Below are 72,089 nucleotides of genomic sequence, written 5' to 3'. Positions count from 1 at the left end.
CGATATTGATAAAGAATAAGGCTATAACATATTAAAAAATTACTTAAATCGGACATCAGGTTTAGGAAATACAAGATATTAAAAATGACCCATTTTTTGGGGTGCCCGTTTTCTCTGCCGGTGAGTGTATATTCAAGTATTTTGTATTTTTCGTACCGTCTTGCTATAAACTGAAATAAATAAGGCTGCTCTTTAGTTAATAGTACTATAACATAACTAGTACATATAACTTTGAAGGAGGTTAAAACATTGAAATATAGAAACTACTGTCCCAAACAGTATTTTGCGTTAGTATCGTTCGTGTTCTTGTATACTTCTTTCAAATATCATTATTTTTTATTCTGGTACGTTTTGTCAAATGTTTAAATAATTCTGCTTCTTGGCATTAAGAAATAATCGTAATACCTAGACAACATACTATTTAAAATATTTATCACATCTGACGGATTTTTTCTCCACTCTACATCTTACAGCATACATCTTACGTCTCGCAACTGTCCAATTATAATCCGCGCATAAATCATGGCTTGAAATACGAAATACACGGCTTAAACAAGACAGCGTTTGACTGACAGCAAGGTTTTTTTAGTGTCAAGGAAAAAGTTTACTTAATTGCCTTTAATTCACTAATTGACCTATTAAACTAGGAGGAAACATTAATATTGAAATGATCTAAGGCTATCAAGATTAATAATTCTACTTAAACGATGAAGATCGGATTTTGTTGTGGTATTGGACTGATTAAATTAACAAACAATGAGTTGAAGAAAAGGAAATGGTTGAATTTTGTACACGGAGTATTTGAAATAGCAAATTTAAATAAATTTTAGATTTATGGATTTATAGAAAGATTTATACATTAACTTCTCTTGTTGTTATAAATTTTTCTGCTATTTCTTGTGTTTCTTTGAAGTTGGTTAAATCTAGCTTACGTTTCTTCCTGTACTGCAGTTCTGTATTAATCATCATACCATTCCGCATTTCGTTACCTTTTGAATTTTCCGACAGTTTCCTCTGTAGATTCGGTTATTATTGTTTTTAATGTGTCTGCATTCCTCCTCTGCAGTATCTTCCAATCTGTTTCCGTTGAACTTTATTTGGAGAGCATTTTTATATTCTTATTCTTATTCTTTTGAGAGCATATTTATGTCCAAACAACTTCATTTGTTCAGATTCTAAAATAAAAAGATTGCTTTTAAGTTTACATTGTGTCTGAGTTTTCTTGCACATATTTGATAAACTTGCTGAACTATTCTAATCTTGAGAACCAATATTTCGTATGATTCACAAACACCTGATTGATAAAATTAGATAAATTTACAGACTTAAACTAAATTATTGAAAAATTTGTGTCATAATCCGAAAATAGGTCCCAAAAATTATTTGGAACACGTGGTAGAGGTCTTTGCCAGACAAAATTTATAGCAAAACAGAAAAAGTTTATTTAGTAATTCAACATAATATGTATCCTGGACACAATTTTAGAATTAGAGAATGAGTTAGAATAATTATTAGAGAATGAATCTATTATTAGAACCCTTGCAATAAGATGAATGGTTCTATTTTATAATATGTATATACCGGGTGGTGAATTGGAAACGGGCCATAGGAAACTCAATGTAAAATTCTAAAATGTTGAATTCACTAATTGACCTATTAAACTAGGAGGAAACATTAATATTGTAATGATCTAAGGCTATCAAGATTAATAATTCTACTTAAACGATGAAGATCGGATTTTGTTGTGGTATTGGACTGATTAAATTAACAAACAATGAGTTGAAGAAAAGGAAATGGTTGAATTTTGTACACGGAGTATTTGAAATACCAAATTTAAATAAATTTTAGATTTATGGATTTATAGAAAGATTTATACATTAACTTCTCTTGTCGTTATAAATTTTTCTGCTATTTCTTGTGTTTCTTTGAAGTTTGTTAAGCTTACGTTTCTTCCTCTACTGCAGTTCTGTATTAATCACCATACCATTCCGCATTTCGTTACCTTTTGAATTTTCCGACAGTTTCCTCTGTAGATTCGGTTATTATTGTTTTTAATGTGTCTGCATTCCTCCTCTGCAGTATCTTCCAATCTGTTTCCGTTGAGCTTTATTTGGAGAGTATTTTTATATTCTTATTCTTATTCTTTTGAGAGCATATTTATGTCCAAACAACTTCATTTGTTCAGATTCTAAAATAAAAAGATTGCTTTTAAGTTTACATTGTGTCTGAATTTTCTTGCACATATTTGATAAACTTGCTGAACTATTCTAATCTTGAGAACCAATATTTCGTATGATCCACAAACACCTGATTGATAAAATTAGATAAATTTACAGACTTAAACTAAATTATTGAAAAATTTGTGTCATAATCCAAAAATAGGTCCCAAAAATTATTTGGAACACGTGGTAGAGGTCTTTGCCAGACAAAATTTATAGCAAAACAGAAAAAGTTTATATAGTAATTCAACATAATATGTATCCTGGACACAATTTTAGAATTAGAGAATGAGTTAGAATAATTATTAGAGAATGAATCTATTATTAGAACCCTTGCAATAAGTTGAATGGTTCTATTTTATAATATGTATAATTATACCGGGTGGTGAATTGGAAAACGGGCCATAGGAAACTCAATGTAAAATTCTAAAATGTTGAATTCCTGCTTTCCTAATTATTTTACATCATAAGACATTAGAAACTATTTGTAGAGGATTGAATTCTGTATTGAAAACAACTGTTAAAATTGTTCTACGAATTAAACATATTCCAAAATTTTGTAAAAATGTAATTCATTTTTGAGTTTTTCAGCCCAAAATTAGGCCACACACAGTGCAATAATTTGTTACAATTAAGTTATTATTTTTACATTTTTTAACTGTCAATATGTTTATTTTATCATTTATTGTTAAAAACAGTTGATAAGATACCCTCAGTTGCGGAGAAAGTATTAATGATAAAGATTTTTTTATTCAGTCAATGGTGTGAGCACTGTCAGTTAAATAGCTAAGCGCCGGACTCCACTTGCGATTTTTAGTCGCGGAAATTGAACACATTGTTTCAAATACAAGTCAATACATTTGCGACTAAATAATCGTGAATTGACTTGTATTTGAAACAATGTGTTCAATCTTCGAGACAAAACAATCGCGCGACTACAAAATCGCAAGTGGAGTCCGGCGCTAACTTTTACACACATAATATGTACTATGGCAAATGTATTATATTTTTCAAAATTTTGGAATGCGTTTAAATCGTAGAACAATTTTAACTTTTGATTTTAATGCAGATTTCAATTCTCGACAAATATTCTATCATGACTTTTGATGTAAAATAATTAGGGAAGCAGGAATCCAACAGTTTAAAATTTTACATTGATTTTCCTATGGCCCGTTTTAGGATTCACCACCCGGTATATTAATTTAGTCTATTTAATTTTTAACAATTTCTTAATCAATAACAATTTAATAAAAATTTCGTAATTAATATAACGCAAAAGATATTTAAAAAGGCTATTCAGAGGAAATTGTAACAGTTAAACAATTTTTGAGATCCCATTGTAGTTATTTTTTACAATATTAAATTTAAGTAAAGATGGTTCAGATTTGATTACAGAACAGGGCTTCCAGTAAGTGCTTATACGTATTTCGATTTTAACTTAATCTCATCAGAGCACCTGTGTAAAGACACTGAACTGGAATCAAATCTTTTCTGGAAAGAAACTAGAATTTTTCAATCTTAAAAAGCGAGGATGGTAAATCATTCCAATTTAGGTCCTGCCTCATTTTCATTATGATTAGTAGATACTGCTAGTTGCATCTTTGATAATTATTTTAAAAACTACACCGAAAGGATGGAAATATTTTATGCCTCTACCCAAGTGCTCTGATGAGATTATGTTAAAATCGAAATACGTATAAGCACATAGTGGATGCCCTTTCTGTAATCAAATCTGTTTCAACTTTACTTTTAGTTTATATGTTTATTCGCGTTTGTGGGTATAAAAGGAACTAGTTCGCTAAATATTATTATCTCGGTGAACGACAAGTCGTGAATGCAATTAGTATAGATTCCCTTGTCGAGTATTTCACCACTCTGTTCTGCTTTATTTTTAAACGCTTTTCTTTAGTTCAATCGTTTGGGTCAAATATTTAGACGTTAATCTGACTGCCTTTTCTTCAATGCAAATAAATGAAAATTTGCAGACATATGCATTCGAGGCAACAATACACGAATAGTCAATAAAATTTTTTTATGTTTATTAATTGTTTAAATAAAAAAAAACGATTTTATTGGAAAATGCCTAAATTCTCTTGTTTTTTACAATGCAGAAACTTTTACAGATTTTAGCTAATTATATGAACTATACATAATTTCACTTTTTACGTTAATTGTTTACGTTATGCTTCATAAATTAACAATAAAGTTTCAAATTTTTTGCCGGTTCCGACTACTTTTCATGTTTGTACATCATGTTTATAAACATCCTAAGCGGCGACGATTTTGAACGCTCATATCTTCGTTTATATAAACATCGGCGCTTATTCGTGTCAATACGATACGAAACAAAATTTCAACCAAAACAAGAATTCAAAAAATTCGTGTTTTTAACGTAGTCTTAGAAAAACCACCGGTAAGAGACGTTTCGTGCTACAATTATTAACATTAGAATTCGTAATTCGCGAGAAATTAACAGGGCAATACACCGTGCAATAGTAAATAAAGCATTAGAAAAGATGGAAAACTGTAAAATAGGTGTAAATAATGATTTTGATTTAAGAAATGTACGAAGGAATTACAGAAAATGTACAATGTATGTATCAAAAGTTGAAATAAATGCAAAAAATGTGTCGATCATATACATCCTTTTTTTAAACATGACGATATATTTTATTGTTTGAAAAGTGTAAGACTATAAGGTAACAAATAAAAAAATATGAAAAATTTTTTTAAGAAACGCATTTCTTTAGTTACGAGTGACTAAAATTAAAAATATTATAAAAAAAATCAACCAAAAAACAAAAAAAAAAACTGTTACAGAGATTAATATACAAAAATCCCACACATTCGTTAAAACATTGCAAAAATCTAACGCATTCGTTAAAGAAAAGCGTGGGGCGCTAAAAGTAAAAAAGTATCTATCCTCAAAAATGTGTTAGATTTTTCCAATTTTTTAACGAATGTGTGAGATTTTTTTATATATAATCGGTCTAACAGTTTTTTTCGACTAATCCTTTGAGTTTGAATTTTTTTATTTTTTGCTTTTTGGTTGGTTTTTTATATTTTTAATTTTAGTCACTCGTAACTAAATAAATGCGTTTCTTAAAAAAATTTTTTTCTTTTTTTTTATTCCATCTTAAAAAGCGCAGAGGATAACTAAATAATTCGAATTTTAGTTCCTCATTTGTATATACACCGTTCTTAGGCGTCAACGCCCTTCGGTAGGGATCTATGGGAGAGTATCACCGAGCCGCAAGCCCTTATCCCTTGCCGTACTGCTCCCTCATAGGTCGATCAGATGCCCGCATATTCCAGTCTAAACGCCAGATTCATATTTAGAATTTTATACTGACGCGTTAGCCTTTTTGTTTTTCCGATGGCCTGGCTTGGGCTTGAACTCTCGTACCTCACGGCGAAGTTTAGTTCCTCATTTGACTTTCGAATAATAAATTTAGGCCTGGATCCCGCGCACCAAAAAAAATTGATTAATAGCAAGCTGAAAATTTGTTAATAGCTTAACGGTGTCTAGTCGGACAAACTTTGATGTACGGGAGCACTGGAACAGGGGAAGTTTGAATTGTGGAACAGTTTAAAATTTGGAACATCAGATTACGAAAACGTCCCATGTATTTTGTCGGACAGAACATCCAATTAATTTGTTACCCTTTCATTAAACTCTCATGCAAAAATCAGACTGCTATTACTAACCAACATGATTCCTGTCTTTTGACATGCTCTTCATGTTCCACTCATTAAAATGGCCAGTTGGTGATAAACACCAGTCTGATTTTTTCATGAGAGTTTAATGAAATGGTAACAAATCAATTGGAAGTTCTGTCCTACAAAATACTTGAAACGTTTTCGTAGTCTGACGTTCCAAATTTTTAGCTTGTTAAACAATTAAAACTTCCAGTGTTCCCATACATCAAAGTTTGTCCGACTAAACACCGTTAACCTGTTAACAAATTTTCAGCTTGCTATTAATCAACTTTTTTTGATACGCGGGATCCAGGTCTAATTTGTTTGCATTAATCTGAAGCATTTTTTGTGTAAATTGAAACAGTTTTATAAAATAACTTGGCTTAATACTTTTTAAGCAATTTTGTAAAAATAATTATTACTTTCTACTTATAATTAAAGCTCATTGAGGAATCACTGACCGAATAAGCATGCAACTAATAGCCTTATTTTGTCTGAAACCGCGTAACCAATACCTTCTAAACACCCGCTGTATGAGAAAATCGAAGGTCACGTTTAAACCGTACTCTAATTATTTGTTTAAAATATTTGTAATGGACATTTGCTGATAAACAGCACACACGAACGTGACGTATTGTAAACTAATAAGTTGATAAGGACGCTCGACCTGAAAATGTGTCAAATACTAAAAAGTAAAATCGACACGAATTCAAAAATTAATCGATTTCGGACAAGGTTTTTAGCACATTTTGTTTTCCCGAGCGTGATACATCAAAAATTTGTTTAAAAAAAATTAATTCCCAACACAAAGTAATAAGAATTTTTTTGCTTTCTGCTTTTTTCAAGCGATATCTAATGATTGCGATTATTTTTTTCTTCTTCATGTGTCTTGTTTTTTCCCAACGTTGGCAATTAACATGGCTATTATGTTAGATTTTGTTTATGGCAGATCTGAATAGATCGGCACATGACAATTCGAACCATTTTCGCAAATTTTGGGGTCACGAATGTCTCCTCCTCCCTGGACTCCTTCTGCTTTCTATTTTCCCTTGGATTATTAGCTGTAGTACTCTATATTTATTGTGACTCATAACGTGACCCAACCATTCCAACTTTCTTTCCTTTATAGTTATTCCTACCTCTCTCCTTACCTATCCGGCGTGCATCTAAACATTCCGTATATGTCTTTGGCACCTAGGAGTTTTCTATTGGTTCCCTGCGGCACGCGGTCATATTTCAACCAATACGCGGCGAGGTGCCAAACGCATTTACGGAATGTTATTCGGTGCGAAATTAATATACGGAATGTTAAATATTCGTAGACGGAAAAAGATAACTTTTTATTAGTCAGTTAAAAGGAGATTGATTTTAAAATACTTGTTAATGTATTAAATATTAATAATTAAATATTAAATAAAAATAAAACAATTATAATATTTTGAATGTTATTTGGTGCGAAATTCATATGCGAAATATTAAATATTCGTAGACTAAAAAAGACGACTTTTTATTAAGTCAGTTAAAGAAGACTGATTTTAAAATATTTTGTTAATGTACTATTAATAAAAATAAAACAAGTATAGCATATGGAATATGGAATGTTATTTGGTGCGAAATTCATATACGGAATGTTAAATGTTCGTAGATCAAAAAGGACGACTATTTTCGTCTGGCAGCACACAGCCCTAAACTTAAAAAAAAACAGAATTGAATAGCTGAAACATAAATCTAAAGATACTATACAACACGTGCAAGTCATTAAAAATTCTGCAAAAGCTAAATAGTCAAATAAAGAAATAATAAAGTCTCTCAAATCTATACCATACCATTCCTTTATAAATTTCGCACCAAATAACATTCCATACATGTAATAATTGTTTTATTTTCTTTAATATACATTAATAAAATATTTTAAAATCAGTTTTCTTTAACTGACTTAATAAAAAGTCGTCTTTGTTAGTCTACGAATATTTAACATTCCGCATATGAATTTCGCACCAAATAACATTCCAAATACTATAATTATTGTTTTATTTTTATTTAATAATACATTAACAAGTATTTTCGTCAATCGTCTTTTAACTGATTCTCTTTGTGAGTCAGTTAAAAGAAAATGAAAAGTGTCTTTTTCGGTCTACGAATATTAAACATTTCGTATATGAATTTCTCACCGAATAACATTCCGTATATGCGTTTGGCACCTCGGCACGTATTGGTTGAAATATGATCGCGTGCTGCAAAGAACCAATAAAAAACTCCTAGGGGCCAAATACAGATACGGAATGTTGGTCACGTGCTCGGTCCAGGATATAGGTAACATACGTCGGTAAGCCAACATTTCGAAGACCTCTACTTTTTTCATTAATGTTGCGGTCATTGTTCACGCTTCCATTTCATATAACAAAACTGGGAATACATCATATTTGAGAAATCGTATTTTGAGAGGTAGGGTGACTCTGTTAGAGGTGAATATTTGCTTCATGCTAGTGAACGACGCTCTTTATTTTTCTATTCTTATACGTATCTCCTTCGGTTGATACCAACTTGAATTAACTGTTGCCCCTAAGTAGGTGTACGAATCCACGTGTTCAATTCTTTGATTGTCTAATATCAGTTGTCTTGGTCGTTGTTGGGTTTTGCTCACTAACAACCATTTGGTTTTTGTGATATTTAGTTTAAGCCCTTATTGTGCACATGTTCTTTGTACCTTAATCATCAGACATAGGCACCTCAGCTCTTCCAAGCTACTCGCGGGAATCACAGTGTCATCAGCATACCTTATGTTATTAATTATTTCTCCTTTTATCTTTATGCATTATGTGCTCTCCTCTAGCGCTGTCTTAAATACTTCTTCTGAATATATATTAAAGAGAATAGTAGACAAGATACAGCCCGGCCGTACCCCTTTCTTGATCTCAATTTTATTGCTCAATGTTTCACTTTAGCTGTTTGACTCCAATACAGACTCGCTATTGTTCGAATGTGTCTGTAGTCGATTCCGATCTTATGGAGCACATACATACTTCAATTATCTTTTCCTGGTTTACATTATCGAATGCTTTTGCTTAGTCTGTCAAGCATAATATATTCATACCTTTTTCATATCTCTGCAGCGCTGTATGAGTACCTGTAGACTAAAAAGTGCTTCTCTTGTCCCAAGATAATTCTGAAACCCAACTGCGAATCTCCAATTTTTGCTTATTCTGTTGTATACAGGGTGTTTCATTAATAATTGTCCATATAGTATTGTCCATATAGTATTTAACCTAAAACGCTTAAATAAAATGTGGTTCCTTACTGAGTTACAGGGTGTTTTATCTAAAAATTTAAAAATTATTTTTGCTCAGCATTTTAAAACTATTCGACGTATCATTTTCATACTAGGCAGGAAGTATAGATACTGTACAAACTACTAAATTATGTTAAACAAACGTTTCTGTCTACTACCAGAGGCGTACGACGGGGGAAAGTGAATGATTGACCCTTTCCAAATTCTACGCCACTGGCGGAATTGCTATTTTAGTTCAATTTTTGGATTCTCCAATACTTTCTATGAAAATAATATACTCTTCATTCGTAACGATAAAGTCATTAGTTTTCGAGATCTTTGAAGTTAAAAATGAAACGACACGGTTATTTTGATTAATGTATTGTGTCGCTTCATTTTTAATTTCAAATATCTCGAAAACTAATCATTTTATCGTTACGAATGAAGAGTATATTATTTACATAACAAGTATTAAAAAATCAAAAAATTACACTAAAATGGCAATTTCGTCAGTGGCGTAGAATTTGGGAAGGGTCAACCAGCCACTATCCCCTGTCGTACGCCTCTAGTAGTAGCTAGAAACGTTTATTTATCTTAATTTAGTAGGGTGTACAGTACCTACACTTTCTGCCAAGTATGATAACGATACGCCAAATAGTTTTAAAGTACTGGGTACAAATAATTTTTAAATTTTAATCATATGAATAATATCATAAATTATTAATCAAAATAACTGTGCCGTTTCACATTTAACTTCAAATATCTCGAAAACTAATGATTTTATCGTTACCAATAAGGAGTATATTATTTACGTAGAAAGTATTGGAGAATCTAAAAAATGGCACTAAAATAGTAATTTCACCAGTGGCGTAGAATTGAGAAGCGTCAACCATTCACTATCCCCTGTCGTACGCCTCTGGTAGTAGCTAGAAACGTTTGTTTATCATAATTTAGCAGGGTGTATAGTAGTCGCACTTTCTGCCAAGTATGAGGATACGTCGAATAGTTTTAAAATGCTGAGCAAAAATAGCTTTTAAATTTTTAGATAAAACACCCTGTAACTCAGTAAGGAACCACATTTTATATAAGTGTTTTAGGTTAAATTTTCGAATTTTGTGCTAAGGTTTCACCAGTTACTATATGGACAATTATTAGTGAAACACCCTGTATAATCTTGCCAAAAATTGCTTAAAATAACCAAAATATTGCTTAAAATAACCAAAATATTGCTTAAAACAGAAGAATGAAGTGGAGAAAGTGATCTCTAGTTGAAAACACGCCATTTTCGTGAAATATAAAGTCTCCGTAGGTACATAGCCACGGAATACGCTCAGAAGCGTGTAAACTAAGCTCTACTAAAGTGTTTATCTGTAGGTCGTCGGCCCATAGCCCGGATTCCCGCAAAAGGCCCTGCTATGCCGCTAACGAAAGTGCAGTTAAAAGAGGTCGAAAGAAAATGTAATAGATCTTGTAGAGAAGACATTTCCTTTAATTCTACTATGATTTATGCTGTGTAGTTGTCAGCGTGGAAATAATAACTTATTTTGTTTAATACTGGTATAAACGTCCACTTAGAGAAATATTTTCGGCGGCAAAAAACACATCTGGGTTTGCTACTTTATTTACGGTTTTTTACTAACGCCACATATCGCGACAGACTTATATTTTTTTTGGTTCCTGTTCATTACGTAATTAAAATTTAATTTTTTAAAATTCATATTTTAGTAAGCGAGAATATTTATTCTAAATATAGACTGTAGTGATTTTCTTTTTGAACAGTTATAGGGGACAAACAGATAGAAATATTACAAAACGCCTAATGGAACACAACTTAGCAAAAAATACGATTGCAATTAATTGTGTGTACATATATCAAACACAGTTCTTCGCTTCTAAGAATACTGAATAGTTTTTAAACATTGTATATACATATATGAATGGGTTAAAACCAAATTGGTGTAAGTAAGTCATATTTTTAAAATGATGTAAGCCTTGCTTTATAATATTGATATATAGACAGAGATCTCTTCAAAGAAAAAGTGGTGTAAGTTTTTACTGTATATATTACCGTAAATTACATATTACTGTTTTTACTATATTCCTGTAAATATCTACACCACTTTTCCTGATTTTCCTGATGAAAAGGGGTCTATTTATCAAGGTTATAAAGCAAGACTTACATCATTTCACAAAATTTACTTACATCACTTTGGCTTTAACACCCTCATATATGGAATTCACAATTGATTGTAATGAAAATTACAACATCATCATTCTCTTTGCCTTACACCTATGCGGGGTCGGCTTCCCTAATTGCATTTCTCCACACAATTCTATCTTGGGTCATATCAATGTTAATCCCCTTTACCAACATGTCCTGCCTTATCGTCTTCCCCAGGTCCTCTTTGGTCTTCCTCTCCTACTCCTTCCAGGAATCTGCACTTCAGCTATTCTTCGCATTGGGTGATTAACGTCTCGACGTTATACATGACCAAACCATCTTAACCTATGCTCTCTCATTTTGACATCAATTGGTGCCACACCTAGACTTCCCCTAATATACTCATTTCTAATTTTATCCTTCTTTGTCACTCCACTCATCCATCTAAGCATTCTCATTTCCGCCACATGCATTCGTTGTTCCTCTTTCTTTTTCACTGCCCAACATTCAGTTCCGTGCATCATAGCCGGTCTTATGGCGGTTTTATAGAATTTTCCCTTCAACTTCGTTGGAATTTTTCTGTCACACAACACACCACTCGCTTCTTTCCACTTCATCCATCCAGCCCTAATTCTACTGCATGCATCTCCATCTATTTCTCCATTACTCTCTAATACCGATCCCAGGTACTTAAAACTATTGCTTTTCACAATCATTTCACCATCCAAAGATACCATTTTATTTGTAGTAACTCCATCTTTAAATGAACATTCCAAATACTCTGTTTTTGTCCTACTAAGTTGTAGGGCATTGTAATGAAAATTACATTTTACATTATTTGTTTTTGCAGTTTAGTTTCGATTCTGCAGTTTCAACTTTAAAGAAGACACGGGGAGTATCCGGACTCGGGACTCCCGTGCCTTCTTTTATTCAGCATTCGCTCGGTTTGCAAGTAATAGAAACCACACAGGCGTAACCAGAAACTTGGTCTAATTGGGTTTTTATTTTTCCGGAAATTAATAAACTTCCAATTGTTTAACGTAGATGTCGCTAAGGCATCCATATAGAGTTGTTTTGTTGTGATTCGATACTAGGAGGCTTGCATTGTTTCATTCGTCCAGGGATAGTCATATACAGGGTGTTAGTAAATAAGTATGAAAAACTTTAAGGAGTAATTCTACATGAAAAAATAATGATAGTTTGCTCTATAAACGTATGTCCGCAAATGCTTCGTTTCCAAGATACGGGGTGTTGAATTTTTTTTTTCAAACTGCGAATTTTTTAATTGCTATAAGACCTTCCAAGCTATGAAAATTAAATTTGGTGGGTTTCAAGAGGTAGCTATTGCGCATTTTTTGGCAAACAAATAACAATTTTATATTCATCTTTGACGCGCCTACGGGTAATGGTCTGAATTTTTTTAAAGAAAAAAATAGTACTCCACTGAGATATTTCAAATTAAAAATTATTTTTGTATTCCACGTTTAATTTATGATTAAGAACCCTTATCTTTTTTTCATATGGTGCACCGTTTTTATGCAAAAAAATAAAATATCTTGGCGCGTATTTTTCAGTTCGTAATACATTATCAAGAACTCTCCAATATAATAATGCCAAACTAGAACAATAACAGAAAATATTTCTAAAAAAAATTTAACTATGTGCATGGCTACAACAAATGTTCAAAATTACCTCCTTTAAAGGTGACAGAGTAATTTTATATTCACTTTTGGGGCGCGTACGGGTAATGGCCCGAATTTTTAAAGAAAAAAATAGTACGCCACTGAGATATGTCACATTAAAAATCATTTTTGAATTTCTCGTTCAATTTACGACAAAAAATCGTTTTTGTCTCTTTTTCATATGACGCGCCGTTTTTATGCAAAAAAATAAAATATCTTAACGTTTACAAAGTATTTGAAGTAAGTTTCTATGCATATGGAATATGAAATCTACCTCGAATAATTTGTAAACGTTAAGGTGATATAGTAGCGATCAACAGGTAGCAAAAACGCGTTCCAAGATTGCGGCTGTAATTTTGAATATTTTTTCGAGATATTTGGCACACGTATTCGTAATAGAATAAAGAATGGCGGTACAGAGCCCAATTTGAAAAATATATTAATATGTGGAAATTACTCTTGTAACAAAACGATCCCTTCTACGCCGTCTATGTAGGGAACGCGTCGGTAAGACGCGTACCATAGGATAAGACTTTCCGGGAACCAACGGTTTTTAGGTAGCACAATGCATCGATGGAAACGGATGTATTTACCTGAGAAAGATACAAAAGACCTTTCTCAGTTTGCTGTTTTTATTTTAGTTAGTTAGCATTGAGATCTTGTAACGTATAGACGAAAATACACCTTTTGTTCGATTATCGTGATTTTCTTATAATCAACCCTACAACCTGAGATCATTACCCTAAGTAATCATCACATTGTCGCCCAACTCGTGGCTTGGGGATTTCGCGATAAATCGTATATTTCGGTAGTTTGAATGAAAAAGCGTGCTTCAGCATATTTGGACACTCTTTCGCGTGAAAAGTGAGTTTCGATAACTTAATCGGACTATTTTCACTGTTATAACCTCGCTAACTCCAGTTAAAATAATATTAAGTGCTTCGCTGGTTAAATAAATAATCAAGTGGACTTTTGTTTGTTAATAAATAACAAAGTGATTCGTTTTAGTTATTCAGACACTTCTGTGTATTTTTATTATGTATTAAACGATTGATTGCTTTCGGTTACGTGTAAAAACCTTGTGTTTTGTGAAACTCGGAAGTGAATTAGTGCTAGAGCTGTTCCAAGAATTGTACAGGTGGTATGCAGAAAGCTGTTGGAGGTATCCCTTATCCAAGCGTGGACACAGGAGAGCTATTTACTGGCAAGTACATTCCAATTTTGCATGACCAATCATTTTTACAATTTGCGTTCCACGCAAAACATTGAACATTCGAGTACCATAAAAATTATTTCTAAGTCGGACTCTATTTCAAATAGATCGGTGGCAACCAACATTAACGACATGGCTCAAAACGTAGTATTGACAAACGAACAATTTAAAGAGCTGTTATCGAAATTAGCGGTACAGAGTGCTCCCGTTTCGCCGGCGTCGGTTCAAAGTGGCAACCTATCGAAATGCCATTCGCGTTTTGATGGACACAAAGACACCGACGTTAATGCTTTCATCAGCGCTGTCGAAATCTATAAAGATTGCGCATTAGTGTCGGACGAGAATGCTTTTCGGGGAATCGGTATGCTTTTCGATAATTTCGCGGCAAAATGGTATCAAGGCGTCAAAGACACTATTAAGACATGGGAGGAACTTCTTAGTCTGCTTAGAGTTACGTTCGGTCCTAAAAAACCTGCTTATCGCGTGTACCGCGAGTTATTTGCCGAGGAGCAAAACGAAAAAACAACAGTAGATGTCTTTGTTTGTCGTTGTAGGGCGGTTCTGGCACAACTAGACCCAGGCAGCCTTACAGAAGAGATCCAGTTGGATATGGTGTACGGACTATTAAACAAGGGGATTCGAGAGAAGATTTCGAGGGATTCTGTTTCCACTTTTACCGCGCTGCTTACGGCGGCACGAAAGGTCGAAGATGTGTTTGAGAAACCTTGTTCTGACGATAACAAAACTCCAAACAATCGACAAACTTACGAAAAACGTCCGCGATGTGGATTTTGTCGCGTTCCGGGTCATTCTAAGGACGAGTGTCGAAAGTTACGTGATAAACAATCTAAAGACACACCGACAATTCCGAAAGAAACCGCGAGTTCTTCGCGTACGATTAGTGCTACCGTCGGAGCATCCACTTCGAACTCGTCGCGAAATAGTGTAAACAACCCGTTATCATGTTACGGATGCGGGAAACCGGGTTTTATCAGAGCCAACTGCCCAGTTTGTAGTCATACAGTAACATCTTCGCTAGATTTCTCTTCCTTAGACACGTTTATTTCACCTCAACCCAGACCTGTTCTATGTATTAATATATTAGGTCATGAGGGCCAAGGGTTAATAGATACAGGTGCTAAACAAAGTATAGCTGGTACAACGTTGTACAACCTTTTAGAAAACAAAGGACAAAGTTTTAAGCCCGAGCAAATTTCTGTAAAATTCGCTGATGGTGTTGGGAGAACAGAACTAGTGTTGACAACTTTAGTCGATGTACACATAAGAGGTAAAACGGTGCCTACAAAGTTTATAATTTTTCCTGATGCACCTAATAAAACTCTGCTAGGTATCGATTTTTTGATAAATGCACAAATCGCTCTAGATTTTCACAATAAAGAATGGTATTTTGCAAATGACAGCACACGACAGCAGTTGCTTTTTGAAGATACAGGTACAGAATGTATTGAAATTCATTTTTGTGAAAACTTGAGACCAGATGAAGGAACGATGCTAGCGGATTATGAACGCAATCGACTGGATGAATTTTTAGAAGGTAGGAAGGATACTTTCAGAATGGGGGGAGAGCCTACAGCCTACGCTGAGCATCGCATTAACACAGGAAATAATGCACCCATCGCACTGCCACCATATCGGATGTCACCTGCAAAGAGAGAGGTATTGAAAACCGAGCTAGATAAACTCCTGGAGGAGGGCATCATCGAAGAATGCGAAAGTGCGTGGGCCGCGCCGGTAGTATTAGTACCCAAAAAAGGATGGCGGTACGAGACTTTGCGTTGACTATCAACGTTTAAACGCCGTAACTACTAGTGACTCGTATCCGTTACCGCGTATGGACGATTTACTACACGCCGCGAAACGAACATTTTACATGTCTACGATAGACTTACGATCGGGGTATCATCAAGTCAACGTCGCGGAAGCGGACCGTGATAAGACTGCGTTTGTGTCACCGTTCGGGACTTTCCGATACTTACGGATGCCTTTTGGTCTCAAGGGAGCCCCAATGACTTTTCAAAGACTCATGGACCGTTTTCGTCGTGGTCTTAGTAACGTAGTGGTTTTAGGTTATTTAGACGATATCATCGTACTATCCAGCTCTTTTGATGAACATTTAAACGATCTAAAGTTAGTGTTCGATAGACTAGACCAATTTAACCTTCGGGCAAATCGGAAAAAGTGCGTGTTTGCTCGCGAAAAAGTAAAATACTTGGGACATTTGATCACTCAGCAAGGAATTTCGGTCGATCCGGATAAAACCGCTGCTATATCGGAACGGTTACCGCCGAGAAACGTTAAGGAAGTGCAATCTTTCCTTCAGACGGCTAGTTGGTTCCGCCGGTTTATAAATAATTTTGCGGACATATCCAGACCCTTGAGTGACTTAACCAGGAAAAATAAGCCATGGAAGTGGACGGAACTGGAACAGAACTCATTCGAAACACTTAAGAAGTTACTGATTACCGCTCCAATTTTACGGCAAGCAGATGAAAACCAACCGTATATCATTCGTACTGATGCCAGTGGTTACGCGTTAGGAGCAGTGTTGCTACAAGGAGATATCGATGACGAGCATCCCGTGGAATACGCTAGCAGACTTCTTACCGCTGCCGAGCGCAACTATTCTACTTCGGAAAGAGAAGCTTTAGCTGTTGTATGGGCCTTAGAAAAGTTCAGAGGTTATATTGAAGGTACGAAGATAACGCTGCAGACTGATCACCAACCCTTAAGGTGGCTGCTAAGCCTGAAAGCTCCCACAGGAAGGTTGGCAAGATGGTCACTATTGGTCCAAGGTTATAACTTAACCATCGATTATCTGCCAGGTAAACGTAACATGGTAGCCGATACACTTTCCAGACCGCCATGTGAACACAATGATGTACTGTCTTGCGAGATATGTGAAGTGCAAATTGACTTGCCTCATCGATCGGCATATGAGACCAGGGTGGAACAATTGAAAGACCCAGATGTCGCCAAAATAATTCAATCATTCGAAGACCCAAATTCGAATGAATATGTAAAATGGACAGATCGTGGATACTTGCTTACACAAGGAGTACTCTACCGTTATTCATCGGAAGAAGACGAAGAAGAGGCTCAGTTAGTAGTACCCACACACGAGCGTGAAGCCATTATGAGAGAATATCATGATGCACCGACGGCTGGTCATTATGGTATCGAACGTACGTTGAGAAGAATTGCTCAAAAATTCTTTTTTCCAGGCATGCGTCGTTTTATTGCTGAATACATTGATAAATGCCAAGATTGTCAAAGATATAAGGCCTCTAATCAGAAACCAGGTGGACTATTACAAACCCCTGTGTATGCGCAACGCTTCGAGACACTTGCCATCGACTTATTTGGACCGTTACCTGAAGGATCGAAAGGTGAACGTTGGATTCTCATAGTTGAAGACTCCTGTACTAAGTGGGTGGAGTTATTTGCCTTAACTCAAGCAACTGCACAAGAATGCGCTATGAAGCTTATTGACGAGGTATTCTTACGATTTGGCCTACCGAGAAGGATTATCAGTGATAATGGTGTGCAATTCGTGTCTGACGTGATGCAACAAGTTTGCTATGTGTTGCAAATCAAAGAGACCTTTACTCCACTCTATCACCCTTCTGCTAATATGGTAGAGCACAAGAATAGAGATTTGAAGCCGAGACTTGCTATGCTTGTAGGAACGGAGCATAACATTTGGCCTGAGAAGTTGCCAATGGTTAGATTTGCCATGAACTCAGTATGGAGCGAGTCTACAGGACAAACCGCTGCTTACTTAACTTTTGGACGTGAGCTGCGAACTCTAGACCAAGTTAATCGAGATATTCGCCAAGTTGTAGAAACTGAGAATTTTATACCTCAAATATCTCCATACTTAAAACGCATGACTGAAACATGGCATGAATCGAAGATTAAGCATGACAACGCCCAAGATAGGCAAAAGAAATATGCTGATCGACGCCTGAAGGAACCCAGTCCATTCAAAGAGGGAGATTTAGTGTGGGCCAATACAACTGCTCCTAGTAATAGGTCGAAAGGACAGACGGCTAAATTCTACCCGAAGAGAGATGGACCCTATAGGATCAAGCGAGTGGTATCGCCTGTAAGTTATGAGCTTTGTGGAGTGGACACCCCTACTGCCCTCGGTGTGTTCCACGTATCGGCGCTTACACCTGCGAAGCTCAATGACTCTGAAGTTCCAACCCCTGTAGTGCCAAAACGAAGACGAGGACGTCCCAGGAAGAAATCTACATCTTCTGCTGGCCTCTCCTCTAACGATATCGATGCCAGGGGGGGAGACTGTAACAAAACGATCCCTTCTACGCCGTCTATGTAGGGAACGCGTCGGTAAGACGCGTACCATAGGATAAGACTTTCCGGGAACCAACGGTTTTTAGGTAGCACAATGCATCGATGGAAACGGATGTATTTACCTGAGAAAGATACAAAAGACCTTTCTCAGTTTGCTGTTTTTATTTTAGTTAGTTAGCATTGAGATCTTGTAACGTATAGACGAAAATACACCTTTTGCTCGATTATCGTGATTTTCTTATAATCAACCCTACAACCTGAGATCATTACCCTAAGTAATCATCACACTCTGTAATTAAATACAATATTAAAAAAACGAGCCTGTACCGCCATTAAGAAGAACAAAAAAATACACTTTCTTCAAATAAACTTTTTTATCCGATGCCTAGATTTTGTGTCATTTTGGAACTACTAAATTTTTTTATTTCATTAGTAGTTCCAAAATGACACAAAATCTAGGCATCGGATAAAAAAATTTATTTGAAGAAAGTGTATTTTTTTGTTCTTCTTAATGACGGTTTTTTAATATTGTATTTAATTACAGAGTCATCATCATTCTCTTTGCCTTATCCGTATGCGGCGTCGGCTTCCCTAATTGCATTTCTCCACACAATTCTACACATTCATTTTAATTACAGAGTAATTTCCACATATTAATATATTTTTCAAATTGGGCTCTGTACCGCCATTCTTTATTATATTACGAATACGTGTGCCAAATATCTCAAAAAAATATTCAAAATTACAGCCGCAATCTTGGAACGCTTTTTCGCTACCTGTTGATCGCTACTGTTTCCTCTTAATCTGTTTTATTTTTTTGTATAAAAACGGCGCCGCATATGAAAAAAAGAAGAATAATTTTTTGTCGTAAATTGAAAGAGGAATTCAAAAATGATTTTTAATTTGACGTTTCTCAGTGGCGTACTATTTTTTTTTTCTTTAAAAAATTCAGACCATTACTTGACAAATTATTCTGTTACCTTTAAAGGAGGTAATTTTGAACATTTGTTGTAACTTTGCACCTAGTTAAAATCTTTTTAGTAATATTTTCTGTTATTGTACTACTTTGGTATTATTATATTGGAGAGTTCTTGATAATGTATGTATTAAGAAATGAAAAATACGCTGTTTATGTTTATATGTTTTATTTTTTCGCATAAAAACGGTGCACCATAGGAAAAAACTTCAACAAAGGTTTTTTTCATAAATTAAACGTGGAATACAAAAATAATTTTTAATTTTAAATATCTCAGTAGCGTACCATTTTTTTCTTTAAAAAATTCAGACCATTACCCGTAGGGGCGTAGGACCGTAGGACCATTTAAAAAATTACACCAAATGTAATTTTCATATCTCAACCGGTCTTAGCGCAATCAAAAAATTGGCAGTTTGAAATAAAAATTTCAACACCCTGTATCTCGGAAACAAAGTATTTGCGGATATACGTTTATAGAGCAAACTGCCATTAGTTTTTCATGTAGAATTATCTCTTAAAGTTTTTCATATTTATTTACTAACACCCTCTGAAGATCTTTAATGAGAGGGAAACTAGTCAGGGCGTTTATGGCGCTCTCTGCACGAACTGAAATATAAGACGTCTCTTGATTTCGTTTCACAACGAACTCTTTTGTATTAGTTTTTGGAAATGGCACCTGAGGAGGAAGAAGAACTATTTACTAAAGTTATTTATATGTATTACATACAAAGTTATTCATATACACAATATTGTATGAAATAATGAAATTAACTATTTAATTAATTATAAAACCTTCAAAATATTAAATACGATGCTAAAATTTTAATTCTTGACAATAAATATTCCAAGATGGCATTAAAACTACCCCAATGAAACGAAATTTAGCAAATCAAACTCCCTAAGGTACTAGCAGTGTTGCGAAGTTAGTTAGCTTTATACAGAGCGTAGATAACAGACTCCAACCTGGCATTTTCAAGATTTCCCAAGGAAAAATCAACAGACGAGATATCTGGCTAGGCGCACGGTGTTTATATAAATGAAATGGCGCCATGATTCACTTATAAAGGCTATTAGTATCGTCCCTGAATGCAACTTAGGCACGTTCTCGTTTAAATTCATTGATATATCTCTTGTTTTATAAATTATAGCCGGTGTTTGCGGTAATATACATTCCATATTTTTTCTTTCGTTTTGGAAGACATTAATTATTTCTAATTACAATGAAAATACAAAATATTTTTAAATTGCACAATTTACATGACATTTTAAAGTGAAAACGAGTACAGTCCAAAAAATGAAAGAATACCCATGCGTCATCGATGATATGCATACGAATCAAATCAAAAATTTCTAGTCAAAACAACGTCTAAACCACAAAACTAATATTGTAAAAAAACGGATGTGACTACTACCCTACCGTACGATTTTTCGCTACGTAAATGTGTCAAAAAATTTTTGTGATGTTATTCTTTTTCTGATAATACCTATATATTTGTTGGTAATAAATGTTACTTTTACTACCGTAATTAATTATTTGATATAGATTAATAAAACAAAAATAATGAGTAAGCAAATATAGTATTATAATTTTCTCCATGTTAAAGTTGCCGGACGTAAATAGTAACAGGAATTTAAAAAATGTCGTTTATGTCAGCTGCATTAAGTGACTTAAATGAAAGTAAACTTAATGAATTCAGATCATTTGGTATCCAGATCATTTCCAGATATTATCTGCAAATAAATGTACAGCTGGTTCCAAAAAAACTGAACGACTCTTGAAGCGTATTTTGTAGAAAATTGAGCAGTGTACTTTCTCCTTCTTCTTTTTGTTTTTGGTCTCGCTGCAAGGCAATTACCAGCACGATTCTTAGGCGATCTTGATGTAGTCTGGCTCTAAGCCATATCAAAATCGCTGACTATGTATATAATGAATATGATATATGTATTATGATATAATGAATATGAGTTTAACTACATATATTTAATTTATTATATTTTGAAGGATAAATACTTATTATTTACATACTGTCACTGTCACTGCCAAATCTTAAAATTTGTCAGATAACTTCAATCTCAAAAAATGGCCGTTTGTTTGTTTATTTTATTATTTGTCTGTCATAATAAATATAATATAATGTCAGACCAATCATACACTGCTCAAAATGATCAAATCTTACTAAGAGTCGTATCAGTTTTTTTAGGAACCAGCTGTACATTCGTAAAAATATACTATGGGCCATTCCACGAACATACGCCTGTTTTGGATTACTTCGACAACGAATATTTTACTGTGCAACGTAAGAAGTACGAAAGTAAATGGCGCTAATAATTATTCCAATAAACAACCATGTAATTTGAAATTTACTTTCGTTCTTCTTATTTTGCACAGTAAAATATTCGTTGTCGAAGTAATCCAAAACAGGCGTATGTTCGTGGAATAGGGTATAATTAGTAATTTTATACACTATGAATGAAAAGTCAGAGTAATATGTACATGTTTCGCAAACTCATAGACAGAAGTTAACCATATTGACAGATGAGTACTAACAAATTTTATTGACTTATTTTAATTAAATAAATACTTACCAAACCAAAAAATACAATATACTTAATATAATATCAAAATAGCTTTTAAAAGAACTGAGTTTATTCAAGTAAATACGACTGATTATTAAAATTTATAAACTCTACCGAACCTAACCCAGTTTCACTGTCAAAGTGACAGAAATTGAATCTGTCAGATTATAGTTGACCAGCACGATTACTCGAATAGTAGTTTATACAATCATTATCTCTACTGATGTTGAATGTTTTTCTAAGAATGACATTAGAAGTACAGAAATAGTCAAGGGTGAGTTTAAATTTTCTAGTAAATTAATATAACTACGTTGAACAATTAGGCATTCCAAATAACGTGATATAATATGGCTGCTGGATGGCGAAACTGTCATCCATAGGCGTATCCAATGTTTAAACCACTTCATATTTACTTTGCTATCACAATTTCACAAATTTCGCTACACAATTAACAAAAAAACAAAACCAAACAGGATATTCTTTACAAATTTGTCAATATTCAATGTAAACATTAGATACGACATGACCACCCCCCTTAACTATGTCTATGGCCATGTCGCTTTAGCCATCCACCGACCACCACTGACAGTTCATTGGAATCCCTAATTGTATCGCCGTCTCACTCTGTCAATTATAAATATGTAACTGCGTATGTCTTGGATAACGCTTTTGCTTAGTCTTCTTCTTCATGTACCATCTCCTCTAAGAAGGTTGGCAACCATCACGGCAATTCGCACTTTCGATACCGCTGCTCTAAAGAGTAGCTTAGTAGACAACGCTTAATAATCTATCTCTCTCGTTTGTTATTTATAGAAAAAGGCAGCAAATCCAAAATATGTGCTTGGTATAATCGTTGATGGGTATTCTTTCATTTTTCCGACTGTAGTTGACAGTAAAACATGTTCCAAGGTGATTCTGAAACTGTTTTCTTGTGATATATTTAAGGTAAATATTGTATTTATAATACCTAGTATTAAACCATAATTTACTGTAAAGTGAAAAAATTAATTTTACATTTTTATTTTGACGTTTCGGTTTCGATTTCCAACCCGAAAATCGTTTTCAAAAAATTTAAATCACTAAATAAGAGATTGTTAAAGTAAACTACAGTAAAGGCCAATAACATCTATACAGGGTGTTAGTAAATAAGTATGAAAAACTTTAGGGGTTAATTCTACATAAAAAAACAATGACAGTTTGCTCTATAAACGTATCTCCGCAAATGCTTCGTTTCCACGATACGGGGTGTTGAAATTTTTTTTTTTCAAACTGCGAATTTTTTTTTCTCTAAGACCGTTTGAGCTATGAAAATTAAATTTGGTGGGTTTTAAGAGGTAGCTTTTGCGCATTTTTTTATTTACAAATAACAATTTTGTATTCATCATTGGGGCGCCTACGGGTAATGGTCTGAATTTTTTTAAAGAAAAAAATGGTACGCCATTGAGATATTTCAAATTAAAAATTATTTTTGTATTCCATGTTTAATTTATGATAAAGAATCTTTCCTGTCTTTTTTTCATATGGTGCACCGTTTTTATGCAAAAAAATAAACATCTTCGCGCGTATTTTTCATTTCGTAATACATTACCAAGAACAAGCACAGAACAAGACTTAATTATAGAAAATGACAGGGCCACCATTGGAAATACACAATTTAAAGTTGTTGGTGTTCCGGACACGGAAAGTAAGTATCAAAAACTCTCCAATATACCTAATAATCGGAAAATAAAACAATAACAGAAAATATTTCTAAAAAGATTTTAACTATTTGCAAGGTGCAACAAATGCTCAAAATTACCTCCTTTAAAGGTAAGAGAGTAATTTTATATTCACCATGGGCGCGCGTACGGGTAAAGGCCCGAATTTTTTAAAGAAAAAAGTAGTACGTCACTGAGATATTCGAATTAAAAATCATTTTTGAATTCCTCGTTCAATTTACGATAAAAAATTGTTTTTGTCTTTTTTTCATATGAAGCGCCGTTTTTATGTAAAAAAAGAAAATACCTTAACGTTTACAAAGTATTTGAAATAAGTTTCTATGCATAATATGGAATCTACCTCGAATAATTTGTAAGCGTTAAGATGTTTTATTTTTTTGTATAAAAACGGCGCCGCATATGAAAAAAAGACAAGAATTATTTTTTGTCGTAAAATGAACGAGGAATTCAAAAATGATTTTTAATTTGACGTTTCTCGGTGGCGTACTATTTTTTTTCTTTAAAAAATTCAGACCATTACCTGTACGGGCGCCAACGGTGAATATACAATTATTCTGTCACCTTTAAAGGAGGTAATTTTAAACAGTTGTTGTAGCTTTGCGCCTAGTTAAAATCTTTTTAGTAATATTTTCTGTTATTGTTCTACTTTGGTATTATTATATTATATTGGAGAGTTCTTGATAATGTATTAAGAAATGAAAAATACGCTCGAAGATGTTTTATTTTTTCTCATAAAAACGGTGCACCATAGGAAAAAAAAACAAGAAAGGTTCTTTTTCATAAATTACAGGTGGAATACAAAAATAATTTTTAATTTGAAATATCTCAGTGGCGTACCATTTTTTTCTTTAAAAAATTTCAGACCATTACCCGTAGGCGCTCAATGATGAATATAAAATTGTTATTTGTTTGCCAAAAAATGCACAATAACTACCTCTTGAAACCCACCAAATGTAATTTTTGTATCTCAACCGGTCTTAGAGCAATAAAAAAATTGGCAGTTTAAAATAAATATTTCAACACCCTGTATCTCGGAAACAAAGCATTTGCGGACATACGTTTATAGAGCAAACTGCCATTATTTTTTCATTTAGAATTATCCCTTAAACTTTTTCATACTTATTTACTAACAACCTGTATGTGTACAATTTCTTAATGTTTTATTTATATTTTTTAAAAAGATTTAGGATTGGAAATCTAAACTTCAAAAAAGAAACGTAAAATCTGATTTTCCCTACAATCAATTATTATTGAGTTTTATTCCCACATAAATACAATGTTTAAAAAAAGTAGTATTCTTAATGATTATGGGTATGGAAGATCGGGGCATGGCCTATTTGTGAGCTCTTCAAATACTTACACCTCCCTAAGGAGGGTCTATTGATTATACCCACAAGGACCTGGTCTTCGGCGTTTCTGGGGAGCAGACTGCTCCGGGCTCCCATATCTGCTAGAATCAGCAAGGGCCCCAAGCCTGAGCTCTTCCTGCCGTTTCGAACTTCTTTAACCCTTTAGTAACCTTGTGGTCTCATAGAAATCCAGAAGTCTCTTTAGGGGTAACTCCCTCATTTGGCTCGGTTGCATAAAGGCCGAACCCAGGTCCTGCCACTAGTGCCAGGTAGGCTAGTGCCGGGCACTTCTAGAGGACATGTAATAATGTTTCCTCCTTCTCATCACTAGAGCTTCACGATACGATACAATATCGATACTTTTTAACTATTGAGTATTGTATTGGTTATGCCAATGAAGTATCGTATCGAGTATCGATATCGGCAATTTTTTCTTATAAAAATATCGTATTGATATTGATTTCGATACGAGATCGATACAATACTCGATAAAATATCGACATAAAAAGAATAATTATACATCTGAGCTGTGTAGGCTCTTTGTGCCCACTTTTGCATGCTTGGCAAATGGGCATTATTCTAAAAATATTACAAATATTTCTTATACCTTATAATATTCTTATAAAAATTGAATATGGCTGAATGCTTCTTTGAAACGACTAGACTAATACTTACTAATTCTGTATCTATTGTTTAAAAACTACTTTTTTAATAAGATAGGGAATCCCGGAGATTCGGAATAAATCGCAATTCATTATTTTTGTTAAAAATTATTTTTGCATCATCATCATTTACTTCCATAATATTGCCACAAATGCCACATTCATGATAAACAGTGTAATCATAAAACAGTCATTTAGTCTTTAGTCACTCTCAAGAGCTTAATTTTAAGCACTCAATTGTAAAATATTATAACAGCTGATGCTTGTGTTGTAGATCACTTATCTAAATGCCTATTCCACGAAATATAATAATTTAACAACTGTGGCGTTTTATGTTTTTTCTTGATATCGATATTTTCAATAATATCGAGGCAAGCGTATCGACAATACAAGAATATTATATTGTATTGATTTCAGATGTAATGAGTATCGTATCGACATTAATATTGCTAAGGTGTGTATTGTATCGGTATCGTAATGATTTTCGATACGATATCAATACAATATCGATATTTTTATCGAATATCGTGAAACTCTACTCATCACGTAGACGGCGCGTTGAGTCATCCGCCAATCAAATCAGATGAAGGTGCCGCCTGAGTCTATAGTGGCCGATAGGGATTGCTGGATTTTCAATCCAGCTGGATTTTTGCAAGATTGGCCTGAATCCAGCTGGATCCAGCGCGGATCCAGCAAAATGTGGAATCAAAATAAAAACAGGATTTTAATATTCCTTTTTATCAGTATTCTAAATTTCTAAACAACAGAAACATGAATTATTTAAAAAACCATACTGAAGTAAAAACTTCTTTTGTATATTGGTATAAAAAGTTTTATTAAAAAACATAAAAGTCCTCCAAAAGGATTTGCAAAACGTTTTCAATCTGAATCAGATCATCCTCAGTGCCTAGAACGAAGTATTTCCACGTTAAAATGAATACAAAGGTTTAAAATTGTGACTAGGTTAAAGAAAAATGTGGCAATACTTACGTTCTGCTTCACAAAAGAAACTAGCAACTTATTTAGAAAGGTTACATCGATATAATTCTTTTGTGAAGCAGAACGTAAGTATTGCCACATTTTTCTTTAACCTAGTCACAATTTTAAACCTTTGTATTCATTTTAACGTGGAAATACTTCGTTCTAGGCACTGAGGATGATCTGATTCAGATTGAAAACGTTTTGCAAATCCTTTTGGAGGACTTTTATGTTTTTTAATAAAACTTTTTATACCAATATACAAAAGAAGTTTTTACTTCAGTATGGTTTTTTAACTATGGTATACAGCCAGCTACGGGGACTTTCCCATTGATTATGAATTATTTAGTTTTTTAGAAGTGAGACCTTACAAAACATAGGCCTAACCTACTTCGCAAAGAACGGCACATATATAGCCGGTTGCGGAGAAAGCCCTTTCGGCCTGTAAACATCAAATAGACCATGGACAAATTAATGATCGCCTTTCACTCCTTCGGTCTCATAAACGGCCATTTCCTTTTCCAAAACCTTTTCGTAATCTTTTTGAGAACCAGTTTTTTTGGTTATAAAAGTTTTCCCTTTCTTGTTTCAAATCAATCTCAAGTTTTTGTTCCAAAGTAAAATTCACGGGCTCCGAATTAGTTGGCCCATCTTCTTCCAGATCTTCCGTTATGTCCTCTTGCACTGGTTCCACAATCACTACTTGTTTATTTACAAGACTCAACAAATTATTCATTCGTTGTCGCATTGCATTCTTTTTCAGCATGGGGAAATAACCAGGACTGTTTAGTCCTTCGACATACTTTTTTGGATTTTGTAAGTACACTAATGTACCTGTAATTTCAGAGAGGCGCCGTTCCGCGATTCTGTTGCGTAGTGCTTCCTCTTCACTAAGGCTAGAATCCTGGCTACTTAGTTTGTCTAAGACACATTTCATGGTTGTGTAGGCTGTTATCAAAGTGAACTTTCTTCTGCAAACAGCCTCTACAGCGAGCCTAACCGGTTAAAGAGTGGCGATCAACTCATTGATTATTGGCCACTCGCCCGCAGAGAATTTTATCGCAGACTCAATGTCTATCAACGCTTTGTCGATGCAAACTTTTAGGCTGTAGAAACTTTCCAGCCTACTGAGCTACTGCTAGCGCAATATAATGGCAAGTTGCCGACTCACGGCTTTGAATAAAGAAGCTAATGAAGACATTAAGTAACTTATTTCGAATTTAACTCGTTTGCGGATCCGCGATGCTGGATTCAGCATGGTTTGCTGGATGCAGCATGTAAAAAAAAGAGCTGGAGCCAGCTGGATTGCTGGATGCTGGATCCAGCAATTGCAATCTCTAGTGGCCGATAAAGTAATTATTCCAATAGGTACACAGTACACAGTGAGATTTATCCGAATAATTTATTAGTACCAACACTAATAACAAGGGTATGTTGAGATTCTCTGTTGAGTATCCCTCTTAAAATTGATGAGATTCTGATAAGTTGTTGAAATTCTGATTATTTTCAGAGTATACCATGGCAGAGTTTTCTAGCAGTTTTTACTCACTCCATGTAATCCAATTTTTCTTTGGAGCATTATCTGTAATCTAAATCTCCATTTAGATGTGTTACTAATTTCATTTCGAGATAATAACACTTATTGCATTGATCTTGATGAATGATACGATTATTCGAATTATTATCGATACAATTTATTTTCCAATTTAAATGAAATAAACCACTCAGTTAAAAAAAGAAACAATGAAATAATTTTATTAAGAGGTGATTATTACTGGAAAGAAATAGCCTGTTTAACAATTATTTGATAATAATTGTGATAAACCGTATTATATTTATGGAATATAATAATATAGTCTGTTGCGCCAATGATTACATAACCAATGGTGTAGCACAATGTAATCACTTCGTGTTTAATCATTCTTGCAAGTTTTAAAATATTTATTCTAAAAGTTGTTTACTTCGTTGCCTACAGAGAAAGAATGTGTTAGTGTTAAATGTATTGTTATAGGATACGGATTATTTTCTTACAATTTATCCCTTTAAGAGATATGGTGACACCATCAACTTTTTATAATTTTTTAACGATTTACTGCCATCCTTCTCTGTCCTTGGCCAGTTCGGCTTCGCTAATCCTCGATTAATCAGTATTTTTGTTTGATCCACGCAACGACTTGGACCTCTTCCTCTAGGTCTTTTTCTTTCAACTTTGCCCTCGATTATGTTCACCGAATACTGCCAATACTGGTTTCAACCCAAGATACTTAACATGCGGGGATACACCCACATCTAAGAAGCCTCTATTTTTATGTACCTATATCTGTTTTCTTTAGAGTCCACCTTTCGGATTGAATCGAAATAATAATACGTAAATAAAATTTCAATCATATAGGTCATGTATGTCTGTCTTTCCGTCCGTCTGTCCATTAATAGATTAAAAAAACTAACTAGCAAACCATGATATAGTATTTTTACTACAAAAGCGATATTCGTAGGTCAAAATTTTTGACGTAAGAGAACTGTCAAAACATTAGAATGTGACTTTTCATTATTGCCATGTTTATTATAAATATGGCAATAATGAAAAGTCACATTTTAATGTTTTGACAGTTCTCTTACGTCAAAAATTTTGACCTACGTAATATCGCTTTTGTAGTAAAAATACTATAGATGCTGCTCTCATTTTGACACGGATAAGCTTGCAAAAATACATAAAAACGTGTTTTGTCAAATACCTTCCGGTGGCAATTTTGGTTGACTTCCGGTTTATTTTTGGCCTTTTTAGATGTCGATTTACTCGTGGAACATGTAGAATTTGTTAAAAAATTAGAAATACTGAAACTTGTAACAACAGATAAAGATTTTCGCCCCTTTAAATTCCATTTTTGCCTGTGTTATTCCTTATTTCGAAGTTACTCTTTTTGATAATTTTTTCGTTATATCTGTTTAAGTTATCTTTTGTGTAAGTTTCTCGAATTAAACCTACTTCTAAGATACACGAATAGACAGAGGAGAAGCATGGATAACAGTTCAGTAGCTCAAGGAGTCACGAAAGTTGGATTAAAGATTAAAGACGAATTCGATAAGAAAGGCAGAATTAACAATTCTAGTTAAGCAAAAACAAATCCGAGAAATCGGATAAAAAAACAACCTAACCTGAATACGACAAAGACCAACATAAAACTGTCAGATTAAAGAAGGAATATCTGGACAAGGAACATGAAAACTGAAGTGAAAATTTCTTTAATCGTCCCATTAGGCATAAAGAGGGAATAAGAACATTACAGAGCTATGGACATAAGCAAAAAACAGAGACTCTAGATAAGATGGGTGGATGACTTGAGAAACCACGCCCGTTCGAGATGAATGCCCATGCCCATTGCTCGAGATCATGAAAAGTGAATGAGTGAAGGGTAATATTGGACGTCTCAAGGCTGATACATATATAAATAGATCCGATAAAGAAGATGTGAGAAGAACTATTTGCTGCTATTTTTAACTCACTGTTCACTTTTTTCATAACGTATATTTTACAAGCTAACAAATTCATTAGGGAATACTGTAATTTTTACAAATGCAGAAATATTTCTTCTTTATTTTTAATACAATTATTTGTTTGTCAATCTGTTTATGTACTTTCAAATGATGTAATCACTTCGGTTTACATTCTGTAGAATGCTTAATTGTTTTCTGTAAATTGAAGGCAAATATAAATAAGAATTCTCATTTGAATGTTAACTCTATTCCATTAATCTGGAAAAGTTGAGCTATTAAGGTCGAAAGTTTTAAAAAATGTATTCATACTAGAATGTGACAAAAAATGACTCTATTAGACTCTAAAATTTATGAACATTCCAAAAATTTATGACAAAAATAGTAGGGTAGGAAAGGATGCTAAATTTGCAGTTACTCCAGCGTTAAGGGGACCTATTGGGTTGGGAAGAGTAGGTCATAAAACCAAAAAAAGTTAAGTTGAAGTGGGGAAATTTCTATTCTTTAATTTAATTTTCCATTTCCAACAATCGTTTTTTCCGATTATAGCGCCGTCTATCCATAATTCGAAAAAATGTTTCGAATAAAAGTTGCTTATTTTTACGTAAAGAATCCAAATCTGCAATAAAAATTGGGGGCTCCTATTTAAGATTGTAACCACCCACCCTACCTCCGTGGGGGTCGTGTTTGGTGCCATTCGATACATTTTTCAAAAATATTGAATACGTTTATTTTGCAGTTTTTCGATCTGATGTTCATTTCGCGAAATATCGCGGGGTTCGTATTTAAAATTTACCCCCACCGTTCTCAGTGGTGGTCGTGTTTGGTATCATTCGATAGATTTTTGAAACGTATTGCACACGTATTTAAAAAGTATTGAACAAAATATTAGCTTTTTTTGTGAAGCTTCGTGAAACTCCCATTTCCTTATGCCCCACTCAAATCGTCAGATTTTTGAAATATACCTACACTGTTTTGCATGTACATACTTAGCTTACCTTATCTTAATCTGACGATTTCGACTTTTTATAAGGATAGATTTTTTTGAACCCCCTTAACGAACTCCCATGTATTAAGGGTCAATATATGGTAGAGGTACATTTACAGGGTAATACAATGTTTCTCCCCATGTGATAATCTGACACGCTTGAGTAACTACAAAAATACCCGCTTGGGCTCCCCTACCATAATACCTTGATAAGCCACATAGCATACCATATTGTCCATATAATACAAATAAAATATATTTGTACAAAAATATGGTAAGTAACAAAATGAGAAAAAATACCTACCTCACTAGATTTAGACGAAAAATCATCACTACTGGGTCTATGTATAATATTTGTCTGCTACACTGTCATCACTAGCATCAATCACATTTAACCTGCCATTTTAGTTTAAAACCGCTCTTAATTCAGCACGTGGACGTGAAGTCGACGCCATTTTGATGAGGCTTACCACGTTTTATGGGAAAAAGTAAACGGAAACGCGTGATTGCAATAACACGATACAGCAATAACTTTGCCATCTTCTGCAATAATCACCGAATAATTTTTCTGTGGCTTAACGTGTGTTTATTTATATACATATACATAATGCAATAAAATAGAATTCTGTAAAATTGTGGCTTACCTTACCATTATGTTGCAATAAGCTCTTTGTATGTATATGTAATATTACTTGTGATAGCTCAATCTTTGGCGAGAGCCTTAAGGTCCGTGAACTTAGCCCGAAAAAGTCAGGAAAAAAAATGCGATTGGTGCCATTCGTTTGTCCATTGATTGTCCACGTTTGTCCACCATTTTATTTCGTTAGTCCACCCATCAATTCTTTTTTATAAACAAAAAATTTTTTTCGGGCTAACTTCACAAATCCACAAACTTTCGAAAATTTAAAAAAACTCTTGCTATATTGTTTGTCCATCGTTTGTCCATGTTTGTCCACCACATAATTTTTTTTGTCCACCCTCTGAAACAACCCCCTGTTAATTGTAATTATTTTTTTATTTCTTAATTCGGGCTAACTTCACGTTCTCTTATATGGGCATTTAAACGTTAATTCGGGTGCAGAATCACAACTAAGCGTTTGTCCACCCCTTTGCAGCATTTGTCCAACCCCTTAAAGTGCGAAACAACCCCCCTGTTAATTGTAATTATTTTTTTATTTCTTAATTCGGGCTAACTTCACGTCCGTTTAAACGTGTATTTTAAAGTTAAATCGGGTGAAGAATCACAACTACCCGTTTGTCCACCCCTTCGCAGCGTTTGTCCTGCCCCTTAAAATGCGAAACAACCCCCTCGTTAATTGTAATTATTTTTTTTTTCTTAATTCGGGCTAACTTCAAGTTCTCTTAAATAGGTATTTAAACGTTAATTCGGGTGCAGAATCACAACTACCCCTTTGTCCACCCCTTCGCAGCGTTTGTCCATCCCCTTAAAGTGCGAAACAACCCCCCTGTTAATTGTAATTATTTTTTATTTCTTAATTCGGGCTAATTTCACGTCCGTTTAAACGCGTATTTTAAAGTTATTTCGGGTGCAGAATCACAACTACCCGTTTGTCCACCCCTTCGCAGCGTTTGACCAACCCCTTAAAGTGCGAAACAACCCCCTCGTTAATTGTAATTATGTTTTTATTTCTTTATTCGGGCTAACTTCACGTTCTCTTAAATGGGCATTTAAACGTTAATTCGGGTGCAGAATCACAACTACCCGTTTGTCCACCCCTTCGCAGCGTTTGTCCAACCCCTTAAAGTGCGAAATAACCCCCTCGTTAATTGTAATTATTTTTTTATTTCTTTATTCGGGCTAACTTCACGTTCTCTTAAATGGGCATTTAAACGTTAATTCGGGTGCAGAATCACAACTACCCGTTTGTCCACCCCTTCGCAGCGTTTGTCCAACCCCTTAAAGTGCGAAACAACCCCCCTGTTAATTGTAATTTTTTTTTTATTTCTTAATTCGGGCTAGCTTCAGGTTCCCTTAAATGGGCATTTAAGCGTTAATTCGGGTGCAGAATCACAACTACTCGTTTGTCCACCCCTTCGCAGCGTTTGTCCAACCCCTTAAAGTGCGAAACAACCCCCCTGTTAATTGTAATTATTTTTTATTTCTTAATTCGGGCTAATTTCCGGCGTATTTTAAAGTTATTTCGGGTGCAGAATCACAACTACCCGTTTGTCCACCCCTTCGCAGCGTTTGTCCAACCCCTTAAAGTGCGAAATAACCCCCTCGTTAATTGTAATTATGTTTTTATTTCTTTATTCGCGCTAACTTCACGTTCTCTTAAATGGGCATTTAAACGTTAATTCGGGTGCAGAATCACAACTACCCGTTTGTCCACCCCTTTGCAGCATTTGTCCAACCCCTTAAAGTGCGAAACAACCCCCCTGTTAATTGTAATTATTTTTTTATTTCTTAATTCGGGCTAACTTCACGTCCGTTTAAACGTGTATTTTAAAGTTAAATCGGGTGAAGAATCACAACTACCCGTTTGTCCACCCCTTCGCAGCGTTTGTCCTGCCCCTTAAAGTGCGAAACAACCCCCTCGTTAATTGTAATTATTTTTTTAATTCTTAATTCGGGCTAACTTCAAGTTCTCTTAAATAGGTATTTAAACGTTAATTCGGGTGCAGAATCACAACTACCCGTTTGTCCACTCCTTCGCAGCGTTTGTCCAACCCCTTAAAGTGCGAAACAACCCCCCTGTTAATTGTAATTATTTTTTATTTCTTAATTCGGGCTACTTTCACGTCCGTTTAAACGCGTATTTTAAAGTTATTTCGGGTGCAGAATCACAACTACCCGTTTGTACACCCCTTCGCAGCGTTTGTCCAACCCCTTAAAGTGCGAAACAACCCCCTCGTTAATTGTAATTATGTTTTTATTTCTTAATTCGGGCTAGCTTCAGGTTCCCTTAAATGGGCATGTAAGCGTTAATTCGGGTGCAGAATCACAACTACTCGTTTGTCCACCCCTTCGCAGCGTTTGTCCAACCCCTTAAAGTGCGAAACAACCCCCCTGTTAATTGTAATTATTTTTTATTTCTTAATTCGGGCTAATTTCCGGCGTATTTTAAAGTTATTTCGGGTGCAGAATCACAACTACCCGTTTGTCCACCCCTTCGCAGCGTTTGTCCAACCCGTTAAAGTGCGAAACAACCACCTCGTTAATTGTAATTATTATGTTTTTATTTCTTTATTCGGGCTAACTTCACATTCTCTTAAATGGGCATTTAAACGTTAATTCGGGTGCAGAATCACAACTACCCGTTTGTCCACCCCTTTGCAGCATTTGTCCAACCCCTTAAAGTGCGAAACAACCCCCCTGTTAATTGTAATTATTTTTTTATTTCTTAATTCGGGCTAACTTCACGTCCGTTTAAACGTGTATTTTAAAGTTAAATCGGGTGAAGAATCACAACTACCCGTTTGTCCACCCCTTCGCAGCGTTTGTCCTGCCCCTTAAAGTGCGAAACAACCCCCTCGTTAATTGTAATTATTTTTTTAATTCTTAATTCGGGCTAACTTCAAGTTCTCTTAAATAGGTATTTAAACGTTAATTCGGGTGCTGAATCACAACTACCCGTTTGTCCACTCCTTCACAGCGTTTGTCCAACCCCTTAAAGTGCGAAACAACCCTCCTGTTAATTGTAATTATTTTTTATTTCTTAATTCGGGCTACTTTCACGTCCGTTTAAACGTGTATTTTAAAGTTAAATCGGGTGAAGAATCACAACTACCCGTTTGTCCACCCCTTCGCAGCGTTTGTCCAACCCCTTAAAGTGCGAAATAACCCCCTCGTTAATTGTAATTATTTTTTTATTTCTTTATTCGGGCTAACTTCACGTTCTCTTAAATGGGCATTTAAACGTTAATTCGGGTGCAGAATCACAACTGCCCGTTTGTCCACCCCTTCGCAGCGTTTGTCCAACCCCTTAAAGTGCGAAATAACCCCCTCGTTAATTGTAATTATTTTTTTATTTCTTTATTCGGGCTAACTTCACGTTCTCTTAAATGGGCATTTAAACGTTAATTCGGGTGCAGAATCACAACTACCCGTTTGTCCACCCCTTCGCAGCGTTTGTCCAACCCCTTAAAGTGCGAAACAACCCCCCTGTTAATTGTAAATTTTTTTTATTTCCTATTTCGGGCTAGCTTCACGTTCCCTTAAATGGGCATTTAAAAGCTAGCACGAATTAAGAAATAAAAAAATAATTACAATTAACAGGGGGGTTGTTTCGCACTTTAAGGGGTTGGACAAACGCTGCGAAGGGGTGGACAAACGGGTAGTTGTGGTTCTGCACCCGAATTAACGTTTAAATGCCCATTTAAGAGAATGTGAAGTTAGCCCGTATAAAGGAATAAAAAAACAATTACAATTAACTAGGGTGTTGTTTCGCACTTTAAGGGGCTGGACAAACGCTGCGAAGGGGTGGACAAACGGGTAGTTGTGATTCTTCACCCGTATTAACTTTAAAATACACGTTTAAACAGACGTGAAGTTAGCCTGAATTAAGAAATAAAAAAATAATTACAATTAACAGGGGGGTTGTTTCGCACTTTAAGAGGTTGGACAAACGCTGCAAAGGGGTGGACAAACGCTTATTTGTGATTCTGCACCCGAATTAACTTTTAAATGCCCATTTAAGAGAACGTGAAGTTAGCCCGAATTAAGAAATAAAAAAATAATTACAATTAACAGGGGGTTGTTTCGCACTTTAAGGGGTTGGACAAACGCTGCAAAGGGGTGGACAAACGCTTATTTGTGATTCTGCACCCGAATTAACGTTTAAATGCCCATTTAAGAGAACGTGAAGTTAGCCCGAATAAAGAAATATAAAAATAATTACAATTAACGAGGGGGTTGTTTCGCACTTTAAGTGGTTGGACAAACGCTGGGAAAGGGTGGACAAACGGGCAGTTGTGATTCTGCACCCGAATTAACGTTTAAAAGCCCATTTAAGAGAACGTGAAGTTAGCCCGAATAAAGAAATAAAAAAATAATTACAATTAACGAGGGGGTTGTTTCGCACTTTAAGGGGTTGGACAAACGCTGCGAAGGGGTGGACAAACGAGTAGTTGTGACTCTGCACCCGAATTAACGTTTAAATGCCCATTTAAGGGAACGTGAAGCCTGCCCGAATAAAGAAACAAAAAAATAATTACAATTAACGAAGGGGTTGTTTCGCACTTTAAGGGGTTGGACAAACGCTGCGAAGGTGTGGACAAACGGGTAGTTGTGATTCGGCACCCGAATTAACGTTTAAATGCCCATTTAAGGGAACGTGAAGCTAGCCCGAATTAAGAAATAAAAAAATAATTGCAATTAACAGGGGGGTTGTTTCGCACTTTAAGGGGTTGGACAAACGCTGCGAAGGGGTGGACAAACGAGTAGTTGTGATTCTGCACCCGAATTAACGTTTAAATGCCCACTTAAGGGAACGTGAAGCTAGCCCGAATAAAGAAACAAAAAAATAATTACAATTAACGAGGGGGTTGTTTCGCACTTTAAGTGGTTGGACAAACGCTGGGAAAGGGTGGACAAACGGGCAGTTGTGATTCTGCACCCGAATTAACGTTTAAAAGCCAATTTAAGAGAACGTGAAGTTAGCCCGAATAAAGAAATAAAAAAATAATTACAATTAACAAGGGGGTTGTTTCGCACTTTAAGGGTTTGGACAAACGCTGCGAAGGTGTGGACAAACGGGTAGTTGTGATTCTGCACCCGAATTAACGTTTAAATGCCCATTTAAGGGAACGTGAAGCTAGCCCGAATTAAGAAATAAAAAAATAATTGCAATTAACAGGGGGGTTGTTTCGCACTTTAAGGGGTTGGACAAACGCTGCGAAGGGGTGGACAAACGGGTAGTTGTGATTCTGCACCCGAATTAACGTTTAAATGCCCATTTAAGAGAACGTGAAGTTAGCCCGAATAAAGAATTAAAAACATAATTACAATTAACGAGGGGGTTGTTTCGCACTTTAAGGGGCTGGACAAACGCTGCGAAGGGGTGGACAAATGGGTAGTTGTAATTCTTCACCCGATTTAACTTTAAAATACACGTTTAAACGGACGTGAAGTTAGCCCGAATTAAGAAATAAAAAAATAATTACAATTAACAGGGGGGTTGTTTCGCACTTTAAGGGCTTGGACAAACGCTGCAAAGGGGTGGACAAACGCTTAGTTGTGATTCTGCACCCGAATTAACGTTTAAATGCCCATTTAAGAGAACGTGAAGTTAGCCCGAATAAAGAAATATAAAAATAATTACAATTAACGAGGGGGTTGTTTCGCACTTTAAGGGCTTGGACAAACGCTGCAAAGGGGTGGACAAACGCTTAGTTGTGATTCTGCACCCGAATTAACGTTTAAATGCCCATTTAAGAGAACGTGAAGTTAGCCCGAATAAAGAAATATAAAAATAATTACAATTAACGAGGGGGTTGTTTCGCACTTTAAGGGGTTGGACAAACGCTGCGAAGGGGTGGACAAACGGGTTGTTGTGATTCTGCACCCGAATTAACGTTTAAATACCTATTTAAGAGAATTTGAAGTTAGCCCGAATTAAGAATTAAAAAAATAATTAGGTTATACAATTAACGAGGGGTTGTTTCGCACTTTAAGGGGCTGGACAAACGCTGCGAAGGGGTGGACAAACGGGTAGTTGTGATTCTTCACCCGAATTAACTTTAAAATACACGTTTAAACGGACGTGAAGTTAGCCTGAATTAAGAAATAAAAAAATAATTACAATTAACAGGGGGGTTGTTTCGCACTTTAAGGGGTTGGACAAACGCTGCAAAGGGGTGGACAAACGCTTATTTGTGATTCTGCACCCGAATTAACGTTTAAATGCCCATTTAAGAGAACGTGAAGTTAGCCCGAATTAAGAAATAAAAAAATAATTACAATTAACAGGGGGTTGTTTCAGAGGGTGGACAAAAAAATTATGTGGTGGACAAACATGGACAAACGATAGACAAACAATATAGCAAGAGTTTTTTTAAATTTTCGAAAATTTGTGGATTTGTGTAGTTAGCCCGAAAAAAAATTTTTGTTTATAAAAAAGAATTGATGGGTGGACTAACGAAATAAAATGGTGGACAAACGTGGACAATCAATGGACAAACGAATGGCATCAATCGCATTTTTTTTCCCGACTTTTTCGGGCTAACTTCACGGAGCTAGAGCCTTATTTAGATTCATAAGCTTTTATTTATGGTAATCTTGTCGCTCCTACTAATCTTTTTACATTAGATTTGTTTTGTTTTTATTTTTATTTATATTTTTGTAATTCGTTACATTAGATAGTTGTCTTTCGTTTTCATATTACCATGCAGCAGAACTGTGCATATCATCATCATGACATCTACTGTCCTATTGGAGTAATTGCCGCCCTCTTTGGGCTCTTCAGATTCATATTTCGCGGTGAATCAGTCCGCATTAACATTTTGGTTTTACAATTGGTTTTGTGACTTGGCGTCTTCTACAATTTTTTTCCACTTGTTCCTGTTGTTGCTTATGGTTGCCCATTCTCTAACAACTCTCGTTTTCTTGAGGTCGTCAACTATCTGGTTCTCCTCTCTGGTTTTGGATCTTCCTCGTGGTCTGCCTGATACTGGTCTTCATTTGGTGATTTTTCTAATAACTGCTTCTGGATTTTCTCCTTTCTATATGTTCCATCCATCTGAGTTTCTGTGCCTTGATAAATATGAAATCTGACGATGTCTTCTTGTCTTCGCCTTTTAAAAGTTCTTTTAGTTCGTAGTTCATCAGTTTTCTAAATTCATTATTACATAAGTTTAGCGAGCCTGTTATTTTTTGAATTATTTTTTTCTCTAGGATCCTCAATCTTTCTTCATCTTTCTGTGTCAGACACATTACTTCAGCACCATGTGTGATTACTGTAAATTTTTAGTTTAGTATTTTGAGTCAGCTTCTTATCTTTGACGAAGTTGGTGTATTTCCAGTAGGTTCTGTTTCCTGCCAGGATTGTTTTATCGATTACTATACATACTTATCATTAGTTCTATTTAACGGAGACGCCCAAGAAATTTTAAGTGTATACCTTTTCGATGTACCGTTTCATATTCGCCAATATCTAAACTTGTCACATTATCTGTATTTTTTCTTTGTTTTGTTTTGATTTATTGCTAAACCTCTTCTGGATGCTTCCTTGCACAACTTCGCAAATTCTTCCTTTAAACTGTTTAGGTTTCTGCTGTTCCGTGGGTGGTGGGTTGACGGAAACAATTACATGAAATTAAAATAAGTGTAAGACAACGAACAATAATATATTTATTTAATTTTGGTTAAAAATGCGTGCTTATATCTCGTAAGAGGGTTTTTTATTCTTTGCGGGACGAGGGTTTGTGTCAGACTGCTGTGGCTGAACTAAAAACACATGTTTGTGATTTTACGTTGAAGACTAATTTATTGACATAAAGAGGATGGCCCTGTATCTGGTGTTTTAAAAGCTGAAAACATTTCTCTAGTTTTAAGAAGCGTCTTCGAATGCATTTAAAAAGTGATTTATTGGAATTTGCGTTTCCCATACATAAACTGAACAGGCCATCAACATCTGGTTTCGTATAGAAAGAGATGTGAATTTTAAATGACCCATATTATTTCATTTTGAAAAAGTTATTAAAAATTAAAATTAGCATTTAAAAAATAGTAAAATAGTAATTGAAACGTGTCGCCACACTGCTAATTAAATCAATGCTATGTCGTCAGCGTATGCCACAAGTTGCGACGTCGATGTTAATTGTATCTTTTATTTCTGTAGCTCTTATTCCTTCAGGTTCCTTCTATCATCATCACCAAACCGTACGCGTCCTCTACTCGACATAGGTCTCTCTTAGCTCTTTCCATCCGTCTCTGCTTTGTGCGGCTTGCATCCAGTTACCGATAATATGCTTCAGATCTTCGGTCTATCTGATTGAAGGGCGTCCTCTGCTCCGTAGTATTTCTTCTCATGGCCTTCACTCGACAATGACAATACTTTTTGTCCATCGGTTGTCTGACAATCTGGCGACGTGTCCTGGCCAATTCCACATTAGCGTCGCGATTTTTTCGATAGCGTCTGTTGTTTTCGTTCTACGACGTATTTCTTCGTTTGGGATTCGGTTCCTTAGGGAGACAACCAACATGTGGCGTTCCATAGCCCTCGCAAGTTACGCGAATCTTGTTCACTACCTTTTTTGTAAGTGTTAGCGTTTCCGTTCCATAAGTGAGTACAGGCAACACACACTAATCAAAGATTTTCGTTTTCAGGTTTCTTCTATAGCGACATTAAATAGTGACGTTGATAGAGTGCCACCTTGTCGTACTCCAGTTGCTATTTCCATATTTTTGGTGATTCCGTCATCTGATATTGTTGCTGCCGTCAATCCTTCCAACTGTCATTTTTGAGCTTAAATTTTGTGATATATAGGTTTTTCACGTCTTCTATTAGGTCGGGTCTAGTTAGGCTGTTTCGCATTATATAAATAAAATATGTATAATAATAGCTCGTGTTCCTCGATAGTGTGTAGATCCTTGATTTTCATTTTGACATTTTGTCACTGGCCTCCAAAAGTAAACAAAAGGTATATTGTCGTTGTTCGCCGCCCATGAGTTGTTTGTAATAATAGCTCACCAACCGTTTTAAATCAATAAGTACGCTCCGTTAATGCATTTTTAATAAGTGGAAGTGTTATTATTATAATAGGTGTACTCCGGACCACCAACGTAGACAACGATGTTCGATGATCTTGAAAATCGCGATACAATCTTGCCGCAATACCTCGAGTCAAAATATCGACACACCATCCTTTGCATCCCGTTGTCGAAAGTAGCCTACATCTTGTTCTCTTCGTTAAGCAGTACTTTTACTAGTGTTGTTAATTTAGTCGAAGAACAAAATGAGTTTTAAAAACAGGAAGTAATTTTCAGTGGCGGGCATCGACAACCACATACAGTGTGTCAATTAGAAAAGGTCTCCATAACCACCCTCTATAATGTGGTCCTTATAGAAAATCTTAAAATATGTAAAAATACGTCAAATTTATGTGTTAGGGGGACATTTTGTAGACCAGTTTTCAACAACATTATATCACCCCTCAATCTTTAATGAAAAGGGGGGTTGAATGATACCTCATTTTAAAGGTCGTTCAACCACCTTTTCAAATATATCACATACGTTATACACGTTCTTTTTAATACTTTTGGAATATCAAGTAAAACCGTAAAAACATAATAGTATTGAGTACAGAACTCCAAATTTTTTTTTGCAGTATTGGAGTATTTTGAGCATTTTTGGAGTATTTTTGGACAAATCAACTAAAACTTGAGTGTATCGAGTTCAAACTCCAAAATTTTTTTGGAGTATTGAGTCCAAGATTTTTCCAAAAGTACTGAAAAGAAATAATGTGTGTGATATTTTTAAAAAGATAGTTAAACGACATTTAACACTCAACCCTCCTCTCCAATAAAGGAGGTATCACTCAAAAGATTTTGGGGATTTTGTCCGCCCCGATGTAATTTAGTTGAAAACTGTTCTACAAAATGTTACCACTACATTTTGTTTCAATCTACAACTACTGTTTTTACAAATGTTTTACAAAATGTGGTACCTTTTCAAATTGACAAAATTATTCAAATTAAAATTTATACACAAAAGGCCATATTTTACATAGTATTCTTGGTTTGTTATCTTTCATTTTTTATTTCTTTTATTTTTTCATTTGTATTAAGGATGGGTTTAGTTTAATATTGGTCCTATTCTTTTATCTTCAAATAAAATAGTATTTTGTGATATCACCGGCACGTCCATATTATTTTCTTCCGTTTTTTCCTCAGAACTGAAAAATATAACAAATAATTAATAAAAATTAAAAATAAAATGGATTCACATTTATAACTAGTGATCAAATATATTCTATTTCTTGTTAATCATTTTCGCGCTACTATTCTAATGGCAGTGGTCTGGAAGTACCCAAATTGGACTAACAACTAACTATCTTATTATTTTAATTACCTTATTATTTTACCAATAATTTTAAATTATAAGACTATTTTGTTCCCTCTGTGGCTCAGTGTTAAGAGCGCCTACCTTTTGATCGAAAGGTCCGAATGGTCGTGAGTTCGAATCTCACCAGGGTCAGAGATTTTTCGTTTAATATAAATTAATAAACGAAAATAGTTTCTGTCCTTGTGGGATCGGTACTCACCGGAGGGACCGCAGACGTTCGGATAAAATTAGCGTCTCTTTGCAAAGTTTCAAGACACTTACTCAACACACACACTACACATGACACTAGGTACCTAACTGCAAAAATTCACCGTACCTACCATGCCAATGGCCATTAGTTGTCGAGACATTAGCTAAATAAAAAACAATTTTTTTAGCTAAATAAAAAACAATTTTTTTTTAATTATTCAGCTATATTCAAAAATTATAGATACCACTGACCTTATAGTATGTTTCTGCTTCCTGGTTTTATACTTGTCATTGCCTGGAAGTATTAGAAATTTACTACTAAAAGGGAAAATCTCAGTGGTGTATACCATATAGTTTAAAAAACTTACAATGGAGTAAACAACTTCTAATTCATAATGATACCTATATCTTATCAGACTTATCAGTCTTATCAGACTATCAGACCATCATCGATGAAGACATCTTAGGTTTATTATCTAGATTATATTGATCTCTAAAAATATAAGATCGATTTAGAGTTAAAATAAGTAACTTATGTGATAACATTGCACATTTTTAATAGTTCTTTATGGTGGAATTTATAAATTTTTGTACCATGTAGTAGCTTATGGCCATCTTTAATACGAATATAGTATAGATTCGATATATACATAATTCGACGTAATATTATAATAGTCGAACATAACTCGACAAGAGGTTGTCTTGTGTGTTACTGAGTGGGACTGAAATCCGCTGTGGATGGTAGTCCTTTCCTTAGAACTGCAAATGGGACTGGAGCTAGTGATCTCTGGATGCTGCTAGATTCCTCACGAAACAGTGACTGTCTAAACAGTTGAAACAGTACACTCAATGACTGCTATTCCTTTTTTCTGGTCTAATTTTGGTACTTTCTGATCTGGTTTGTTTATATTCTTCCACACACTTAAATTGCGGTCGATGATCTTGTACGGAACTGTGTAATAACTATTCAGGTCGCTATAGGTCGTTTTCTTCGAAGCTCCAATCTCTTTTAAATCACTTAAGTACGTATTACTTGATGAGGTAAATATTCTAATTAAACTACAGACTCACAAGAGTTAGACCCTTATTTTTTTCCTTTTATGGCCTTTGGGAACTGCGCCCATTTAGCCAGCAACACTTCTTGAAATCGACGCCTCACCATACACCAAGACCATTACGAGTCCATCTCCGAATCCATTACAAAAACAATCCAGGGTAGGTAAGGGGAAAAAAAACTTTTCGCACCCAGATCGTTCAGGGTGACTAACCACATACTAAGTAGGGATACGGGGTATTAGTAATTTACACGACTAATTTTATAATCTAAAGTTTCAATTTACACGACTTAACAGAATTTAGAAGAATCCTAAAGATTGACGGTTTGTTCAAAGCTAGTAAGTTCATCAGATTATATGGGGGATAAACGTTTTCTTGCAGTAGCTGCATATTCAACAAATTTCTTTTTGTCACATATTTGTCACATTCAAAAAATATATGATCCAAGTCACTTATTGTGTTGCAATTTTCGCACAAATCCGACTGTATTATATTGATTTTATATAGATGTGCGGGATAACAGGCATGGCCAAATTTTAGTCGAGAGATAGTAACAATATCGCATGCGCGGATCCAAGGGGGGTCAATGGGGTCAATTGCCCCCTCCTTGAGACTTTCCCTGGTGCCGCCTTTTTTTAAGAAAGAGATAATTACGATTAAAAATAAATAGTGAGTTTTGTGTCCTGTTGACAACTGAATAACGGAATGTAACATAAAACAGAATTCTTTCTCCAAAGTACGTGGTCTCGGTCTTACTGTATGGTGTCGAGTCTTGGACTGTGAATAAAATCGATCTACTTTACCTAAATCGCCTTGAGGCTTTCGAAATGTGGTTCTATAGAAGAAAAAGTATCTTGGGTGAACAATATTCAAAACTCCACAATACTAGAACGTCTCAGCAAGACTACTGAGATTATAGAAGGCATCAAGAAGAGAAAAGTGGAGTATATTTTGGACATGTAATGAGAAGTTTCAAATATAGGTTGCTGCAAAATATTATGCAAGTGAAAATAGAAGGCAAACGCAGTCCAGGACGAAAAAGCACTTCGTGGTTGATTTAGGGTGGTAGTGAATAAAATTAAGATAGCTATGATAGTAACCAACGTTCTGAAAGGACATGGCAGGTACATGAAGAAAAATAGAGTAACAGCCCATACCGAAAGAGAATCCTGAGTACGCGAGTGACGAGAAATTTTTTATTTCATTGCCCCCTCCTTGCAAGGTTGCTGGATCCGCCGTTGATATCTTGTCTTGAAAAATCTAAATTTTTATGCCAATAATCTGTCGGGATTTTATTTATAAACTCACAAATAAACTACCTTTCATCAAAAAGATTATTGTTTGCATCGTAACTAAACCTTTGGTCTAAGATGCTTACACAAAAATGATCTGAACTAGGAAGTTATTGCAACAGCCTTTAGCAATTAATTCAATTTTAAAGAAAGTTGAATAACCTTGTAATTAATAAAATTACAAATTAATGTTTAATTTGTGCTTGAACAGGCTACTAGCTGTTTTCGTTGAAATCTCTTGTATCAACGGCGTGCACCTCTTTTCAAGGATTCTGATTGAAACTATGACCCCTTTTTATTGACCCTACGACACTGTGGCAGTAGCACAAACAACTTTTTTATTTTTACGATACTCAAGGTGTTTGTAAATATGAAGTTTACTTGCATGATATATTATGATTTATAATTATCCCGAATACAAGCACACACAATTACAAGCACACGCAATTTTATAGAAAATCGAAGAGTGATAACCAGCTCAGTTCGCAGATTACCTAGCAGGGTTTTGTATACGCCTTTGAGTAGATAATACATGATAATGATTGCGACGGACTTGTTTAAATACGAAGCCAAAGGCTTCGGATCGAGCAAAGCTAATCATGCGTATAACTCATAATTTATGCAGTATTAACAGTGGACATTTCTTTGTTCAAAATATTTTCATGTCATGGTATAACCTTACGATTTTACTTAAAATTTGTTTGGCCTAAAGTCTTCCGGGATTTTGAATAAACGCCTGAACTACTAAACATCTAAATATAGAATGGATTTCTCAATAAACACACTCTCCATCTATCCGCTGTATCTCTGTCTCTCCCTCTCTAAGCATTAAAAGAGAGGCATAAAAAGCTCTCTTTTCTCTTTAACAGCGTTTCTTCGTTTACATTACAACACGATATGTTTCGACTTTATTAAGAATTGATCAGGTAGTGCCAAAACCACAGACAAACTGGAAGGAACAAGTCAGCAACCCTAATAGACCAGGGCGCATCTGTAAAAATATTAGTACATTTGGATGTTGAGAGGTGACTCATATCTTTTTGCAGAAATTGATTGAAAATAGTCGTTGAGAAAATTCATATTAATATAATATTTGATTTATCCTCCCACTCAAAAAGGTCCGGAACATTGTTTAAATAATCAAAATGTCAAAAAATGAAGGAAAAAGTCGATTTTTTTCTTCGTTTTTTTGATGATAACTTTAAAAGTATTCATTTCCGAGAAAAGTTGCACAGTCATAGAAGTTGCGTAATTAAATTTCCTACAATATAGGATTAGTTACAAATTTTAAAAGTTGTCACCCTTTTTGCAAAATAGCAATAATTGCGAAAAAAAAAAAATGTATTCGCATTTTACTTTTTTCAGACATTTATGCTACACTTCATATTTCACCCATAAAAACTTTATGATATAGTAGAACAATACTGTAAATTTCATTAATATTGGTTTAATAGATTTTGCAAAATAAATTTTGCAATCCAGCTTTCGCAATCCAGCTTTCGCAAAAAAAATTCATTTTTTCAAAATGTTGCAGGACCGAAAATAAAGCAGACAGCAAGTTGATTTTTTTTTTACTTATAGAAGATTACTGTACCTTTCGTTTGCAATTTTCAAAATTAATATCGGTTAAGTACCGCGGCGTCAGGAATTTTTTTAAATAAACATTAATATTTTTGGTGCTACGCGCAGGACAGCGGATACGTTTGCTCTGATTGGGCATTTCAATGACCTTTGATAATGATTGATAAATTTTAATTTTTAGTACATTTTGATATAAATAAATTTGTTTATTGCAAAATAAAAGCACATACTTTGTCCTTTAAAATTACATTTTTTTAGCAAAAACTTTCTTTGTTCATATATTTTAACGTAGAGAATAAAAGTTTATTAATTTTAAACATATGCAATTGTTTAAACAATATTTCACAAACAATAATCAAATTAGTTTGATTTTTGTGGAATTAAAATATTAAAATATAAGAAAATATAGAGTAAGAAAATAATATATTAGATAAAAATTACAAGAAATTTTGGTGGAAATCAACTTGTGTGAGTCGACTGTCCTGCGTGTAGCACCAAAAATTAATGTTTATTTAAAAAAATTCCTGACGCCGCGGTAGTTAACTGTTTTTAATTTTGCAAATTGCACATGAAAGGTAGAGTACTCTTCTATATGTAAAAAAAAATCAACTTTTTATCTGCTTTGTGTTCAGTCCTGCAACATTTTGAAAAAATGAATTTTTTTTGCGAAAGCTGCATTGCAAAACTTATTTTGCAAAATCTATCGAACCGATGTTAATGAAATTTACAGTATGTTTTATTATATCATAGCGTTTTTCTAGGTAAAATATGAACGTTTTAAGTGTATTATAAATGGTTGAAAAACGTAAAATGCAAATACTTGTTTTTTTATGGTTTTTTCGCAATTATTGTTATTTTGCAACAAGGGTGACAATTCTCAAATTTTTTAACCAATCCTATATTATTGGAAATTTAATTGCAAAACTTTTATGTCAGTGCAACTTTTCTCGGAACTGAATACTTTTAAAGTTATAATAAAAAAACGAAGAAAAAAATCGAATTTTTCCTACATTTTTTGACATTTAGATTATTTAAACAATGTTCCGGACCTTTTTGAGTGGGAGGATAACTCAATTATTACTACATGAGTTAATTCCAAGCAATTTCTGCAAAAAATATGAGTCACCTCTCAACGTCCATCTCAAAACAGATGCGCCCTGGACAAACAGTTGCAGTATCGCAAAAAAAATTATGTAATACATAGTATGTATTAACATTCCTAAACTTACGTAATATACTTTTAAATTTTTTTTTATTTTATATGGTACAAAGAAAAGAATCTTTGAATACCTCAAAAAATTCAAAATTTTGGAATACTTTTAGCATGCTTAATGTGTTTCTTATTTCACAGATTTCTGTTCCATTTTTCGATTCTATTTATTTTTTTTTAACTTGTGCTAAATATTATCAATCTTCCTCATTCCTACTTCAGGAGAGACACTAATCTGACACTCAATCATAAGATCTATGTACCAAACCCTGTTTTTTTAATAAACTGCATTAATATGTCCTGTGATCCCAACGAATGCTAACAGTTTCCTCATTTGTAGTTTCATGGATCTCTGGCCTCTGGTTCAAGATTCAGTTGACCACTCCAATATTTATTACCTATCACTACTTATTACCCATACGATCCTTGATATTCTATAAATATGTAAGTTAAAAATGTTTTTTATTGCATTTTCATTTCTAAACTTACCAAAAGCTATATCGATGTGAGTAGTACATTATACTTTCCACTTCGCTGATAACTAATTTCTTGTCGGATAACAATATATAATAACGTTAACAACGCTAGCGAAATAAACTTCCTATCTAAACCCATAATAAATCTATATACCATTAGGTAGCGAAATTATTAAGACAGATCAAATATACAAGTGCTAACTTGCGATCAATAAAAAGAGATAAAGAGTTTATTGTGTAGAAGACATAAATATATTACAACTTGTTTTTTAGAAATATTTAAATTGTACAAAAACACACGCGATTATACAGAAAGACTGATATGAAATATATCTAACATGAGGATATTCTTTAAAAAAAGGCCCGTTTTCACGCTACGTTTTCTTGTACGTTTTGTGGATCATACAAAACGTACGACAAAACGTACGTTTTGCCATTAAGCGGATTTAATTTTTTCGATTCGACAAGACGTACGTTTTGCTGTTTACACGTCACATTTTATCAGAGCCGTGTGGTACATCTTTTCAATATGATGCAAGTGTTCGAAATGCCGCCCCTAAATATTATTGGAACTTAATACTAGTATTTATTTTTATTAAATGAAATTACACAAAATGAACGAAAACTTTTATTTTAAGGCTATGGGTACATAATTCGCAAATATTTTACGTGTATCCCTACTTTTTCTGTCTTTACACGGCAAATTACGTGTAGTAAAATTCACACTGGTGTGGATATGTAAACATTACTAGAATGTCATTCTACTTGAAAATGTCATAATTAATTTAAAGAGATGGCTTTTGAATGTTCTTGGATAACTGTTATTTTTATAATTGCAAATTATTAATTCAGTTAATAAATGTGATAATTTTTTCACTAACTATGTTTTCAGTGTAATAATTTATTTGTACAACAAAAACTAATAATCAATCGAGAAAAGAGGAAAAGTGTTAAAGTGATTTTTTAATAATATGTTGTTATTTTGGAACGCTTACAATTTTGAACATCTCTAACAACAAAATACTTGGATCACAGGATATATCTGATGTATTCTCTGCTTGGATCTATCACAAATAATACACAATAAATAACTTTTTATTAAGTTCACGTCTTAAATCAATTATTTATCAAATACACTATATATCAATAATATTTAATCAATTTCTCAAAATATTCCCGATGCAATGTCAAATATTTAAAATTGTCACTGATTGTCAGTGTCTGACTGACAATATATCGCACCCTTAGTATTAAAAAGGCACATCTCGAAAATTAGCGTTTCTGAGTTTTTGGCATAAATGGGCACAAAACTACTAGTACTACAACTTGGCCTTGACAGAAATTGAAAACGGAGAATATAAAGCAATTCCCGATATAATGTGACCCTTTCGTACTCCCCTCTCCGCCAACACATCTTCCCGCGAGATAGACCCATTCAGTAAGGTGCCGATGTCTGTCGAAGCAGGTGTGTTAGTGAGCGCTCTCATTACGAGTTGAGCCCTTCTATTACAAAACTTGAGGTACGTGTTGTTTTATATTTTTTGTTTTATAAAGGCACATTAAGATTAAATGCTGTATATTTCTAAAACTTCCGAAAATTTATGGGTTTATTTAAAAAGAGTTCTTTATATTACTAAAACTATTGTATGATTTTTGGAACTATATCTAAAGGATTCTTGTTATTACAAAAATATCTGTTTGATTTACAATATCATTGAAAGTTAAATCCTTGTAATACTAAAATAATTCAACGAGTTTCTTAGCTGTGTCCATAAACTACAAAGTTTTTTGGTACTAAGGCCTTAATTATTGTTATTATTTTATGTACTAACAAGTATTAAATAAGAGGGTAACCATATCTTAACCTCTTACAGATACATTGCAAAAAAATTGAAGAAATATGTCATCACGATCGCGAGGAATTATGAACCTTCTTAATGTTTCACATCTACCTGATGAATGAGAAAACAGTTGCGATAAGGACCCAAACGTAAGTTTATAATTTACTAACATGTATAAACTACTTACATATTATTTTGCATTTTTAGGTCAGCAATGAAGAAAAAGAGAACATCCCTTTAAGTTCAACATCAAAACGTTCGTCGAGATCATCATCTAGTAGTTCCAGTTCGTCTTCTAGCGTCAACAGTAGCAATTCGTCATCTTCTAGCAGCAGCTCTTCCTCTCGATGTTGTTCACTGGAACAAGGACGAGTTGTTTCCCATATCTTAAAAGGTAAAGAAATTGAAGCCCAGCCTCAGTCTTTATCATCTAGAACTACTTCACCTTCAATACTAGAATCCGTAATTTTAACACCACGAACTCCCGCTGTACATTACCGTATATCGCCAATGAATTCAGAAGAGAGTGATGCTGATATTAGTGACAATGATCCAACTTATAATGACCATCAAGGTAGAAAACGTTCGCCAAGCTCATCTTCAAGTTCCTCTGATGATGGTACTTCTGAAGTAGTTGCAACATCGCCCAGGAGATCGAAGAAACGTAAAGCTGATCCTACTAAATGGAAGCAAAATAACCAAAAGATAAAACGAAATGCAGGAGAACAATACATTTCTACTAAGACTAGAAACGTTGTTCCTGCGCGTCAAATGAAGAGTCCATGCAATCAGAAATGCAGATTGAAATGCAGCGAAAATTTTGATGAGGCTAAAAGACTTCAACATTTCAAATGTTTTTGGGCACTAGGAGATTTGCAATTACAGCGTATGTTTATAAAAGCAAGAATGGCTTTAGTTGAACCTAAATATAAGTATTCAAACGCTCAACATCCCAGAGCACCAAATGCTGCTTTCTACTTGTACGATGATAACGCCAAAATCAGAGTCTGCAAAACATTTTTTATCAATACGTTGGGAATAACAAGTAAAATGATTCGCACAGTAAGATATTAAGACTAACAATTGCAATTCTGTTGAAGAAGATAGAAGAGGCAAACATAATAGTCATAGACGCGTGGATGACAATCTGAAAGAAGATATCATTAGATTTATCAATCTAATACCACGAATTGAATCGCATTATTTAAGAGCGTCGACCTCAAGAGAGTTCATAAGTGGATCGAAAAGTATTACTGACTTGTTTAGAGACTTTCAAGAAAAACAGAAGAATAATTCCCGAGATTCTGGAAAGTTTCATTTTTTTATGAGATTTTTACTACCCATTTTAATTTGGGTTTTTTTCAACCCAAGAAAGATCAATGCGATCTTTGTTTACAGTATAACAACTCTTCTGCTGATCAGAGGCTTGCTCTCAAAGTCAAATATGATACTCACCTAGAAGAAAAGGAATTAAGCCGAGCAGAAAAAAAGAATGATAGAATGACTCTTGACAAATATAATTTATGCGTTTGCTACGATGTTCAAGCGATAATGCAAAGTCCCAATGGAGAAACATCATCGTTTTATTATAAATCCAAATTGAATAGCTACAACTTTACTTTGACTGTGTTAAATAAATTACCAGAGAATGAAGACGATTTTAAAGGCTATGGTGACGTGCATTGCTATTTCTGGGATGAGACCCAAGGAAAAAGAGGTGCAGTGGAGATTGGAAGTTGCGTTTTAGACTTTTTAAAGAAGGTTTGTGAGGATGCAGGTGAACATGAAGTTAACGTAACATTTGTAACAGATAATTGTTGTGGCCAAAACAAAAATAAATACATAGCTTATTTATACATGTTTGCAGTCACTACTATAAAAAACTTAAAGGGCATAACTTACAAATTCCTTATAAAAGGTCATATGCAAAATGAAGCCGACAATGTACACATGCTGATACAGAAACAAATATCAAGAGATTTAAAAGCTGGTCCAATCTTAACACCACTTCAATACACCACCGCAATTCAGAGAGCTAGGAAAACGGGGAAACCTTTTATCGTTCATACTTTGAATCATGCTTTCTTTTACGACTTGAAAGATTTACAAGTCAAGTGGGGATATAATTTCAACGTTGACGAAGAGAAGAATACCATCGTATGGAATCACATCAAAGTTATGAAATTTACGAAAGGGAACCCATTCTTTTTTCAATATAAGACATCATACAAAGACGCGTTTAAACAAATAAATGTTAGAAACAAAAGAAAGAAAATGTTGGATAATAAAGAAATATCTATCAAAACAGTTTATAATGCGCCATTTGAGTTAAGTTTAAATAAGAAACAGTATCTCAAAGAATTAATTTCTAAGAGACTTATTGACCCTTATCATGCCTGTTACTATAATAATATGTTAATGTAACTGTTTTCTAATTGTAATTTTTAATACTTTGTTTTATTTTTGAAATGATTTATGACTATTACTTAAAACTTAAACCTGCTGGCTATTTTATATTTCATAGTTCTTTAGCTACTATTCCAGTCGTTAGCTATTCTATTCTATTCAAACACGACTGATTGTAAAAAATGAATATGATAGATCTTAAGCGCTCGCACAAAAGAAGAATGATTTTATGTTGAGAAAATTTGTTAATTTTTTTGTCTAGTAAATTCAGTAATTTTTTGTGAGAACTATTTTAGTTTTGTGTTACATTATAAACGTTAAGACAATTCTGGTTTTTTTATATGACTGTCCCAAAAAGAGTGTTATAGTTTTTGTTATTGGATTTGTATGCTACATGCCTATTACTTTTTGGTTTTTGAGAATAAAGTTATTTTTTGTTAATCTTTTACGATTTAATGTTTTATTAATTCCTTTACAAGAGGCACTTTTATCATTGAAAGTAGTTAAACATTATTATTACACAGCCATATTTAGATTTGTAACTTAAAAAATAGTGTATATTTAATCATTAAAAGGCTTAATTCGTAAGATGCCTTCAAAATTTAAAGAAATTTAGTGGGAGAGGGGCCTATCTTGGGAGAGATTTTTTGAAACGTTTTTTTTAATTAAATTTTTTTTTTGTAATATTTCGATTATCCATTATAGAGTACAAATACTGCAAATTGTATACCTAGATTTTTATTTATCTATCTTTTCAAATAAAAATGTTATAGGTGAGTAAATGAAAACGATGAAGTTGCTTAATCTTTAATCTCGTTTTCCCAAAAGTAACGATTTTCGAGATGTGCCCTTTTAATACTAAGGGAGCGATATGCTGACAATATTATATTCGGTTAAGTGCGTTGTAAGACAAAGACAGATTTGGAAAATATTACCACGGCATTGTGTTCATTTTTTTCAAATCCTGAAAAAACCAATAAATATTTTTGAAAAATTTAAACGCAGAATGAAAGACTAAATTATTACCGAGGGCCGAAAGTCCCTTAGAATAAATAAAAAGTTTATTTTGAATGAGATATTTGAATTTAAAAATCACACTAAATTTTCTCTTAGGTTTTTCACCCCTGTAACTTATTAAAATAAACATTGTAGAAGTTCTCAGGGACTTTCGGCCCTCGCTAATAACGTAATCTTTCATTCTGCGTTTAAATTTTTCCAAAATACTTATTAGTTTTCTCAGGATTTGAAAAAAATGAATCCCCATTTGAATAGCATTGCAGCCGAAAATACGTTCCGATCCTCTTAAAACAAACCTACTTTAGATTAAATGAAATAGGTATGTATTAACATTAAATAACATTTATGAAAATTACAATTTTATCCTTTTGATTTTAATTCTGGCAAACTCGTCAATCAGATTGATGTAGTCTAAAGTAGCAGCTAGTGAGGACTCTATCGAAATAAGTGCTAATTTTTTTAGTTTTGTTTGTCTTATAGAGCTTCGTAAATAGATTTGAATCATTTTTAATTTTGAAAAACTTCTTTCCCCAAGCTACCGAGACAGAGAGTGTTAATAACATTCTTAGGGCCGGTACTTTCTGCACTTCGCATGACAAAATTCCTCTAACCGGAGTTTAATCGTGACATCTAGTACCGAACCTTAGGGATACAACTATATTTGGGTATAAAGAAATTAGGTTATTTAGGCACAAATAGTTCAAAACCTCTAAAGGTTTCATGGATTATGGTATAATTTGGGATAAATCATGCAATAATTCTTCTAGAAAAGCATTTGTCTCTATATTTGATTCTTTTTCTATGAAAAGTATTGGATGAAGATTTTCTAGTATTTTATCATCCTTCCCTTTTCTCTTTTTTTATATTTCGCTCAATTTAAAAATATCATACTTGTAAAAATTTTAAATTTTTATTGTGAGTTTCTAAAAGCGAAAATCGATCAATCAAAGAATTATAGGCAATGTCTAATATAAATGAAAAAATTTACTTTAAATTTATCTTCCTCTGTTGAGAGCTGATCCACAGATCAAATTGGCGCATTTTTCTCTTGCCTCAGTATTCATTTTCAGAAGGAAATTCGGAACTTATTTACAAGATTTTCTGCAATTTCATTATCAGTAATTTTCATTTGGTCATAGCCAGACTTTCAGTAAATTTTCATTTTTTCCATAGTTTCTGACAACTTTTTTACACAATCTGACAAAGTTATAGTTACATGTTGCAATATCTTCGAGAATGAATATACATGAAATAAAATATCGAGCCAAAAAACTACACGGCATATAAATTTATCATTTTTAATATTTTTTACTAATCCTCGTGCTTTGACTTTAGTTTCTTAATCATTGTTGACGTCTTCGAATAAGGCATTATATATTTCACAAAACTTAAATCTTAGAGGTTTCAATGCATCTATTCGACTTAACCATCTAGTAGTACTCAACGGTTTTCATGTTAGTTGTGAAACATGTTTTTTCAGAACTTCCCAACGCTTTGTAAAACCAGAAACAAAGTGTACAGTTCTTATATAACACAAAAAAGGTTGTTGTTTCTGTAGAAGGAGACACTGCGTCATCTATGACTAAGGTGGCATGCGCAGAGCACGTAAAACGCGCTCGGATATTTTTCAAATATTCTGTTTTGCACACCCTTTCTTAATCCTTTCATATTAACCCCCTTACCATAGCCTTGTCCTCTGAGCCGTTTTAAATCAAGAACTAATTTTTCCAAATTTGTCAAAATAAGTTCTATTAAACCTTCACCAGTTAAATATTTTCGGCTGACACTTGTATATATTTTTAATTATCGAATGGCTCAATTTGTATTTTGATTTTACTGATTATGCCGCCCCCCTTGTGATGCCGCCTGATGCGGCTGCCTCACCGCATCATAGCACCGCACGGCCCTGCATTTTATTGTATAGGATTTGTCCTATCACACAAAACGTACAATAAGACGTAGCGTGAAAACGAGCCTTTTTATGTAGCTCTATTAATAGTTAAAAAAAATATATAACCATTTTTCTCTTTACCGTACGTATTTTTCTTTTATCTCCATCTTTAAGCCGTCCATTTTATTTTACCTATTTTTACAAATTAATCAAAAATCTCAAGAAGGTAGCAGCTAGGAACTAATGGAGAACACTACTGAAAAAACAAAAAAACCAAATCTAACCTAACTTTAATTTAAAAAAATGAAAATTACCATCTATTTTAAAGTCATTACAAAGACAAATTGAATCCCTTAATTTAACTGACATTTTTTGTTTACTTAGACACTAATTTAAAAAATCCAAAATTGAGAACAAACTTGTTTTGGACATTAAATAATAAGTACAGTAGGAAAAATGAAAGAATACCCATGAACGAACATATAAAACACGCTGTATTTTCCTGTCACCGTGTCACACAAAAAATTGGCCAGCGCAAGTACATGTAATAATTATTGTTACATGTACTTGCACTGGACAGTTTTCTTTGTGACACGGTGACAGGAAAATACAGCGTGTTTTATATGTTCGTTCATGGGTATTCTTTCATTTTTCCTACTGTATCAATTTTTATAGTGTTGTTCCATTTTATTTGTTATTGATTTTTTTTCTATACTCCTATTAGCATACTTGATGGGAATGCACCAAAGAATGAAAATTAAATAAATCAATGGAGGGTTAAAGTGAAATAGAATTTCATATATCAGAACAGATTATAAATAACCAATATCGTAACACTTTGTAAACATAGAACAATTATTCATTATCATCAACCCGTACGCGTCCACTGCTGGAATAGGTCCCCCTCAGCTCTTTCCATATGTCTCTGTTTGTGCGGCTTGCATCCAGTTACCGATAACATGCTACAGATCATCGGTCCACTGCTTGGTGGGCGTCTTCTACTGCGTAGTGCTTCTTCTAGTGCTTCTACTTCTTGCCTCCACTCGACAATACGTTTTATTAGAACAATTATTAGAGAGCCTAAAAATGACATTATTTATAAAGAACAATAATTCATAAAGATGCCTTTCTCGCTAGGTGATTAAGATGTTATATGTTCCTATATGGGATGTGGAAAACAAAAGTACCTATATAGTGTAAAAAAGTAAAGATATGTCAACATTGCAAAAGGCACGAAAAGCGGCTAAAACAACTAATGGCGATAAAAATAAAATATTAATTAGTTATATCAATTTGTCTAAACGAACTCGAAATTATTAGTCTTTTTAGACATATGACGATGATATATTCTAATATCAGATTAAAAATGAAACATATTGAGTGGTATTAACCTTAAAATGACGTTAATGTCCGACTGGTATACCATTTGACAAATAATGACATGATTTCGAAGTCAGTTTATGATATAATGCCTTATGATAAGTTAATAACTAGTTAAATACTGTCAAGTTGACAAATAATAACCTAAGTAAAACTATGGTTACCACAATTACGTTACGACTATTGCTGGCAAATGTACTTATTTGAAAACTAATTAAATCAAAATTCATTCAAATTTTTTGCATAAAAAGAATAATTTAGCCGGACATTAAACGTTGAAAGCATTACGTGCATTAGAGATAATAACGCTTTCGGTCAACGTATATTCCTCGGGCCAAAGGCCCTCGGTATATACACCATTGACCTCAAGCGTTATAATACCCTTGGTACCTTAACCTTCCGATGACCAACCTTTTTTTTGTTACACGGATGACCAAGGGGGGAAAATGACCCCAGGTCAAAAATGTCAAAAATGACAATTAACAAAAAAATGAAGTTTTTTTTATGGCATGGACTTTATGAGTATTAGTGTCATGTGTAGTGTGTATGTTGAGTAAGTGTCTTGTTACTTTGCAAAGTCGACGTCATTAGCGTAAAACTGCTTGGAATTACACATAGGAGACGGTATTTTACTAAACATTAACTTCAGAATATATTTTTTATTCGTAAAATATAGAGAATTTTTTTTATTTCAAAATATCAGGATATCTAGAATGATATTAAAGTCAAATAAAAAAATAATGAGTTAAAAATTGAAAACACTTTTGAATTTATTAAATAAAAACATACGCTGGGGTCACAATTTCCCCCGCTTGGTCATCCGAAGGTTAATAACTATAATACCACATTATTTTCATATAAATTGCAAAAATTACAACACAAGAAAAATTTATGAATTACAGTATATATTATATAATAATGGTTGTAAAAATGTTAAAACTAGTTTGAAATCAAGTAGTAAATAATGCTAGGAACGCGCGTTAATTAAGTTATTATCGATATAATTTAGATCTACCTCTGATCAGCTACCTGCACGTCAGAACAACATGCGATTGATTTATTTTTCGTCACTAATAACAGCCTTTTCGAAAACAGATAGGTAGTATTATACTTGTTCGAATCGCTGTAAGAATATGTGTACATCCAGGTTAAATTCGCGGAAAAGGGGAGGCAAAAAGGGAACACCGGGACGGGAGTTCCATTTACGATCGTAGCGACGACAAGCAATGTATCATGCTGCTCTCACAGGGCCTAGTGCCTAGTTGCATCCGCTCTGGCTGCGGTGTGTACCTGTATGCTCACAGCTACAGACAAACTGAATCCAATGTGGCTGTTTCTGATAATCTAATTAGCGATTAAATGTAGATATTAGAACCGAGCAATTAGAAAAACATTTCATTAAAATCTAACAATAAAATACTAAAAACCTTTTGTTTTCAAGACGTTACACTTTTTTTTAATAAAATACTTTTGTTTACAAAGTTTAGTTACAAGTACATAGTAGTTTAGCAGTACAAAAAAGTTAATGTCACTATTGCTGTTTCGGCAGAGTGGCTTTCTCAAGTGATTTAGTTTACTATGTGTTTGCCTTTTTAAAGTCTTTAACTAAATAGGTTGAGGAGTGGGGAGCTATTTTTCTCAAGTCATTCAGAATTATATCTGAATTAATAAGTATAGCTGAAGGTCTTTATTTTGGATATGAAGAATTTGAAACTGTTCATTAAAAGAACGATTATTATGGTCTACAAGGTGTAGTGCTTACGTAGAATATGTGTTTCTATTATTGAAAGCCCTTTTGTGTGAAAGCCCTGCTATCCGTTTGTCAAAGGTCCTGCCAGTTTGACCGATGTAAGTTTTTGGACAGTCACCACTAGTGTTGCCCAAAATCGGTCTTGGTCTTGCAGTCTTGGTCTTGTTCTTGCGTTTTCGCAAGACCAAGACCAAGACCGCCTAATTTTAGCAAGACCAAGACTTACCGTGCAAGACTTGAGCAAGAACAAGACTAAGCCTGCGAGACTCTTGCGTCTTGCAGTTACATAGAACTGAGGGTCGTTTTAGGGAGTATATAAGTTCGGCTATATTCTTAGATACTCTATGAGAAACAAAAAAAATTGTAACATAAAATTTGAAAATTGGACTTATGCGCATTACGATCAATACCATAAACATACATAGCGAATCAAAATATCCATTAAAAGAACACTCGACACATTTGACATGTACTGAGAGGTCATTATTATAATGTAAAAATAAAATTTTTTAGTTATACATTCTTTCTCAGCAGCAGTGGCGTAGCTAGCCCCACAGGGGCCCCGTATCAAAGATTTTCGCGGGGCCCTTTTCAAGAACTGATATAAGGTAGTGCTAGAAAATGTTCAATGGAACACCGTACTTATGTGAATGTGTACTCTTTTGTATGGTGTCGAAGGTTAGACTTTAACGGATACCCTTCTTAAAAAGCTGGAAGCTTTTGAAACCTTGGTGTATCGGAGGATCCTACGAATAAGTTGGGTGGATAGAGTTCGTAACGAAGTTGTTATATATCGGAGGGGAAAAATTACGGGAAGTCATCAGAGCAGTAAAAACTCGCAAACTTGAATATTTTTTTGGCCATGTTATGAGGTGCTATGTGCTATCCGTATTATCCAGGAAAAAGATTTATAGGAAGCTGATAGCTGATTTAACTCATGACTGAAGAATCTTGGGGCATGGTTTGGATGTAGTAACAACGAATTATTTAGAGACGCACTCTCAAAAGTAAAAATCGCTTTGATGATTGCCAACCTTCGAAGCGGAGACGGCATCTAGAGAAGAATGCGCCAACCAGAGAGTTATAATATACTCCATTTAATAATAAAAGGCAAAGGAGACGGAAGAAAAGGGCCAGGTCGAAGAAAAACGTCATGGCTTAGAAACCTAAGAGAGTGGTTTGAGAAACTCCAGCTTCCATTTTCCGAGCTGCCGCCAACAAAATTACTATAGCCAATTTTGACAGCCAACACTCGATAATCGAGCACGGCACATGAAGAAGAAGACATGTGTGAATAATTTTATTCCACTTTAAAATTCCTGAAGTTTAAATACTCATCAGTACGAACTAACCAGCATCTGAAAGAATTACTAAGAAGTGCTGTCACCATTTATTCATTAAGATTTAAAGAATTATCAAAAGAAGTAAAAAAGCTCTGTAAAAAATTTTTCAACACCTCTTTTTTGCATAACTTTTTAATACGCATTTAATGACGGCTTCTAAAAAAATTCAAATTTCTATCAAAGAATATCAAGGACCTTGGCCACCCCTGTTACAGACGACAATTAGATAACAATTATTGTTTCATTAGTAGATAGAGATCTAGTACCTACTTACCATTGCAATCTAAATCACTTTGAGAATCTGGTTGATGGAAAAATGAAGAAATTTTGGGTATCTTCTTCAGAACTTCTTCCTTTTTTTGTTTCATTTTTCTTTTCATCGCTCCACTCAACTACTCTCTTTTTATTTCACTCATTTTTTCACTTCACAATATTTTCAGAATTTAAAATTTAAACTTTCTGAATCGACTGCACAAATTGAACCTAATAAACCTAATAAACTCTAATAAACCAAACTCAAAAAATAGATTTGAAAACAGATTCAGTTTTTTCAACAACACTTGTTCTTGTTATATTATATAAGCCAAGGGTGACTGGACAATGAAAAAATGGGCTAAACAATAAATAGATTAAGTACACGAAAATATACACAAAACAATATATACACTTTTCCAAATCGTCAAAGATTAAGCGATAACAAAAATTGCAATTTGGCCATTTTACAGTGTGTCACCGCCAACAGTGAATGAACAATGAAAAGTAACTTGAAACCAAAAACAAAACTACTTTGTTGTTATGGAATACGGCGGCAAATATTATAGATAAAGAATACATTACACGAAAAGGTCGACATCCAAACAATGCACTGTTTTAAAACGTTTTATTAGGGAAATTGTAGAATATTTTGTTCAATTTTTTAAATGGAAGTTTTGTTTCGACATGCAGCGCCGGGGCCCCGTATAATTGATACGGCGCGGCGGTAGCTACGCCTTTGCTCAGCAGCCGACTTCTTTGCTCTGAAATTATTAATTGTCCTGGTTTTGAGAATAGTCGTCTTCTAATCATATTCATATAACACAACATTCCTGAGTTGCGACACCTACAGTAATATCGAATATCGTATCCAAACTTTTTAAAAATATGTCACCTTAGGACTTATATTTCTCCAAGAAATTAACGCACCACCCATCTTTATTTATACGTCCATAGCACCATACCACCTTAAAAACGGGGTATTTTTAATGTCTCAAATTTCCTAAACCTGTTGTTATTTAAATTTAACTGATTTTTTTTAATATTTGGTTTTATTCTATTCTTTATAAATATCGCAGTAATAATATATATTGTTGGTAGATAGGTCAATTATTGTCAGTGTATACCGGGTGTACCAATCAAACTGTGTTTTTTCTTACTTTATAAATGCTTTGTTTACCAAATAGGGAGGGGTTGAAATTTTTCTTACAAACTGACTATTTATTGATTGCTCTAAAATCGGTTGAGATATGCAAATGAAATTTTGTGGGTTTTAAGAGGTAGTTTTAACTTTAGTTAGTTAGAACATAGACAGCGATCGTGGGTTCAAACCCCACCCGGTGTCAGTTGTTTAGATATTTATTAATTTGGCTAGTCTTTACTATGGCTATGATATTTTGGCTAGTCTTTACTATGGCTATGATATTCAAGCTTAAAGTGTACCTCTCTGTTACGTTGTTCTAAGATATGCAATAGGCTAATGGGCAACTGCGAGACTTGCAAGACTCTTGCTGCAATACCAAGACCAAGACCGGGAGCGCAATACCAAGACCAAGACCAGGTGTACTGGCGCAAGACCAAGACTGTCTAAGTCTCGTCTTGGTCTTGCATTTGGGCAACACTAGTCACCACATATCAGTTTGTATGCACCACTCTGTTATTGCTTTTTGTTTTGACTCTTATTGTTTTTAATGTATTTGCTTAGGTTGTTGTTTGTTTGGAAAGCTGGTGTGATTCCTTCCTTTTTATGTGTAGTTATCTGGTCTGCATAATATGTAATAGAGCAAAAGGTGTTCTGGTGTTGGGAAGACAAATTTCAGGGATTTCTTGTAGATTTTGGTTTAAAGTTTTGTTCATTATTTGTGTTGTAAACAAAAATTATTTTGTATAAAATAAACAAAATTTTACACCAAAAACCGCATAAGAAAGCCCTGAAATTAATCTGTCCACGTAACCTACCGAATAACACTTTAATTCACCTGGGTAATAAAAAAAATATTGTTGCCGTATCATGTTAAATATTTAGAAATAATTCCTAATAGAAAACTGGTACAGAAAACCTATAGATGATTTAAGCAAGCAAAGAACTAATCTTCTAAATGGTTCTAAAACCATAGTGCCCTTCCTTAAACAAACATCAATACCTATACTTAAATATACCATATCCATGCAGAAGTTCTTGAGGCAACCTGGGTTTATTGTGTGAGATACTTCAATAACAAGTTTTTTATAAAATGCAAAACCTAACAGCGAACGAACTGCATCTACTACATATTATCTTTCAACTTGAAACCTATCTGATCTAAGCAACAAAAAACTTTTGATTTGAACGGCAAAAATATAAAACTTGTTCCCTATAAAATAAAATTCGTACGTTTTTAAAATCCAAGAGGTTATAATTATTGAAAAGCAATAATTACATAAAGCGGGTAATAATCTTACCCCCGGAAAGAAATTTGCTTCGATATTACTATCCGACACACTCTGTTCCATCGACTATCCCTAAACAATACTGGTACAAACAATTTCATGTTCTATGTAGATTTATTACTCGCATTACCAGACTTAAATTAGGACATGCATGTTATCCCCTAGCTAGATCTTTTCGAATAAATATAGCAACTGATAAATGGGCAGTTTGGTAAAAATATATGAAATATATTTTTACAGATATGTTTAGAAGCTAGAAGTCTTGAATTCTTGAATACTCAATAACCTTCTGCGAGTAAGTATTCATATTATAGCCATCCTAGCCTCAATAAACAAACAATTTTAGAATGTAAAATCGATTTTTTTGTTTTTTAAGATGGTTTTGATAATCGGTCATTTCGTTACGAATACAGTCCCTGGCCTTATTATGACCACGTATGAATTTTTACAAAAATCAACTGTTCCACTAGGTAAGTTTTATTTAAAATATTATTTTTAAATTTAGTTTTGTTATGCAATGTTAATGTTATGCATTAACTATAATATATTTAATAATAAACAACAATAAAATATTTGAAAATATTACATATTTATATTTTTTTAATATTTTGTTGAACTTCTGACCTTAATCAGATGGAAAATATTTGGGAGCTTTTAAAACGAGAAATTTCCGATGAAAAGGGCACTAGCGAAATTGTTTTGATTAAAGAACTAATATATCATTAAAACCACAATGACAAATTAAAGCAAAAAAAATTTAACTGCATTCAAAGTATGCCAAGACGGGTACTAGCGGTAATCAAAGTTAGAAGGGGCTCAACAAAATATTTAAAAAATGTAAATAATGTGATATTTTCAAATGATTTATTGCTGTTTATTAATAAATGATATTTGATAATAAACACCAATCAAACATTTAAAAATATCACATATTTTTATTTTTTCAATATTTTTTGAGCCCCCTTTAACTTTGATTAGCGCTTGTATCCGTCTTGACATACATACTGTGAATGCAGCTAATTTTTTTTTGCTTTAATTTGTCATTGTGGTTTCAATGATATATTAGTTCTTTAATGAAAAAAAATTCGTTAGTGACCTTTTTATCGGAAAATACTCGTTCTAAAAGCTCCCAACTATTTTCCATCTGATTAAGGTCAGAAGTTCAACAAAATATTAAAAAGTATATAAATATGTAATATTTTCAAATGTTTTATTGGCGTTTATTATTAAATATAATATAGTTAATGTATAACATTAACATTACATCACAGCATTTAATTTAAAAATCATATTTTAAACAAAACGTACCTAGTGGAATAGTTGATTTTTGTAAAAATTCATCGGTGGTCTTAATAATATGGCCAGGGACTGTATTTGTTGTTCCTTTTATTTTTCCTCAGCATCAATAGCCATATTCTAGAACGCATTATAAATTATAATAGTATTTTTATTGTCAGTCGATAAGCTCAAAACGGTTTAGTAGAGAACAAAAACGGTAGCCTGATCAAAAAAAAATTGTGGGTAGACCTTTTTGATTAACTTACGGTTAAACAGGTAAAATAAAACAGAAGGATTAAAGATGGAAATAAAAGAAAATTATGTAGGGTAACATAATAATATGTTATTGTCTATATTTTGTACATTTTTTAGTTATCTTCTATCTACTTTGTCTATCTTATCTTTTGTACTTTTATTGTTATATTTCAAGGCTTTGCATCGCTTTATTACTTAACACATTCACGGTCATGACTGCATATGAAGTCATTTACTCCATAAGAATACGTGTATACAATGACAGCGTGTACGTGAATGTGTTAAGGTAGCAAAATTATTCTTTATTACCTTTTTTCAATAAATTTTAGTTTTCCTTCCCCTATTGCTGTTGAATGTTAATTTCTGAGTATAGTCATCATTTTTGGTTACTCTGCTTATCCATCTGCTTATCTGACTGTATCTAAATATATATTTTTGTTTCGGTAGAAGGGCATCCTACTTAAATTTTCCTATTCACCTCTATTCTATCATCGTTTCATCAATACTCCTAAACATTTAAATATTTCCGCTTCTTCAATAAATAGTATGTCCAATATAAACTGAATACTATTTATAACAAGATATAAAAAAGTTGTAAAAAGGAGAATATGTAATGGCATTATATCTGCTGTTATAAATCAATTCACACACTGTATATTACACATAATATATGTATATGTGTATATCCACACACATAATATAATTTTATAAACGGACTAGATGTAATATTTTCAACAATTTTTTATTTTGTTTCCTTGGTTTGTCGATTTGAAAACGTTTGAGATCCATAATTTTGTCCTTGCCAAAAAAGGAATTGAAAGTTATCGGTGCTTATTCTACCGTTCAATAAAATAAGGTCGTTGTAAAGTAAAATAACATTATTTGCAAATTTTTTACCTGTTTTCTATGACTCGATTTCATGCTGATCTTGTTACCTGTGAGTCAGTGACCGCCAAAAAAGTGTATTTTACGATTTCATTGTGTGCAGAAAATGTTTCTCTTTCTTTTAGCGTCCTTGATGTTTTACGATTTGTTATGGACATTCATTGAAATCTGTTGCTTGATATTTTTTCGAAGAATCTGCTCCTTGCTTCAAGAAAGAGATCAAAAGCCGAAATAGCGAGCGGGAAATAACGGGATTTTGTAAATTTTCGGTGAATGCAAACTTTACATAATTTTTTCGGTTTACAAAGATGTAAAAGTCGACTTGAGTAGAGGTGAGACTGGTAGAGCTTTATGTGAATTGAATGTTTGAAAAGGAAATGGACTATTTTTATACACATAGTACGAATTGTAACTTTAGTAACAACTTTAGTAAATTTATATAATTTAAAAAAATCTCAATTTCAAAAAAACTGTACAATGTTGTTTTGAAGCTATTTTATTGTGGCATTTTTGCAATTAACTAGTTTTGATGGGAAATAAGCCACAATTTTACTAAAAAAATGATTTTATTAACGTTTCGACGCCCAAATCGGGTGTCGTTGTCAAAATTCAAAAAATTTTAATGAATTAAACAAAAATGTTGTTGCTTGGTAAAAAATTCTTCTAATAATTTATTTAATCTGACTCATTTATATCGGCAATTCAGACATCTGTTATTATACATCTAATATGTCGCAAATTCCTCGGTAGAATGCAGTAAGATGTGGTTACCCATACTAAAAGAGGAAGTCAGTAGAAAGAAAATACCAGGATTAGTAAGTCATTAACATATCGAGTTAGTACATATTTTATATTTTAGTATTTTTTATATACCTATGTATTATTAATATTATTTATAATTTAAAATAGCATGTGTACATATTAAGGTCAGAATTTGGTATTAGTTTTGAGAGTAAACTAAAGTAAGACCTAATACTTACGATGTAGGGATAATATCTTGAGGTTTTTTCCTGGTTTTCCCTCGTGATTTACTATGGAATCTCTAGTGCGAGAATTTTACTGTCACCATTGCATGTGGTTGTCTTTTTAAAGATAGATCATATGTTATGATTTTTTTGTGACGGATATTCTTGAGTTGGGGTTGATTTCATGTAATCGAATGAACTATCTTTCAATAAAGTCGTCCCAGGAACGCAACTCATAAATATTGGCAATATAATTTTAAAGTCTTGTACTTTAAAATACTTGTATAATATACAGTGCTAGTCAAAAGTCCGTACCCCCCTCTTATCTTTTGAACGGTTATACCTATAATAGTGAAATTTGGAGGGAGGATTTAAACGGACGTAAGCTTCTTAACTAGTCATGACAGGTGACGAAATAGTGACAGATGACTTTACAGCGCCACTGTGACAGATAATTTTAAATGGGACCTTATGGCAAGTGATACATCGTTTGAAAGGTATTGAAAATACCTATTCAGTAATACTAATCTTGTTTGAGTTTAAGCTAATTTTGATGAATAAATGAAATAAATATAAAATTGTAGTTTCACATTTAATTAATAAAAATTCTAAATTCCGCCTATGATTACTTGTCAAAAAGGTTGACGTTGTCCTAAAAACTACTAGTGAATTGAAAAACATAAACTTTTTTGACAAAAAAACCATAGGCGGACATTTGAATTTTTATTAATTAAATGCGAAACTACAATATTATATTTGTTTAATTTATTCACCAAAATCAAAATCAACTTAAACTCAAAAAAATTAGTATGACTGAATAGGTATTATGAATACCTTTCAAACGAGGTATCACTTGCCATAAGGTCTCATTTAAAATTATTGGTCACAGTGGTTCTGTAACGTCATCTGTCACTATTACGTCACCTGTCATGACTAGTTAAGAAGCTTACGTCCATTTATTTCCTCCCTCCAAATTTCACTATTATAGGTATAACCGTTCAAAAGATAAGAGGGGGGTACGGACTTTTGACTAGCACTGTATGTCTGAATTGCCGATATAAATGAGTCAGATTAAATAAATTATTAGAAGATTTTTTTTACTAAGCAACAACATTTTTGTTTAATTCATTAATATTTTTTGTATTTTGACAACGACACCTGATTTGGGCGACGAAACGTTAATAAAATCATTTTTTAGTAAAATTGTGGCTTATTTCCCATCAAAACTAGTTATACAACTTCAAAAAAGCTCAATTTTTTTTCAAAAATGCATACGATTATTCCGATTACTGGGAATTAATCATAATTTCAGTTAAAAATACGTTTATTTTGGTGTTTCGATTTTTACTTCTGATTTTGAGAACCATTTCCGAAGTGAAACTAGAAATGTCAAAATAAACCTATTTTAGACTGAAATTGTGGTTAATTCTCTAGTAAATAAATCTATTAAAATGTCACACGAAAATAGCTTCAGAACAAAATTACATTTATTTACTAAATAGGTACTTACTACACGATAAGGGAATTCTTTTCGAGACAACAATCTTTTTTAACTTTTTTGATTCTTCTTCTTCGTCCCCCAATGGGAGGTTGGATATGATCATCACTATCTTTACTCTATCTACTGGTGCTCTGAAGAATTCTATTGAGTTTAAATTAAACCAGTCCCTTCATTTTTTTCGACCATGACATTCTCCTTCTTCCTACGCTGTTTCCTCCTATCTTTCCCATTATTATCAATCTTCGCATTTTTCATTTCGCTGTCCCCTCATTACCTACTTGTCCCATATATTGTAACTTTCTCATTTTATTGTGTTTATCCGTGTTCGTTTTCTTCTGTGTTTTTTACTTTTAACTTTAGGCGCAAAATATCGCCTGTCAAAATGTTCAATGTATTTTAAATGTATTAATTTTTCGAATCCTGAGAAAACTAATTTAATTGCAGAATGAAAGACTGCATTATTACTGAGGGCTGAAAGTCCCTGAAAACTTCTGTAATGTATTATTTTAATAAGTTACAGGGGTAAAAAAAAGAGAAAATTTAGAGTGATTTTTAATTTCAAACATCTCATTCAAACGAAACATTTTGGTCATTCTAAGGGGCTTTCGGCCCTCGGTAAAAATTTAATCTTTCATCCTGCGTTTAAATTTTTTTTAAATATTTATTAGTTTTCCCAGGATTCGAAAAAAAATGAATATACATTTAAAACACATTAAACATTTTGACAGGCGACATTTTGCGCCATACCCTTAACTTTTACTTTCCTTTTTTCAGTAAGTTAAAAAGTTTTCCGCGTATATATTTTCAATTTTTAATGAAAGACTATCATTTAAAATAATCATCTGATGTTTAATAAGGAATACCGATATTTGGGAAACCAAATTGTTTATCAATTATGTGATTCTATACCACAGTACCTACTTTTTCTTTACTTTACACATTTTTTGCTAATTTTCTTTTGTTTGTTCTTTAAGAATTTTTATGTAATTTATAGTTATTTTAGATATAATTAATTTCCATCTTATTTTATTCTTGCCATTTTTTAATGCTTTTTGTTGAATATCCCATTTTTTTAAAGCAAACTCACTAACTTGAAACTACAATTGCTAAAGGTAGAATTAAGATTTTTAGTCAACAAACCTTCGTCGTGAGAACTAACAATTCTCGTGGCGAGAAGACTAGGAATTGGCTAGAATAATTCAAACCGCAGAGACAACGTTAGTATTAATTACCGAGGATTAATGTGTTATCGATCGGCGGGAAAATCTACTGAAAGGAGATTTAGGTGAAAATTAAATTGTCCAAATTCCATAAACCTCTTATCTAAGGGCTCTAACCCGGAAATACCAATGACCTTTATTAATCTGACTTTTACTGTGGGTTTTTGAGCAAACGGTGCACACCTGAGAGATGCTACAACTAATATGAACACAGATTTTCCACGGGAATATTTGCTATTATACAGTGAGCACGTAAAGGTTGGAATAAATTCATTTTCTCGAGAACGGACGATTTTGGAAAAAAATCCCGAAACAGGTCAATTTTTATTTTTAAATTGCGACTTTTTGACACATGTGTCATACTAGTGACGTCACCCATCTGGGCGTGATGACGTCATCTATAATTTTTTTAAATGAGAATAGGGGTCGTATGACAGCTTATTTGAAAGCTAATTTAATTCTCTATTCAGTAATATAAACATTAACATAATTATTTATACAGCGTGTCCAAAAAATTTTTTTTAAAATTAAATTTATTGACATAAAAAGAAGAATGTGTGTAATTTATTTAACTCAAAATACATTTTACTGCTATCAGAAAACAGGAAATAATGTTTATTTAACAAGTAAATATCGTTTTTTACTTAAATTCAATATTAAAGCCGCCACTCACATTCCTCTTTTTGAACATTTAATTTTTTTACAGTTGAACATTTGATTTAAGAGAAAAGCAATATTTATTTTTCAAACAAACATTTTCTTCTGTGTTCTAAGAACATTAAAATGTATTTTGGATTAAATAAAAATTACATGCATTCTTCTTTTTATGTCAATAAATTTAATTTAAAAATATTTTTTTGACACCCTGTATAAATAGTTACATAAATGTTTATATTACTGAATAGAGAATTAAATTACCTTTCAAATGAGCTATCACACGACCCCTATTCCTATTTAAAAAAATCATCGATGACGTCATCACGCCCAGATGGGTGACGTCACTAGTATGATATATATGCCAAAAAGTCGTAATTTAAAAATAAAATTGACCTGCTTCGGGATTTTTTTCCCAAATCGTCCATTCTCGAGAAAATGAATTTATTCCAACCTTTACGTGCTCACTGTATAATTTAGTAGTTAATAAAAAAACGCAAAATATAATGTTGCATTCATTATATTCACATAAAAATACTTAGAAACGCTGCTTCCAGTGAACAAAAAATGTTCATGTCATACCTATTCAAATACACTCACCGGCACAAAATTCCGCCACCCAAATTTTTTTATTAAATTTGACAATTTATAACTTTATTATTTTGTACTTCGATTTTTAAGATTCTTACACCAATTTGTAGGTGCATGTATTGGTATCGTTTGGTATTATTCATGTAACACAAAAATTTTGCTTGCATGGCATTATACAGGGGTGAATGGAAGTGTTGTATTTTCTCCTAAATTAAAAAAATTCTGTTGAAAAATGGAAGAGCTGATTTTGTTTCATAGTCCTGTCAAATTATCTAGGAGGCATCACTAAAATTTTAATTATAGTTAAAATTATAATTCCAAAACTTACACTAGTGTAAAAAAGTACTTTTTATAATACCACGGTTGTTTAAAATGGTATATAATAATAATTAACTTATAAAATGTGAATTTTAAGTATATCAACTTATAATTATTTATTAAAAAAATTAAAAAAGATACGCAACAGCCGTGTTCGAACTAGGGAACTCTCGATCTGCAGTCTAATGCCACTGAACCACTATCACCATCAATTTGTAGATATCGATTTATTAACGTAATTTAAAATATCATTGCATTAGTCACTTTTTAAGATATGGTTTGAAATAAAAAAAAATCGATTTATCCATACAGGGTGATTGATTAGTGAGGTAAAGCTCCGTAGATCCGTTATAGTAACACATAGCAAAATTGTAAATTGTAGACTAAGAGCCGCTATAGGTGAAATTTCTTAATCATTTTAGGCACGACGGGACCCTATAACTTAAATAGTAGAACCTAAAAGAAAACGTTTGAGCACTGTGCCGTCACTTTTCAGTGGCACATGCGTCTACAGTGGCGCATCAAACTTTCCACTTATGGACGGGATACATAAATTAAAAAATACTCTCCCTTTTTTTTTCATTTTTTAAATTCTATGTGATTAAGACATAAGATTCATCGTAATTTTAACCCACCACCCCCTTCTCCCTGCCCCCACCATCAAAAACTTTATTTTTTGATTTATTTTTTTTTTGGTGGGATGCAATCAATTTTAAAATTTCAAAAAATTTACACGCATAGTTAAGGCTTTTATAAAACACGTCTATTTTTTATAGACCTGTAGGTTGAGTGTACATAACCTCAAAAAAATTAAAAAATTTTTTTTTTGGAAAAAAGTATATACCTTTTTTTTTGGGGGATAGCTGCAGATCTAATTTTTTTCTCAGTCTTGTGTATTTTATCAAACACTATTTTACTAATTTTTTTCAGATTTTTCTGTAACGCTGGTCACCTTCAAAAATCCAAAAAACTATTTTTTAAGGGGGTTTTGGGGGGTTTGAACGTGTTTTTCTGATTTTTAAATATTCTAAAGGACTCAGTTACTTCAAGTTACATATAACCTATGAAAACAAAATTGATTTGATATATTATGAAGTCTATAAAATAGGGAAAATCCCCCAAAACCCCCAAAAAACAGTTTTTCGGATTTTTGAAGGTGGGGAGCCTTTCGGAAAAATCTGAAAAAAATTAAAAATATAGTGTTTGATAAAACACACAAGATTAAGAAAAAATTAGATCTGCAGCTATTCCTCAAAAAAAGTTATACGCTTTTTTGAAAAAAAAAAAATATTTCTTTTAATTTTTTGAGGTTATGTACACTCTATCTATGGATCTATAAAAAATAGGCATGTTTTATAGAAGCCTTAGCTATGCGTGTGAAGTTTTTGAAATTTTAAAATTGATTGCACCCCATCAAAAAAAAAATAAAAACGAAAAATGAATTTCTTGATGGTGGGGGCAGGGGAAAGGGGGTGGTGTGTTAAAATTACGCTGAATCCTATGTGTTAATCACATGGAACTTAAAAAAATAAAAAAAATTTAATTCTGTTAGTAAGGGAGGGTAACTTTTAATTGATTTATCCCATCCATAAGTGGAAAGTTCGATGCCCCACTGTCGACGCATGTGCCACTGAAAAGTGACGGCACAGTATTCAAACGTTTTCTTTTAGGTTCTACTATTTAAGTTATGGAGTCCCATCGTGCCTAAAATAATTAAGAAATTTCACCTATAGCGGCTCTTAGTCTATTGTCAGTTTTAGACAATTCAGTCATGGCTTGCCTAAAATTTGGATAGATTTACACCCGTAATTAATAATTTGCTATGAAAAATGAAAATATCTCGAAAACTAATAAATTTAGACATAGGGAATGTTATACAAAATTAAAGTACGGTAATGGTACTTTTCGATAGTGATATAAAATACAGGGTGTTTCATTTAAAATTACTGAGAAAATAATGTACT

This window comes from Diabrotica virgifera, chromosome 2 (genome assembly GCF_917563875.1).
Source record: "Diabrotica virgifera virgifera chromosome 2, PGI_DIABVI_V3a".
Taxonomy (NCBI): domain Eukaryota; kingdom Metazoa; phylum Arthropoda; class Insecta; order Coleoptera; family Chrysomelidae; genus Diabrotica; species Diabrotica virgifera.
The sequence above is the reverse complement of the archived record's forward strand: the minus strand, read 5'-3'. Positions refer to the sequence as shown.